General features: G+C 41.1%; 1 protein-coding gene across 1 annotated transcript; it reads right to left on the bottom strand.

The window, feature by feature from the left end:
• Positions 1 to 34829: 34829 nt before the first annotated feature.
• Positions 34830 to 50314, bottom strand: LOC148035949 (mitochondrial import receptor subunit TOM20-3-like). The gene is made up of 6 exons (XM_087677935.1): positions 50104 to 50314; positions 49354 to 49432; positions 48990 to 49159; positions 46143 to 46190; positions 36007 to 36093; positions 34830 to 35612 (listed from the first exon to the last, which is right to left on the bottom strand). The coding sequence occupies exons 1-6, from the start codon at positions 50215 to 50217 to the stop codon at positions 35484 to 35486; spliced, it is 627 nt and encodes a 208-aa protein (XP_087534061.1). The 5' UTR covers positions 50218 to 50314; the 3' UTR covers positions 34830 to 35483.
• Positions 50315 to 72089: the final 21775 nt, after the last annotated feature.

Genomic DNA, 72089 nt, shown 5'->3' with positions numbered 1-72089 from the left:
TACGATTACGGGTGCGGTGTGTAGTTTTTTCTTTCTTGCGTGATATGGGGATTTGGGTGCTTGTTTGTTGCATCTCATGAAGTTTTCGATCGCATATGTGTCGCGGTCATGCCAAACTTTTTCTAGGATGTGTATTGTCTGGGGTGGTAAATGGGTTAGTTACGTCTATGTATGTATGTGTGTCTTTCTTTTTGATTGATTTCTTTTTTATAGCCCTTTGGTTGTTTTGCAGGCATTCTTTGTGACTGTCTGTGTTTGTGGTGTGTGTGTTTTCCATCTGAATGGCGCCTTATGCTCCTCCTCCTATCCAATATGTCCCACTGGTTAGTAGGGATTACTCTTCCCTACTCACTTTTTAGCCTATCGCGAAAGCAGGACTCGCGACTTTCGTGGCTACTTCCTTCCCCTTGATTCCAGAAGATCCATCCATGTGTGATGAGTTCCTTGCCTCATACAGCAAGAAATCGGGACTAGTTCATGGTGCTTCCATGACATTAACACCCCGAGGGTTAGGGAAGGCTTTGTCTCTTCCCTACAAAGGAGAGCCCTTTGTTACAACTAGACAACTATTCTCCAATGATGAGATTTTGAAGCTGTTACAGAAGTAGACCAAGGAAATTCTGGATGTCAAGAAAGTGATCAACACTTCAGGAGTTTCCTTTTCCATGATCACTGATCCTATGTGGAAGTTGGTTTGCCAGTTTCTCCAAGATAGGTTTATGCCTGCAAAAACGCCATCCCATTACTTGTCCAAAGAGCTCTTTACAGCTTCCAAGATGGTGTTAAAAGGAGTAGCTATTGATTGGAGCACTTATCTACTCACAAAGATGGATCAACATTTCGTCAAAGTAACCAGGGGCAATGTCACAAATGTTACCTATGGATCCTACCTGTATGCTTTCTTGACATACTCCAGTTTAAAGAAGGGTGTGCTATCACCTCCTCCATCTGATCTAGTACCTCCTCCACCATCTTCAAAAGAGTCAAAACCTATTGATATAGAGGATCTGGATTCTCCTCCTCCCCTGGTCATTCAGCGAAAACGCTTGAAGCGGGTGGCAGATAAAGCTCCTTCAGTTCTTCCTTCAGTCACAATTCCTGCTACATCTGGCAGTGACCTTCATGCTTATCTCACCTGTAAAAACCTATTTAGGGCACATAGAGAGGGTTCCTTGGACATATCAGTCCCTTCACTGAACAGTTTAGTATCGAGAGATGCCATTCCATTCCTCTATAAAGACATCCAGAGTTCAATTGAACTTTCAGTGACTGCCTGTGATCAACAACTGTATGCTTCCTTTTATGAAGAACTGATGCAGTCCAAAGACCAGTTGCATAAGAGTTAGCCTCTGCTAAAGACACACTAGCAGATGTGTTTAAGTAGATGGAGCAACAAACCCAAATGATTGAGACCCAAAGAGAAGAGATATCTTCTTTGAAGATTCAGTTAACAGAAGCTCAATCCGAGGTCACTAAAATCTCAAAGGAGAAGGAGAGGATGTCCAAAGAAGCTCAAGAGTTTCAGACTCTTTTAGATGTAAAACTCTCAGCCTTACAGACTACTACTGACACAGTGCAATCACAAGCTTCCCAAATCAAGCAGTTGCAAGACCAACTGGCACAGTCACGATCTGTTCCTCCAAGCCCTAATGTTCCACTGATCCCTTCTCTCTCAAAGCAGGACTTGGCAGTTCTCCAGAGACAAGCTACCTTGTGTCCTTTATTCCAAGATAAAGTGGAAAGATTGCAATCTAGGATGGATCTGCTATGGCCTACATTTGAGCATTTCCAAGAATATGTTCCTCCGGACCATTCTTTCTTTGTCCACTATCAATTGCAAAAGTTGGCCTTTTCCATGAAGCTTTCAATGATGGATCTTCCTCTTCCAGAGGATGGTTGGAGTGGGGCTTGGTCTCCTGAGTTGCTGACAGAAGTGGTCTGTATGGTGTTTGAAGATTCTGTGATGATGGATACCATGTTGCTATCATATATGTATCTACGAGGTGATCTGTTGATTCTAGATGAAGTAGATATGGCCTAGTATGTGGGAGATGTGGTTTTACAAGCTTTTTTGTATATCAACTATTTGGAGTTGCGGATAGATGACAAGTTCCAGAGTTACTCCTCGAAAGTGGCTACTTGCCCTGACAATTCTTGGCACTCCATGATTGATTCTGTGGTCCTGAATCAATGTCAGAACACAGCTTCTACCTATGTACAGAGCACTAACCAACTCAGGGTGGATCTCTTAGCTCACCTTTCCAAACACCATCCATTTGATTCAACCTTTTTTTATGCCTATCAGAGAATATCTATCTTAGGTCTCTCTATTCCTAGCCTACTGTACTACCAACAAATGGCTCATCGCTATGATACCTATTTTTCCCTTTATCAAACCAATTCAACAGCAATCTTACCCCTTCTTTTCCAACCTCAATCTTTTCCTTAAATTTCCATATTTACATATTTTTCTTTTATCAAAGATAGAGTATTTTCCCCTTCTCCACCATGCCCTTCTCCATCTATCCATGTACCTTCTACCTTTCCTATTTATCAATTAACACCTTTCCTAACTGATTCCCTAAAATTTTCAGCCACTCCTTCTTTAACTTATTCCTACTTTTATGATTTTGCCTACCCATCTCTTCATCCACCTTTACTTATTCCATTTCCATCTCCTATCACTTCTATCTCTCAACCCCCTCAGTTGGTTAGTGAATATGAAGGGTTTGATCAGCAGATTCCCAGAAGAAGAGGATGGAGCTCGACTGAGTCTCTTACAGGATCTCAGATAAACTTGCCATTAATTCCAGGGGATTGGACAGCTGCCAGTCAAGCATACCAGAACTACCTTCATTTTTCTCACCAATATTTACAATCTCTAGATCCTTCAGTGAGATCGACAGCTCATTTTGCTTGGTATCTAGCATACATGCATAGGCATTCCCATAATGATCAAAAGGCCATTCCAAAACTTTGTATGAATGTCAATGTGAACATTGACTCCCATCAGTTGGATGTCCTGTATTTTCATGCCCTATGTCTCCCTAGCATATACCTTGTTTTGCTAGAAAGGATGTGATGCCTACAGTTCTTTCAAAATCCTCCAAAGACATTTGTAGATGAATTCTTCTCCATGGATCGTTTTTGAAACCACCAAGCCTTCAAAAGGGATCATCTTCATTGATTCCTTTGCAATGTATCTTCGATGATTCTTAATTATAAATATCTCTTTCTGGAGGTGTCATTCAGATGGTTATGTTAGTGTTTGTGTGTGTGTTGTAATAATTGTGTGTGATAAGTTCATGTTGATTGAGAATAACTTGTTCGATAGCTCTTTTCAGCCGATTGATGGTGGATGGAAAGCCTATGGTGGAAAGCTGAAGAGAACCTCTTATATCCTTTACAAATTTTTTATGATTTTTTTTAATGATTAATCAGATGAGTTAATGAATAACAAAAGTTTTCCTTTAGTAGTATTTTCTATCAGATACAGATGATAAGTTGGGGTCGTGGGTTAGCAAGATTATTGAAGATCCTACGGAAGATAAAATTGAGCTCTTTAATGAACTTATATTCTTCTTTTCCTTAAGGTCGCGAGGATGCTTCCTTTCTAAGTGTGGGGATATGTTGAGAGTGAAAAAAGACTGAATTTTTGACTGATTTTTGTTGTTTTTGAGGTCTGAATGATTGATTTTTGATAGATTTAGAGTGATGCATGGTTGTTAATGAAAGTATTTGAGAGTGTTTTGGATGATATTGATTGTGTTTTGGAAGTTAATGATGATTCTCAGTGGAGATATGAGGTTCTGTGATGTTCTGTTGAGCTTCTTATTGGTTTTGTATACCTTCTGTATAGCTTCTATTTTGTTTTGATTGTCTTTTGTATGAAGCATGGATTGATGATTGATGAATATTGAGATCTTTTGGAAGCCTATTGAATATTTTTTGATAGTTTGGAATGGTTTGAGTATGAGTTATGAGATTTTGATGACCTTCTGTAACCCTCTGTAAAAGTAGAGCCTTTGTCTCTGCTCTATCTCTGTACTGTAATTGTATTGTAGCTGTTCTGGTATTGTACTGTAACTGTTCTGTAGACCTTCTGTAGGTGTTCTGTAGAATGTATGTGTGACTTTGGGAAAGTTTTCTAACCTTTGGAAATGATGAATCTAAGTTCAAAAGAGCTAAAACAAGTGGAAGAAGCAGCTGCTGAAGACTGAAGAGAAGACTAAGTGACAGCGACAGTAGTGAGCTGTGAAAAGACACTGTAGTGGTTCTGGTGACTCTTCATATCAGACATACCTCTTGGGAGGTGCATCCACGACCTAAGAAATATTATAGAGGGTTATTATGAGAGTATTGTAGTGGGGATGTTATGTACTATTGATAGAGAGAGAGAGAGAGAGAGAGCCAGAGATAGTCAATTCTATCAAAATAGTGTAACTGTATATGAGAGATTGAGAGAGAGAACTATGAAGACATTGAAGATGAATACTATGTGATTGATTTCTATTTAAAGATGGTGTATTCTTTTATTTTCTTTGTTATATTGATGGATTTTATGAATATGTTGAAGATTATGGTTGATTTTATCAAATCCGTGGGAGATATCTACTATGATGCTGCATGAAAAATTGTTGTTTTCTTTGTTTTGATTATCAAAAGAATGAAATAAAAGCTTGTTGATGTTACAAGATAGATTTTCTTGTAAGAGAATTCCCTTTTCCTTGGTGTTCCTCTTGGGGCTCCAATCTTCTAATCACATCCTTAGCTATGGATCAGTCATCCAATGATCTTTGTAGCTCTACTAAAAGACCTCTCTATCATCTTCATATTGAGTTGGATAGTGAGTATAAATTAATAAGGAAGAGAACAAAACCATTACTATTACAGAGTCTGCGAAACATATACTCATGTTTGAAGGAAAGAAGAATCTTGATCTTTGGTTAGATGGCAGGCTATATCCCAAAGATCCTAGCAAAAATAGCACTCCGCCTTTCTATAATAGCTCTTCATTGTTGAGGTTCATTGATGATGGATATAATAGATTTCTAGGTTATACACTTAACTTGATTGCAAAAAATGATGTCCTCAAAGTGGAGAACCATCTTTTATCAAAGCATAACAACGACTTACTACAGAAGCTAGGGGGCTATCAATAGAGGATTCATTTGTTGGAGAAATGCATCAAATCTTATCAATGAAAGAAAACTATTTTAGGCCTTCGAAATCGACAAAAGGCTCTCCTACTAGAAAAAGATGTGTTGCATTTCAGAGGTCTAGGTGTTGGTAACAAAATGGCCTACAGAGAAAGATGTGTTACCCAAACCCACTCTTGTTTCAAGGCAATTCCACTGTTTGAACATGTCTTGGTAGGTCTATATTGAGGATCAATTGGGTGGGGTGATGATAAAGTCAAGCATTGGGTATGCTCAATGTGATCAACATTTAAGTACTTTGGACAAATGATTGGGTTTCTCAACAAGATAAGGGTATCTCCTGATAATGTAGCAAAACTAGAGGGAAATTTGAAGGTGTTGCCATACCCACAAGATTTTTCTTCCTTCTTTAATGAAGAGAATCTTTAGCTCTCTAAGCATCTGTACTCTAAGACCATGTCAAGAAAAATTATGGGATAGCATGCACTCATACCATATAAGATAGAGAGTAAGGTTTGAGGTAGAAACACAAGAATGTATGGTAAATACTCAAAAAAAGAAAATAAAAAACATAAAATAAGATTATGAATAAATAATTATGAACACTGAATCATGTTGAATGAATCATGCTAATACAATGGACCAAAGCTCTAAGATGATTTCGCTACCCTAGTTGATCAGGCAATAGCACCTAAAGGGAATCTACACTATGAAGGGAGTGAAATGCAATCATTAGGGGTTGTCTAAGTGAAGATAATGAGTGCCAATTACAATGTGCTCTTGAAGGTAAAAATCAGCAAGGCAGCCTACTATGACAGCAAATGCAGCTATAGTAGGGTTTGCATCAACAAATGCAAATCTACTCATGCTATAAACCATGAACAAGATCCGCATGTGAAGTTAAGGAAGATGGAGAGCAAAACGCAAATGTAGACTACCTAGAGAATGGTCACCAGCACACAATCTAATGGCACCATCATGCAAAAGAAGGTTTCTAGTCAGTTGGAGGTGGAGTGGTAGCTAGGAGGATAAATTTGCCCTAAAAATGTAGCCACATCTACCCTTAAAGGTTAATCTTATTTCGTGCTAATATAGTATTATGACACATTCGCATAGTAAGTAAATGAAATCAATGGCCACATGGCATCAACTATTACTCTCCCTTTTTTAACCCTCACTCATTAAGCCCTAACAAATAAACAGGCCCACATCAAATACAATGGTTGGATTGAGAAACTAGGCAACACTAGCTAGGATAGTTAATGTACTCTACAGAGAATAAATTGGGTAGAATACATATTCCAAATCTAAATGTTTCCATGTTTTGATTTCATCTACTTCAACTTTGTCTATTGAAGGACCTTGAGAAGAACCCTTCAGATCAAATCTTGTGTGCTAGCTAGAAAAATTGCATTTTGATCTAACAAGAAATCAAACACTCATTGTGCTCCAATGAGAGTAGAACTTTTGCCATACATATCAATTAGTGTGTGTTGGCCAGAAGAACTTATGTCTTCCAACCCCTTGGAATCAACTCATGGTGTAATTCTTGACATGTCAGCACCAAGGCTCCAAATCTATAACCAACGGGTAGCAAGGACAAACTGATAAGATATAAGAGCAACATGCAGCTTTCAAGGTTGTCAACAAGTGTTTTATTTGAGAAGAGGAGGGTTGAAGGCACATGACTAGCCTAATAAAAAGAGGGTAGCCAATGGTAAAGTTGAGATGTTCTGTAGTTTTCAAGGCTTGGGGCAAAGTGAGAGATCAAACTGCCTTGATCTTATTTGACCTATGTGCATCAAAAATCTTATCTTGCCCTTGCTAAGTTTATTGCATCCATCATTGGGAAATTGAGGATTCATATTCAGAGTTATATACATGTTGAGGAGTTCTACATCATGCCACTTGACAGTTGTGATGTTTGGTTGGGTGTGATGGTGGCAGCTAGGATTGGATCCCTAGACTACCAAACTATCCTCCCTACAATTTAGGGTGGTCGGGTATATTTCATTTTGGGGTCAACTTTTTGACTCCAACATTATCCTGCAATGATAAATATGTTTTCTTGCATACTTCATTTAACATACAGGTCAGATCTTTACCTATTGTACAAATTCAATTGGAAAACCATCCTTTTCTAGAGATGAGCACTTGGTGTAGCTCATCCTCTATAAATTCATATGTAATAAGCAAGCTACATGTGTAGGAATTGATGATGGCATGGCCTCCAGAAATAATATGGCTCTGTCATAGTAGTCATTAAAGACTTCATGCTCATTCCTTACCAATGATGGATATAAGAAGCAACTGAATACTTTGGCCACATCACTATCACCTCCTAAATTATTCCCCTCTCATCAATCACTTCCAAGATTAGCTCTTGCACCTACTTCTTCTATATCACCTTGAAGAAAATGGATGAAGGGCAATCTTCCACTTTCAAGCATTGATTTCTAGACCGAACTCTTGCATTGTGCACTCTAGCTCCTATTGTTTCTCCAAAAAATCCTCAATCTCTTGCAAGAAGTTAATAAGATATGGATCACTAGGGAAGTAAGTAATAACAATGATACAAATCATTAGGGAAGTAACTAATAGTAGTGATGAGATCATCATGAACCCTTATAACAATGGGCACCATCTCTCTCCTATGTTGAATTGGGTCATTGCCAAGATTTGATGTGCCCCATATTTCAAAGACTTTAGCCTTAACATTGGATGAGCTAATAGAGAGTAGTTTAGCTTGAAAGGTGGAGGGCTTAACTACCTTCTATCTCCATTTAGACATGCAAATCTAAGAAAGACAGGAAATTGATCAGAAACAACAATCCTAGTGATCACCTGAGCATCCATGCCTAAGTGACCCAACCAACCTTCACCTAAGAAGTAAGTATGGTCAAGGCATAGTGCATGCCAAGATGATGATGGGTGCTTATTTCTCCAAATAAATCTATGCATGTAATTTTTGCAGCCTTCAACATGATCAATTAGGTTGTGAGTGTGCTTAAGCGTGTTCCATGCACCCAATTCTAGCCATGCAAAATCTCACCATCATGAGACCCATCATTTGCATTTACAAACATGCTCCAATCCTTATTAAAAGAGTTTATTTCCCATCAATCAAATGATTCAACTTTGACCATAACTTGTCATTTTCACTACTAGTGTTAGGGGCATAGATGTTGATTGTTTTTACTTCTAGACCATCAACATTAACTAGACTCTAGTGATTTCACTTCTACCATTCCTTGCATATAATCTTGGCTTTAGAAAGGTTCTAAAAATTTTATTATATCCCCACTTCCTCTTACACCAATGCCCAAAATCCAAGCTCCAATGGCTCTACAATTTCATGCACTTGTTTTGGGTGGATTAGATGAGGATTTGTACTTGGTTTAATGGTGAACATCAAGCTTTCAATTTGGTATAGACATCAATTTATCATGCTCCTTGATCCAATATTTTGCTCCCATGCTCCTGCTGTAATACCAACTGAAAAGAATTGATATGGATGTGCAATAGGAGGGAGCATGCACAAGATATGGAGGCTCAAGCAATTTTCTTCTTCTTCATCTTCATTCTTCTCTTTCTTCCATTCTCCACAGTCTACACACAAAGTATCTCTCTAAAGTGATAGATACCTTTTAAGCTTTAAGTCTCTTCACACATATCCTCTATTTTATTTATGCATACATAGGATATAGACTTAACCAATGTCTTATTTCATTGCTTTGAATACCCTTTGGGAAGCCAAAGGAGGCTAAAAATGATGTATGACAGCAAGGCTTTGATAGTCTTTGGGTTCGAATCGGCCAATGTACCAATTGTCGGAAGCCAGGGGCCCAGCTTAAGCCTAGGGCCTGCTTGTAAGAAAGAAGCTGAGAGTCTACTTCACAAAGGAAGCATGGGCTTTATCTACTACACTAAATAGACAAGAGGAAGAGAAGATCATGTATATTTAAGTAATCAATTGCTATGGGTTAACAGAGCTTAAGCTCTATAATTCAAACATGTAGGACAAACATCAACAATGCATTTGATCTATTTGCAACACGTAGGAGATTTAGTGCAATGGATGCCACAGGATGAAAGGAATGGCTATAAGATTTTCCATTAAGCTTACATTAAGGTTTAAACCCCCCCACCAAGTTATCCCCTTTCACACTAGACAAAGATTTGAATTGGTTTCAGTTTTGGAGTGTTCACACTGGAAGAAAGAAGAATTGGGTATGTTGAATTTGGTTTCACACTAGAGCTCTTAGAACTAGTTATTTCTAAAACGAGGAGCTACAAACCATATGACACACCATGCAAAATTGTTTTATAGAAAGCAACAAATGCAAAGTGAAGAATATATAGCTACAAGAGGTGGTACATTACATAAGATAGCTCATATTTGTAGTGTTCTTTTGTTGGTGACTAGAGTTGGGACAAAGAATAAGCTTGGGGATGTTTTGTATGTACCTACCATCACTAAAAATTTTGCTTCATTTGTTGGATCAAGGACTTCAAATAAGATTCAACAATTATGGTTGTTTCATTGAGGAGTTTAGAAATGGAAAAGCTAGTAGGATTATTGCTCATGGTCAAAAGAAAGGTAGGTTGTTTACCTTATATGTAAGAGCTCTTATCATACAATGTTCTATGTATATTGAGACAAGGAATTTAGAAATGGTTAAAAGAAAGGTAGGTTGTTTACCTTATATGTAAGAGCTCTTATCATACAATGTTCTATGTATATTGAGACAAGGAATGCACAAGATAAAGATTTATAAATTATGGCATAGAAGAATTGGCAAGTAACTTGCAAAGGCTTAGATAGATCCAATCTAGATAGGTTGTTTATGGGCTTTCATGGTTTGGTTATGTAAACTATGATCACGTATGTGAGGCTTGTCAATTTGGCAAGCAGTATAAACTCCCATTTCAAAAGAGGGGAAGAGTAAGAAGTTATCCTTTGAAAATGGTACACTCAAATATATGGGGTCCATGTGAGAACGTTCCTTTGAGTGAAAGATGCAAGTTTTGTATCACTTTTATTGATGATTTCAACAAGATGACATGAGTTTACTTTTTGCAACATAAATGTGAAGCTTTTGAAAAGTTTTTGGAGTTCAAAGCCATGGGAGAAAAGTAATTTGGGAGCTACATAAAATTCTTGAAATCACATAATGAAGGAGAATATATGTTAAATGAGTTCTCTTACTACTTGAGAGATCATGGGATCAAAGGATAGGTTACATCCAAGTGTACATCATAGTAAAATGGTGTTGTAAAAAGGAATAACATGATTATTTTGGAAGTTGCAAGGGCTATGATGGACTAGACACACATGCCTTTGACTTATTGGGATGAGGAAGTACATACTATAGTTCATATTATGAACAAGACACCTATAGCTTTGACTCATCACATATCTCCATATGAGAAGATGTATGGAAGAACACCTACATTTGCATATCTTAGGGTGTTTGGTTGTATATGTTATGTTCATGTCCCTAATTATTTGAGGAAAAAGATGGAACCAAAGGCTGTTAATGCATTTTCATTAGCTATCCACATGAGAAGAAGGGTTAGAGATGCTATGATACTGTCTCTAGAGAGGTCTACATAAGTAGGAATGTAAGATTCAAGGAGTATGAATCTTGGTATAGACTGAAAGATGCAGTTGAGATGGATGCTTATAAGACCATTAATGATGATGGTTATGGAAAGAAAATTGTAGTAAAAAACAATCAAAGAAATCAAAATATTGAGGATATATCTGGACCTCAAGACCATGAAAAAAGTAGTGCCAATTATAGTCCATAAAGTGATAGGTTGTTGAGGAGTGCACAAAAGAAGTTAGAAATTGCAGAAGGAAAGAAGCATATGGGTAAAAGTTGTGAGGAAGAGTCTATGGATGATGAGTTTGGTATATCACATGTTAGAACTCTAGGGATAAAGAGTATAGGAAAGTATGTTCCACCAAATGCAAGAACGAGTGCACCTCAATTGAGGAGATTGGAAAGACTGAGGCATCCAGTTGATAGGTTGACATATAACAAATTTATGAAGATGGATTATGCATACATGGTATCTTATGTACAAAATGTAGAGCATATTTTGTTTGAAGAGGCAGTTGGAAGCAAAGATTGGAAGGAAGCATGGATGAGAAAGTGGATGTATTGACAAAGAACATGACATGGAAGCTAGTTGAGTTGACCTATGGTAAGAAGACAATTGGATGCAAGTGGGTGTATAAGGTCAAGTGCAAATTAGATGGCTCATTGGAAAGGTACAAAGAAAGGTTGGTTACTGTGGGAGATTTCGCTCAGCCGCCAAGACCCATGGACCGCTTATTGTTTCAAGTGTTCCAAGCCGAGCACTAATGGCTACCTCTCACATAGCCGACGTGCCATCCATATCTACGGGTGTAGTGAGCTTACCTCCATGTCGTTCGAGTTACCTCCTCTCCCGTGCACTCCGAGCTCCACGATCCAAGTGCAAGCTTCAAGCAAGCTCCATCCTCAAGCTCCACACTCCAAGAGATCACCACGAGCAAAAGAAGAGAAGAGAAGAGAAGAGAAGAAGAGAGGAGAAGATGGAGAGCTTCTCCACCTCACGGTCCCTCACCCTCACACACTCACTCCCTCACACTCTCACACTCCCTCTCTCAAGCACAAGCTTCAAGCAAGCAAGAACAAAAAGAAGAAGAAGAAGAGGAGAGCCACTTTTTGCCACACACAAGAATGAGCTTCTCATTCACTTTTCAACTTTATATACAAAACCCTAAATCCCTTTTGGGCGGTCATCCCCTTTTTCCCTTTTTTACATGGCCGGCCATAGCCTAGGCCCTTTTCCCATTGTTCTTCCCTTTTGAGGGTGGGCACGTAGCGCACCAGTGGAGGGGCATGTGCCGCATGTTCCCGTCGTCCGCGGAGAGCGTCTTTGTAAGCCAGCTGCCCTAGGCTTTCCATGTTTTTCTTGTAGGGGGACCTGCAATATGCAAACCAAGGGTTAGGCCTTGATACAGAATAAGACCGTTTGCATGGCGGAATTATAGTGTGGGTTATCAAATGCATATGATTAGAAGAGGCGGAGTGGGACATGCTGTGCTCGTTGTAGCGGGGTGGCCCCCGTGATGATGTTGACTCAGTCTCCCGCCATTAGCAGATCTTGGCTCATGCCGAGTTACATCAGCTATGGTCATGGATTTGGGTAGGGCTCATCCTCGGAAGGATGGACCGAAAAGGGAAAGGCATATAGAAAGGGACTGCACCCTGCTTACATCATCAGAGATGTTGGTCAGGGCTTTCCACGGTGGCAATGCGGGGTGCATGCCCTTCGCCCGGAGGTGGAAATAGTCATGTGAGAGGGGGACCGGATGAGCCTAGCCTGTTGGCCCCAACTCTTCTGTCTGCGTCGACTATTATTGCTTGTGTGTGTTGATAGTGTCTATACAGGGTGACACAAAAATCATTGTTTACATATATACTTATTTATGAATCCATGTCACTTCACGAGGATAGAAACCAATTGTAGAACTCGGGATTGTACTGAAGCGTGGCACACGCATCTAGTACACGTGGTAACTTACTCAATACTGATAAATATTTCGCCACATCGAGTAGCATGGAACCTTGTCCGAGTCTACTGGCAACGTCTAACTCCTCCTTAGCGAGAACCTTATCAAACAGAGGGTTTTCTTGGCTTGATTTAGCCAAGTCCTTGCCCCGAATGGCAGTCAGCAACTCGAAGGGAAGTCAGTGCCACATAGGTTGGGTCTCTTTGGGATCTCCATTTGGCCAATCGCTCCTCAGAGATTGTCATGATCTGAGCCCCTAGTTCGGCCATTGCAACGCGGCTTTCACACCAACGCTACTCGAATCGACTCCGGCCTGCTGACAATCACTTTAGTTGCTCTATGTCTACGAGATTCGGTTGGCAGAGCACCTCATTGAACGTGTCAGTTAAGCGTAGTTCGTCTGCTTCCTCACCTGAGATGAGTCACAAGCTTTCGTACAAGAGCCTGCTATAGTGCTCGTCGAGGTGTTCCTGCTCTTCCCAAGATAAACGAAAGGGCAAGTAGTCTCCAAGTTGCTTCTTAGGGAATGCGCCCATGTCCGCAAGGACGTAGACACGTGCGAACACCTTGAGCCTAGCATCTAACTCAGTTAAGCATTCTGCGACACTTCTATGTTCAACGAGGGCTTGCTCGGTTTCCATCTCATGCAAACTTCTAGGAGTTTGCCTAGGCTTTAGCATAGCTAGGGGTTCAAGCCTAGATGAGCAAGATTGGTCAATGCTAGGATTGCTCATGCTCTTGGGGTTTCCATGTTTCTCTTGAGGCTTCGTTATTGCGTCATGGTTCTCCTTGGATGTGACTGGTGTGAATTCGTCACCCTGTTGTGACAGTGTTGTATCCACTCTTGATTTGTCAATGCAAGTTCTATTGTCAATGGATAGAGTGTTGCAAGCAGCCATTGATGGTAACGACTGCTTTGATTTGTCAGAGCCCACGGATATGTCTGAGGTTTCATTGCCATTAGGAGAGACATCAATGGGTTCAGTGGTGAGTGGACATGATGCTTTATTCCCTAGCTCTCCAGCGCTCTTGGTTTCAACGCTCTTGGGGTCCATGACCACCTGTAGGTGCTATTGTTTGCGTTGTTTTCTCCTCTTTCTCTTGGTCAGTGAAGGCATATCTCTCAATGGTTCAAGACCTTGGACTAGGTCAACCATTGTTGTGCTTGGTTGGGCCTTAACACTTCCTTTCTCTAGTGTGCCCTCATGGGACATGGCTGTGGCCCGTTGAATAGCCTCGCTAGGTTGAGTGGTTTGGTGCATCCTTTCCTTGGCCACACCCTTGAGGGGTTTCTCCTTGAGCCTAGGCTTCAGGTGCTTGGGACGAATGGGAGTTGTCAAGGCTACTGGTTGTGGCACCTCCTCCTCAAATGAAGTGTCAGGGACACGTTCTACAAAGGGCATGGTCACAGCTGAGGGCTGTGACAGTTGCGATCCCTGGTTGGGAGCAGTGGCATTGAGTTTAGTGGATTGGGCACTCTTGGTGCATAGCAGTGTGGAGTCCCTGGGGCGATCGGATGTGGACGTGTCTTTTGTTGTCCTCTGAACACTCATCTGCGTGGATTGATCCTGAGTTGATCCAGTCACATTGGGTCGCACAGGAATATCCTTGGGTCGAGAGCTGTGGCCAGTGTCTTGTTTCTCCTCTTGGGTATTTGGAAGCTTTAATGGAGACAGAGGTTGGGAGTGAGCCCCTGCCCTTGACGGCTGTCCTTGTGTCTCCAGGGTCTGGTTGGGAAGAGAGGGGGCCTAGGACTTTTAGGCAGACCTGGCTCCGGCTGAATGATTTGCTTGTGATCGTTGAGGGATTCCGTCGTTAGCTTTGCCGAGCAATCAGCCCTATCATGAGTGACATTGTGCTTGTAGTGCTCCTTGTCCTCTTGGAAAGTCAAATGCTCCTTGGCCACTAGTGGGCCTCGTGCGCATTCGATGGATCCCTCTGATATCCGCTTGTTTGGCACGCTAGGCTATGGATCTAGTATTTGATGGGTCATGTTTGGTTTCTTGATTTCATTTGTGAGGGGCGCTATCACTCCAATATTTTTGGTCTGAGGCTCGGGTTCTCGTTTAGAGATCCTCCCATGCCTTGTTTCTTTTGACCTAATTTGGGCTCCTGACCGAGGTGGTTTAGCAGGGGGTTTTGGCACCCAAATCCATCGATTTCCTGCATAATACCCTTGAGCACGAAGCAGTGCCTTGGATATCCATCATGGCGTCATGTGTGCTCTCCCTGGATGCCTTCGGTTATAAGGCTTGGGCTTCTTTCGTGATCTTCTACGATATTTATAAGTCCAAGCCCTATCCTTGGGCTTATCTCCTACCTTTTGTTTCCAGTATGGCCTCACTTACTAGTTCTCTCCGTTCAACTTGCACTTGCATCAACTCTTTCAACAATTCCCTGCTCTCATCACTAGGCCTGCTTGGTATGTCAGAATGCTCCTTGCCCTTCCCTCGAGGCCTGGCGAGGTCACCCTCGCTAAAGGTCGCGATTATCCTCGCACCTAGTAGTGCTAGATGTATCCTCTGTGCTATATAGTTGGCTTCACACTGCGTTGCCTTTTTGAAGGGCCTTCCTAGGAGGATTTCCGTTCCATAATTCTTGCTATTTGGAGGAACATAGAACAGGACTGGCAAGCTCTCTGTTTCAATAGTAACCAGGATTTTGCACTTCCCTAGAAGTGCTAGTGGACTTCCCCCGTGAGGCTTAAGAGTTGCATCAGTCGGTTGGAGCTCTCGTTGACCTAGTAGGGTCCATGCTTCGTAAGTCATGACATTGAAATATGCTCCTTCATCAATGGGAGCATCAACACTATGCTCTCTTTTTGCGGTGAGTTTGACCATAAGATAAGCAGGTGGTACTATGTCTTCATCGTCCGGGTCTTGATTTACGACTTCAAGCCCTCTTATACATGCCCTTGAGTCCCTAGCTGCACAGTCAGACGTGGATTCTCCACGGAGATCTTAGGTTTTCTGTGCAGCACTGCTTAGAGTACATCTATCGTCAGGACTGTCATGTCTAGTCACCTCTGCATTGGTAGCTTGATGATGTTGCATTCCACTTTGACTAGACGTAGTTTGAACACAATGTACATGTGTCCTTGTAGTGCGGCCTTTTTGCCCTTGATGGCTAGATTGGCCCGTTAAGGTTCTAGGGTCTCTGTTTGCCTCTATTCGGGTGCGGGCTTCTGGTTGCTCCTTTTCAAGGAAGCCTCCATGCTCGCATAGGGCCATTACTGCCCGAGGGTCTAAGTTGGAGGGCCTATCACAGCACGCGTTCTCTCTCCAACCTACTTGGGGCGGAAATGGAGGGGGCAAGGCCCCCTTTGTGGGGGTCCGGTCCGGGAGGCGATCCCCTCCTCGAGCCGCAGGGTCGTTATGGTAGGCACCATGCACAACTTGGAGGATCATTCCACCAAATCTTGAATCACTTGCTCGAGGTTTCGGCCCAGTTGTGGATCTGCGATGCGCCTTTCGCTCTATGTAGCCTGTGGGGTCAATTTCAGGGCTCGGCGCTCTTTTTCCAATTCATTGCCTCGTTCGTTTTTGGGTCTAATCAGGCTTTCCTACTCGGCGGATTGCGTCTAAGTCCCTGGTCTCGCAATTGCCTGCCTCTAGCTACTAAGCAACTGCGCCCTACGATTTTGCCTATTCCGTGTGCCAGAATCGCGTTCTGAGTGTCCTAAGGGCTTTCTACAGTTCGCGTTGCTGAGTGTTGGCTAGGTCAGGTAAAGTTTTCTGAAAATTTGGTCAAACTGCACACTTGGCCCAACTGGTCCGAGTTGCCGGCTCCGAGTTCCCGATTCGGCACGTCCGATGACCAAGTGGTAAGGGTCGTGTGTGACTGTCCAAATGAAAAATTCGGCCGGTCCGACCCCAATGTCCGAGGGCCAAGTGGGCCGAGGTCGAGTCAGAGGGCCAAGTGGGCCGAGGCCGGAGTCAGAGGGCCGAGTGGCTAGTCCAAGTGCTCGATTCGGACGCCTCGAGCATGGGCGTCCGAATGGTAGTGATTGAGTGGGTCTAGTCAAGCAGTCCGAGGGCCGAGTCTGGGCCTCGGACCAGAGTCATCGTGACTCGGACGCGCCGAGTGACGTGCGTGTGTTTTTGCCAACGCTGATGAAATTCGTCATGCAGGGCGCTGGAGGCCTTCCCCCTTGTTGAGCAGCTCCAGATTGGTCCTACTATTGTAGGGGGAGGTGTAGAATTACCTAGGCTAGCCAAAGATCTCTTTGATGCCAAGATTGAAGTGAATTCCCTCGCCAAGCTTTCCTCTTCTCTCCTGCTCTCCTGAAACCCTGCAATGCACAATGTGGCCTTTCTTGCCACTTTTGGCCCTTATACCCTTTTCCAAGTGTGTTATTGGCACCCCCAATAACTCACTTACAGATCTTAGGCATCACAAGCGAGTTTTTTACCACTTTTGCACGATTCTTGCCCTGTTTTGCAATAGTAACCCTAATGCTTATTTTCTTTGTTTTTCTTTGTTTTCTCCTACTCTAATGCATCCAAATCACAAAGTAAACACCTACACTACTCCATCTCACAACATAACTCTCAAAAAGCAAAAAACCTACTTCCCAAGGAGATCGAATACCATCTTCAACCCCCTCACTTCCTACCTATCTCAAGCACCGGTTCAGAGAAAAACCCTTACTTTGATGCTTGATTCAAAGCGTGCAAGCGCTCAAGGCTTGAATCCATTGGTCTCGGCAATGGAACCAAAATGTGGGAGCTTTCGCTCAACCGCCAAGACCCACGGATCGCTTATTGTTTCAAGCATTCCAAGCCGAGCACTAATGGCTACCTCTCACATAGCCGACGTGCCATCCATATCTACGGGTGTAGTGAGCTTACCTCCATGATGTTCGAGTTACCTCCTCTCCCGTGCACTCCGGTAGCTCCACGATCTAAGTGCAAGCTTCAAGCAAGCTCCATCCTCAAGCTCCACGCTCCAAGCTCCATCACCATGAGCAAGAGAAGAGAAGAGAAGAGAAGAGAAGAAGAGAGGAGAAGATGGAGAGCTTCTCCACCCCACGGTCCCTCACCCTCGCACACTCACTCCCTCACACTCTCACACTCCCTCTCTCAAGCACAAGCTCAAGCAAGCAAGAACAAGAAGAAGAAGAAGAAGAGGAGAGCCACTTTTTGCCACGCTTGCGCTCTTTTACAAAAGTTTTGACTTGCGCTTTTCCTTGCACGCCTTTGTCTTCCATTTCTCTTGCCTTGGCCTTTGTTCTTGTCTTCTATTTTAGCTTTTCGGATTTTCCACCGCCTGGCACTCTTTTACAAGATTTTAGGGTGCGCCTTTGTATTTTAAAATGCACCCTTCCCCTTTTGCATTTGCCTTGGGCTTTTTAAGGTTGCCCTGCTCTTTTGGCCTTTTCTCCTCTTCTTTTTTCTGTCAAGCTACCTTTTTTCTGCCTTTTCCCTGCGTCTTTTTTATTTCCTTTTGCTTTCTTCATGTTGGAGTTAACAGTTACAAAGGTTTATGCACAGATATATGGATTGGACTATAACGAGACATTTAGTCCAATGGCAAAGATGACTACAGTGAGATTGTTGATTACCTTACCTTCTATTTATGGCTAAAAGTTATATCAAATGGATGTTAAGAATGCCTTCTTGAATGGTACATTGGAAGTGAAAGTATATATGGAATAGCTAGAAGGGTATGCACCTACACCTTAAGTATCCACAGTATGTATGTAACTTAAATAAAGCATTGTATGGATTCAAGCAAGCACCTAGAGCTTGGTATGAAAGGATCAACAAGTTTTTATACAGCATGGGATTTCAGCAAAGCATGGCTTATTATTCACTTTATATCAAGCATCTAAAGTATGGAATGGTTGTTGTGGTCATTTATGTTGATGATCTTATCAATACATACAGATACCATTGAGAAAGAGATTTCTAAAGTAACACATGTTGCATAAGGAATTTGGCGTCAAAGACCTTAGTTTATTGAGATACTTTCTAGGCATTGAAGTGATTGATACTCCACATTGAATTTCGTTAGTGCAAAGACAAAAATCATTCGAGACGTCAAGAAGTATGGGATGACAACATGTAAACCAAAGGGCATACCATTGGATCAAAACATAAAGTTAATGGATGATGGATAGTCTGTTGAGGAGGTTATTATGTTTAGGAAGATGGTTGGTAGCTTTATCTACCTAATTATAACAAGACCAAACGTAAATAATTCAATGGGATTGATAATCCAATTCATACAAAATCCATGCAAGTCACATTTGGATGCAGTAGTGAAGCGAGTCTTAAGATATGTAACGAAGGCAATTAGCTTTGGCTTATTCTATGAGAAATAAATCGAGCCTACATTGTTTGGATACACAAATGCAGATTGAGTAGCAATCATTATGGAACCAGCAATGGTTATGCTTTGTCATTTGGTTTAGCAATGGTGAGTTGGAGCAACAAGAAGCAACCCACAGTTGCTTTGTCTAGTATAGAAGTAGAATATAGAGGTATAGCATTGGCAACATGTGAGCAGACATGGCTGAGACTGCTAGTATGTTATATGGGGATTGAGATAGATGGTGGACCTATCATGTATTGTGATAACATTAGGAGTACCATATTGGCAAAGAACCCAGTCTACCATGCAAGGACAAAGCATATTGAACTACACTACCATTTTATCAAAGAGAACGTCATGGATGGAGAGATAGACTTGATATATGTCAAAACTAATGACTAAGTCGCAAATATCTTTACCAAAGCATTAGGTAAATATAAGTTTGAGTACTTTAGAAGTGCATTTGGAATATTGTATTTGCAAGCTCATTCTGAGCTTGAGAGGGATTGTTGAGAAATAAGACATAGGTTAAGTCTATATCCTATGTATGCATTAATAAAATATAGATTGTTTGTGAACACACTTAAAGGTCAAAAGTTATCTATCACTTTAGAAAGCTACTTTGTGTGTATAATAGACAATGGAAGAAAGAAAAGAATGAAGATGAAGAAGAATAAATTTACTTGAGCCTCCATATCTTGTGCCATTCTCCCTTTCATTGCATATCCATATCAATTCTTTTCATACTAGAGTATCAAGAAATCATTTATATCTTGGAATAGAAAACTTAGCCTACTGCCCACATTTCACTTCATGAAGGCAAATAATGTTAGGCTTATACCATGTGAAAAGGGTCTTCACACTTTTTCTCTTTATTAGATATGCTCAATGTCCCACCCTCATATGGTGCCACCAATGATCCATGGTGCTCTAAGTTGTAAGATTCCCATTATGAGGAGAAGCCATATATGAGCTTAGATATTGATTGGGCCCAACTTGTATGTCAAATAAGGTCTATGTGATGAAATTGCAAAAAAATGACCTTTATGGATCTAGTCTTTGGGTTAGATAGAGTAGTTATACTAGTAGCAACTCGAGGCACAATGCATCGAGTTGGGAGATGTGGGAGTTAACAAGGATCTTTAGTGTAAAGGATATGTTCCTTGAAACATTCATTAAATTTGACTAGGGGCGGTTCATAATATAGTCAAACTGGACAACTAAACTACCTTCTTGGGCTATAAAATAAATACCCCTCCAAAACCATCACCAATCTATCTTTTACCTAGTTATACTTCTTCCACCAAGCCTTAAGCTCTTCACCTATTATCTATTTAGATCTCTATCTAAGCTTTACATCAAAAGTGCACAAGTGGATACAACTATCTTTATATTAGTTTATTTAAAATTAGAAATGTTATGTTCTTCTCATCCTTTCTTTGTATTTTCTATGCCTTGCTTATATCTTGTTCGTTGTGCCATGTATTTTTATATGGTATTAGAGCCCAGGGGCTCTAAGGAGTGAATAGTGAATAAGAGGTAAGGGCTTCAACAGGCAAAGAAGAGCAATGTCATCTAGCACATCATGTCGTGGTACTACTATATTGGCAATTCAAACATAAAGGATCTATCCACCAACCTTGAGCAAAGGTAAGTTAGATGGTACAAACTACACTTTGTAGGAGTTTTAAATTACAGCTATCATTGAGTTTTATGAGCTTCTAAAGAGGGTACCTAGGATTGACCCAGAACCACAACCCACCATCGACCTAGCAAATTCGAGAGTCATGATTCCTCAAAATGTAGATCTTCTATAAGATTGGAAACAAAGGAATGCAAATGCATTGTGTGCCATAGTTACAAATTGTTTTGATAATTTTTTGACTTTGATTCAACACACAACCAAGGCATTAGAGGCTTGGAATGTACTAAGAAGTCAAAATGAAACACAAAATCAAATATAAATTCAAAACCTGGGGAATCAACTAGTATCAGATATATTTGCTAAAGAAGTGACTATTGAAGTGTTCATCACACTTGGATCAAGAATCTGCACAACCAGATAGATGGCACTAGGATACAAAAGACTAGTGAGGAGCTAGTGAGGAGGTGTCTTTGGATTTTCCCACCAAGGTTTGATGGACTCACAATTGTCACAAACACTCATGTAAGACCCCATGCTTTGACATGTGAGGAATTTTATACACTACTAATGGAGGAGGAATTGTGGTTTAAAGCCTAAGAAGATCACAATAGTGGAAATGTTGTATTCTCTACCAATGCCAAAGGTGAAGGTGGTTCCTCTACCAATGGTAACAAAAAGAAGAAGGGTGGTAAGAAAAGGTTTCAAGGAGAGTACTTCTACTACAATAAGAAAGGACATACAATTACATATTATTGTGTTAAGAAGGCAGATGAAAAGATTGGCACCCTCAAAACTAAAGGGAAAGAGACAACCAATACGGTTGAAGTAAAACGGAGTTACCCATGGCGACCATTGAGGAAGTGTATTCCTCAATGCAAGAAGTATCTACCACTAACTCATGGGTATTGGATAGTGGCACCTCCCTACAAGAAAGGTCTATAGAGTTCTATGTAGCCTTTGTAAGAATCCATCATTATGATGGTTCCAAACGATGCAAAATGGCATACTAAGAGCATAAGTACTATTTTCTTTGTTGCTATAAATGCGGAACTCAAAAAGCTTTCAAAAGTGTTGTACATTCTAGAGATTAAGAGAAAGGTGTTATCAATTGCTTCCATAATTGATCTTGGTCATTAAGTGAGGTTCATCAAGATAGGTGCAAAAATTATTGACAGTGCTAGCAAAGTTGTCACATCAAAGGAGAAAGAAGGAATGATCTCTATAAGTTAAATGCTCTTACAACCACTACTGGTATAGACACAAGTAAACTTTGGCATAAAAGATTTCATTACATTAGATTTACAATGTTGAAAGAGATGCATAAGCAAGATATGGTTTCTTATCTACTTGCATAACTAAAATGAAGGAACCATATGAAGCCTCTATGATGGGCAAGCAATAGAGAAAGGTATTTCCACAAGAAAGCAAGAACAGAGCAAGGCTCCTCTAGAGTTGGTGCATGCTAACTTGTGTAGTAAAATAACTACACAAGAATTCAAGGAGGAGAATGCAAGTTCTTATGCTTCATCATTGGGAATAAAGGGCCACTATGCCCACCCATTGTCTGGGCACCCTTTGGGGTTGTACCTTTATTGATATACCTGCATCATTGCATCCATTGAAGCTCTGCACTCCATCGATCAATTCACTTCAAACTAGTATCAGAGCTTGGCATTTTCGGAGCTTGAGAAGCTGGAGCAGTCATCAGTGGGAAAGATAGCTTTGGGGATCTTCCAACCAACAGTCAAGCTTGCAAAATGTAATCCTTGACAGCCATATCTCACCTTGGAAGGTTTGTCGTGATCTCCTCTCTCTTGAAATTCATCAAGAAAGCATTTGAGCTCCATCGGGAAATTGCTTGAGCTATTCTTGAGCTCATTTTGGAGAGCTTTGGGCACACAAGTAAGGCAAAATAGGGCTTTTTTCACTCATTTTTTGAATATATGCTTGTTCTCTACCCTCCGAGCTTGATTAGAGGCTACCTTGGAGCATTAATAGGCACCCCATTGATGCCCCCTACATTTCCCATACCCACAACATTAGAGGTCGTGGCATGTTTTGACTCCACATAGCCAAGGTAATGCTGCCAAACTGTGCCTATTTGCTGGCAGTTTCCAACCAACCCATCCTTTGGCTCTCCATGCTTCTTGGTAGCTCATAAGTGATCATTACTACATTTGGATGCTTGGTTCTCATGCTAAGCACTGATCTTGGTCATTGGAGGTGATTGCCATTAGTTTGATGGCTGGAAATTTTAGACAAAAGACTGGAAAACAGGGCAGCACATACTCTTCAGGTTTAAATACTTATGGATTATGCTTATGTGGTCGCTACTTGATGCCTATTGATGCTAAATGGTTGGGGATGCATGCCTCTTGATCTAAAGTAGAGCATTTGGTGGTGCATAGTGCAAAGACGCCAACATGTTTCAGTGTGTAACTATATATGTGTATATGTGGATGTATTGTGTATGTGTGTTATCTTTGTCAAAGTGTATGTGCTATTGAAGCTATTGAAGATGGTCATGCAAATGGAGATTCAAGATGAAGATCTCTCCATTTTCTTATAGAATATGGACATGCTCCAAAATCTCTTATGTTATTTACTAGTTTGTGTGGATATATTTGGTTACTAATTAAATGGTTCATGGACTTAAATGTTTTCCTTCCATTTCTATCTTAAGACGGAAGTTATTTTGAAGATTTGGTTGAAGTCATTGTTGTGTTCAAGTTGATGTTGGTGAAGTGAATGCAAGGTGATTAGCTATAAGATAAGTTGACGTTTTTCTTGATCTTTCCAATGTCGCAAAAGGATGCCCCCGTACTAAGTGTGGGGATAGGTTGTGTGCTTATTTGATTGTATTTTTAGCTATTTTTTGTTATTCTATGGGAGCTAACTTGCTTATTTTGCATGATTTTATAAGTTTTATATCTTTTGAGAGTGATTTAGGGAGTGTTAGTCTAGATTGAAGATCATTTGGTAGCTCTTTGAGGTTTTTTATTGTTTTTTGGTGAGCTTATGTGTTCTATTGAGTGATTATTTTGGTTTTGATGTGTTCTATTTATCTATGTTGAACTCTATTTTTCATTTTGATTGAGCTTTGTGGTTGTAAATGGATATTTTGGCTTGTGATTGAAGATATTTTGGATGTATTTTGATGGATTAGTATGGGTTCTGTTTGGACTACGTGGATTTTATTAAGTTATGTTGACCTTCTATACCTTTTGTTGAGCTTCAGTGTATTGCTCGTGTAAGCCTTTGTATATGTTCTAATTAATGGGTTTTTAGCTTGGGGATGTTTTCCTAATTTGGAAAGAGGAGAATACAAGCTCATATTAGCTATTCAAGCGAAGATATTAAGAGTTGAAGCCTGAAGCTCAATGCTAGGAGTAATAGTGTAGTATTTCATGATCAGGAGTCATTGTATTGGCTCTAATACCTTTTCAGATCAGTCATACCTCTTGGAGGGTGCCTCAACAACTAAATGAGGATTATGGAGTCTAATTTTATTGTATCTCAATGTATCATTGAATGAAAGTGTGTGTGTGAGAGATCTTGAGAGGAAGATAGCCAAATTTTGACACAAAACATTAAATATGAGAGAGATATTGTGATACTATATGATTGATTCCATTCATAAAGTGATGTATATGAGTTCTTCTTCTTTGTATATGATGTGTTTCATTAAGAGTGCTACTATGGGAGATGCAATCTATGATGTTGCATGAATATCTTTTTCCTTGGTTTTTGTTTTCTTTGTGTGGTTTCATAAGAAGATTAAAAGCATGTTTGTTGGTGAGACAAATGTTTTCTTGCATTTCTTTCCCTATCTTCTTGTGTTCTCTTGGGAGCTCTAGCAATTAGGGAGGGCCACCAATCTTGTGGACAATTTGGTCACAATGCGTGAGTTACATTTTTATGAGACCACCTAGCATCATAGGTATAAGATAGGTGGCAGTCAAATTCAACCATAGTACATGATATCCTCAAAGGAGCAAAAGTGTCAACTGTAAAGTCAAGGGATGGTGACTAGCTAGCTTGTTGCCTTGCCACTTGGCCTAAGATGAGGTAGTTTGAGTACTAGGTTATGCAAGTGGTGAGGTGGTGCAAGTATTAAGTGGTGCAAGTGCTAGGTGGTGCAAACACGAGGTGGGGCAAATCCTAGGTGTGCAAGCAGTGAGGTAATGCAAGTTCTAGGTGGTGTAAATCCTAGGTGGTGCAAGTCCTGGTCCTAGGTGTTGCAAGTGCGAGGTGGTGCAAGTCTTAGGTGGTGTGAGTGAGAGGTGGTGCAAGTCCTAGGTGGGTGCAAATCATAGGTAATGCAAATGCTAGGTGTGAGCTAAGGTGGTGCAAATCCTAGGTGTGCAAGCAATGAGGTGGCACAAGTGCTAGGTGCAAGTGGTAAAGTGCAAGTCCTAGTGTGCAACTAATAGTGAGTAAACTAAACATTTACATGTGAAGATACCCCTATGTGACTAATGGAACCTAAGCATCTACAACCCACATGATTAGCCTACTTTCCGTGCGACTAACTTGCGTACATATGTGATCATCTATATAAACCTATGTGCCTAACATAATTAGGCCTATGTGACTAGAGCATGTGAGATGTGCTATGTGAAGGGATGCATGTGTGGGGGTGAATAACATGGGGGGGAGATGTGTGTGTGTGTGTGTGTGTGTGTGTGTGTGTGTGTGTGTGTGTGCGCGCGCGCGCGCACTTAAGTGTGAGGATAGGTGGGGGGGTGTAAGTGTGAGTGTGTGGGTTTGACACCTTAAGTATGTATGGAAGTAAGAGGATATATGTGTGCAAAGGTAACATGTGTTTTTGAGTGGGGTGAGTTTTTTGTGTGTGCACTTATGTGTGTGTGTCTATGTATGATAAACGTGTTTTGTGTGCATGTGTTTGTGTGTTTTTGTGCTTGTGTGTGGGTGTTTTTGTGTGTGTGTGTGAGGTTCTCTGTGAATGTGCTCAATGTGTGTCTAAAGGAGTCTAAACAAATAGTGTTGCTACCAAAAATCCTACCAATTTTGTGTGTGTGTGTGTGTGTGTGTGTGTGTGTGTGTGTGTGTGTGTGTGTGTGTGTGTGTGTGTGTGTGTGTGTGTGTGTGTGTGTGTGTGTGTGTGTGTGTGTGTGTGTGTGTGTGTGTGTGTGTGTGTGTGTGTGTGTGTGTGTGTGTGTGTGTGTGTGTGTGTGTGTGTGTGTGTGTGTGTGTGCGCGCGCGCGCGCGCGCGCGCGCGCGCATGTGCGTGTGCGTGCGCGTATGCATGTGCGTGTGGCCTGCGCCTGTGCTGCATGTGTGTGTGTGTGTGACCTCTCTTCTTTTCTTCTTCTTCTTCTTCTTTTTCTTCTTCTTCTTCCTTTCTATTCCTTTTCTTACCTTCTTCTTCTTGACCTCCTACACCATCTCTCCTTCTTTACCTCTTCTTCATCTTTCTTTTTCTTCTTCTTCTTCTTCTTCTTCTAGTTCTACTTTTTCCTTTTTTTCTTTTCTTCAAATTTTACACCTCCTTCTTTTCTTACCTTCTTCTTCTTGTTTCTTTATCCTCTTTTTTCTTCTTTGCTACCTTCTCTCTATTCCCTTCTTCTTCTATAACTTCTTCATACCCTTCTTTTTGCCACCCTTCGACAACCCTAAAGCTTCACAAGATGGACACAATTGCAAGTTATACATTTGATCAGATTTCAATCATGAGCACATATGCAACCAATGACAGAGGCAATCAAGATGTACCACCGAACGTTGCCACACAAGATGTCCAACAAGAAGAGTTTGAGGTTTGTGTTGGGGGGGGGGGGGGGGGGGGGGGGTGGTGAGGGGGATTGTTTTCATATTTCTAGGTTTATGTTTTGTATATTCTCCTACTCTAACAAATCCAATCTCTTCAATCTCAATCCAACAAATTGATTTCTTCTTATTTGGCCTTCCTAACCTAGCCTCATGTGTTTCGAAGTATGCTAGTCATCAAGCACGAATGATCGATACCCCATCAACTGCATCCACACTCATAGACAAGCCTCCTATCCATCACACAATAGGAGTATGAGAACCTCGATGGTTGCACTATTCTTTGTCAAGGCAACAATGGAACTAAAATGTTGGCCTAAACATACAATAGTCAGTGGGACATTAGACAGACTTGTATTATTCTAGAAGCTACAACTTGATTTCGCAACAATCTCACCTTGTCTCTTGATACTCTACTCTAACCAACCATGCATCCTTCTCTCTATCCCAAGAAAGCAAAAACATAAGACTAGCTTTGAGGTGTAGTGAACTCATCACCAATTTACCTTCTTGCATTGTAGTCCAAAAGCTTGAAGGCTCCAAGATGATTTCACAACCCAAGAAACACAATCTGATGTCATCACTCCTTCCCATCCACCACCATGTAGGGCTTTGATTGTCATAGACATTGTGAATCTTATCCCATAAGTCTCGTATGAACTGCCCATCAGAGACAACATTATAGAACACCTTCTTAGAGAGGGATAATATGATGGTGGACTTACATAGGTAATCTAATTTAGCCCAATCCTCTACATCAATACTACATCTAGCCTACACTATTCTGATTGCAAATTCATGTGTATAACCTACACAACAGTTGTGGGTGCAACGAATACAATTTTGGATGATGATACAATGTGCATGGGAGTAGTGAGTCCAACTCTCATAAAATAATGCAACCATGATAATCTGATGCCCATGAAGTACAAGAATAATCCAAGTACCCAAAAATAGTACACTAAAGTGCTCCAAAGATAATAATTCATCCAATAATATTGATGGCACTTGCACCTTTGCTTTTCAAAAATGTCTTTGACTTTAGCCATCTTTAAATAGTATTAACAATAATGAAAGGAAGTCCAAGGAAAATTGTACCTAGTGCACAAGCAAGAAGAAGGACACATGATCAAGAATTTGAGGAGACAAAGCCAAACAACAAGAACTTAAAGAGATAGGATTGAGAGACCAAGGAAGATTTGACAAGCCTTAAGGATTGAAAGAAAAGAAGCACACGCAACACAAGACCACATGAGAACTTGGTCTCACAAGAAGAGTGAAGAGTTTTTATCTAGCTATTGGGAGCTTGAAACTCTATTGACGTGCTTAGTAGTAGATCAGACTAAAAATTCTACTTATGAGTCCTCAAACCCCATGAGTGAACAACAAAGACATAATATTCTCATCCAACTATCCATTGATCAAACGATAGAAATAACACAAAAGGATAGAATTGCCCACATAATGCCACAATAATGTAAACAGATAACTAGATGAACTTGACAAAAAAAAATTGACATTTGAATGCTCATCAAATCTCGTCCCAATCATAGGAGACTTCACACACATCACTACTAAAATAAATATATTTTAGTTGATTTTTCAAACTATGTACATCTTGTGAGTATGGTGAGTTTAATTGGTAAAATGTAAAGTGTTCATACCCTAAACCATAAACCCTATGACATAATGGAAAAGTGGATTTTGTATTTGAAAGTTGAAAATTGAAGGAAAATGTATTTATCACTTTGAAAATTGTATAATGGCTCATTGAATTAACTTATCACATTTATATGCTTTTTCTACCCTTCTTCTAATCAATTCACTTTTGATAAAATTCAAGGCTTCATGTCTATCAGTGTCTCTACAAAATTTGAACAGATTTTCTTACATTTGCTACCTTCAATTACCTATTTACTAACAAATGCTTTGACTCCTCATCATCCACAAGGATAGGCATCAATGCACACTTAATCTTCTTCAATCTCCATATTGCAAACCGAGATGAATTATTTGTCTTGGTATGTTATATGACAACATGATGAAGTCCTCACAAGCTTGTAAAGAAAAAGATCACCCTTGTGAAATTTCTCAATTGATTCAAATGTTGTTCCAAGGGTTTATACTATGATGAACCAACAAAATCTAAGACTCTTTGATATTCTCCCAATTTTCATTGAATTTTTGAATATCTTTCATAATCTTTAACTTGAAGGTTTAGACGATTCAATCATCAGGTGTATCCCAATCAACAAGAAAATTAATCAAGCAAAAGTAGCTCTTCCGACCTTCCATATGCATGAGCATTTGTTGAAACAACGTAGGTTGCAAAATTTTTCTTAATATATTTGGATTAAAAAAAGGATGGATGATAGTTAGGATAAATGAGATTTCCAAATTCTACATGCATGACATTAAAGGTACTTGTAAGAGACTTCATCAACCATACCATACTTATGGATCTTCATACTTTTCTTACATTGAGTCTATATTTTCATTGACTATACCAATCACGTAAGTAGAAAATACGATTGTAGCCTCATAATAAGGTGAAAACAACAACTTCATATGGGAAACAATATGTGAAGATTGTTTGTAGAGTATATGTGTTGAATGATCACATACATTTTCTATCTTATAATTTGCTCCTACAATCTATCCTTTCTAACAAAACTTTATCACTTTGAAAAATTGATAATGGCTCATTGAAGTAGCTTATCACATTTAAATGCTTTTTCTACCCTTCTTCTTATGAATTCACTTTTGATAAAATTCAAGGCTTCATGTCTATCAGTGTCTCTACAAAATTTGAACAAGTTCTCTTACATTCGCAACCTTCAATTACCTATTTACTAACAAATGCTTTGACTCCTCATCATTCACAAGGATAGGCATCAATGCACACTTAATCTGCTTCCATCTCCATATTGCAAACCAAGATGAATTATTTTTGTTGGTATGTTATATGACAACATGATGAAGTCCTCACAAGCTTGTAAAGAAAAAGATCACCCTTGTGAAATTTCTCAATTGATTCAAATGTTGTTCCAAGAGTTTATACTATGATGAACCAACAAAATCTAAGCCTCTTTGATATTGTCCCAATTTTCATTGAATTTTTGAATATCTTTCATAATCTTTAACTTGAAGGTTTAGAAAATGCAATCATCAAGTGTATCGCAATCAACAAGCAAATTAATCAAGCGAAAGTAGCTCTTCCAACCTTCCATATGCATGAGCATTTGTTGAAACAGCGTAGGTTGCAAAGTTTTTCTTACTATATTTTGGATTAAAGAAGGATGGATGATAATTAGGATAAATGAGATTTCCAAATTCTACACACATGACATTAAAGGTACTTGTAAGAGACTTCATCAACCATACCATACTTATGGATCTTCATAATTTTCTTACAATGAGTCTATATTTTCATTGACTATACCAATCATGTAAATAGAAAATACGATTGTAGCCTCATAATAAGGTGAAAATGACAACTTCATGGAAAACAATATGTGAAGATTGTTTGTAGAGTATATGTGTTGAATGATCACATACATTTTCTATCGTATAGTTTGCCCCTACAATCTATCCTTTCTAATGAAACTCCATAATTTCTATCTTTTGTTTTTTCATGTTATGAGGATCTTTCCAAGAGGAAAGCATGGTTATCTAGTGAAGCCACTAGGTTCTTAGATGTTGTAACATACACATGCCTATAGAGAGCTTAGATGGTCGCCTAAAGATAGCCATAGAATTGGGGTGCCAAAGGAATGAAGTTAGAACTAAGGTGCTAAAAGAGTGCAATAAGGAGATGTACATATCAACAAAATAATTAAATGCAACCCCTAGAGCAAGGTGAAATTTTCTACTTTTCAAACTTTATAGGTAATTAGAAAGTATAGCACTTTTGAAAATTCAAATCAAAGGTGTTGAAGTTTAAAAAATGGAGGTGAAAAAACTCACATCAAGTATAAAGTGTTTGCCTTTAAATGCCATGATGACATAAATTTAAAGACGCTTTGCCACCTTTTTGCTAGAAATAGAAAAATATTGATGGAATTGGGCTAAGAGTCAAACATCACATTTGATCACACATGGCATTGTCATATTCATATATTTGTTAATAATTCCTTTAATTAAGCTAATCTCAAAATCCAACCCATCTTTAGTTGTTTTCCCCTTAATCATTATTTATCTTTAGCACAAGCAATCTTGCCTCTAATATTAGCATAGCACATGATCCATTGAATTCAACAATATATGAGGGCCATTGATACCATAAATCTAAATGGGATGAGACTAGGATTGGTATAGGATATTATTCACAAAGAAGGATTCACGCTTCCTTTGCAAATGAAGGTCTATGAAATAGGCAATATGGGGAAGAATTGTAAGCATATCTTGCACCTTTGAGAAATTTTTATTTTTGGATGCATAGTTATGCTTGATTGAGATGTGATAGCATCAAACACTATTCTATCTAAATTTAATCCCTACATAAAGGCTACATTGCCCTACATCCTAACTCCATGGATGCAGCAACATGTAAATGCACTATGCTATATGAATAGGCCCCCAGTTGGTAGAAGTAGATAATAAAAACCACTTTGAAGAGAAAAACGCAGTTAAAAGAATAGTTGTTTCTTTTCTATGTTTGCTTGGGGTCATATTAAGAACCACTAGAGCACCAAACCATCATTGATGTTAGATGTAGACATTGTGGGACACATCAAGAACACATGGAATCCCTCTATGGGAATGCCACAGATCCTATCACCTTCTTCATCATTTGGCTACTTTGATGACACAAAGGCTAATTTTCTACCTCTTCCTTAGGCAAGATTTTTGGTTTTGGAAAATCTATTTATTATTTTTCACAAGTTGCTATCTTTGCCTAGATCCATTAATGGGCATTATAGATACTATGGTTATTATGAGCTCAAAAACTCATGTTGACTTGGTTGTTTTACATTTCAACTGCATACCTTCTTCAAGTAATCCATGCATCAAATGGTCAAGTGCAAGTGGGTGACCTCCATGAGTCTTGCATGTCTATTTCCAATTGTTTCTAGTATAGTCTTAACAATCTTCATCACTTTGGCATCGCCACTTCTATATTAACTTACTGGAACATTGTTTTCATCACATGGGCATGTGCCTATGTTTGGGCCCATATGTATGGTGGAGTGGTGGAGGGGATAGGGTAGTAGGAAAAGGAGTTCAACCTCAAAAAAATATAGTTGCTTTGTCTTAGGTATCAAAGTCCAAGAAATTATGGGATAGACCCAAGGAGACTCCAAAGAATGGCGTAAGGAAGCTAACAAGCAGCCTTACATCAAAGATATTTGTGATACTTTTTGTACATGACAAATAAACCCTCACTTATTTGGAAAAATCATGCTAGTCAGTTTGTGCATGAGAATGAACCCTCACTTTCAAGAAATCATGCTAGTCAGTTTGTGCATGAGAATGAACCCTCACTTTTGAGAAATCATCTAAGTCTATGATATTCTTCAAGAAAAGTGTGTGATGACATCGTCTATCACATTATGAGAGTCTCAAGAAATAGATGCCACCCATTCTTGCAACATGGATGGCACATTTATTAATATTGAATTTGGAGACATATTTTGAATAGAGGATGGACAAGTTTGTTTCAACCTTGCTACTACTGAAAGGGGATGATACTACGAATAATTTATTTGAGGATGGACTAGTTTATTATTGAAAGAGGATGACTCTCAATCCTCCCATCACACCTACTATGTCCTACAATCTTGTCATCATGTCTTAAGTACCTCCTTTTCTATAAACCCAAGTATCTACGCCAGTGCCTACGGATCTGAGGATCCCTTTGTTTGATAAAATTTGGCATAAAACTCCCATCATAGGTTGGCCACCTCTATCGAATTGGCGATCCAAGAACCATTATCCCTCTGCAATGCTCTCATGTTCTCGTTGTCTCTTTTCTCTTTTAACCTATCAACGAACTCTTTGGACATACATTGCAGGTCCTCGACCATGCATTTGTTGAAAAGTAGACTCATTTTTTCCATTTCTCTTACCATGGCAACATGCCTTATTAATTGCGTCTTCTTCAGTATACACTGCTCTTGCTTCGAGATTTGCCTCTTTCCTATTACTCAACAATGTTGCATATGACTTCTTCTGCCCATGTTAGCTCCTTTCTTTCCTTCTTGCATAGCTACATCCCTTGTGATTGGATGCATTATTGCAAGGTAAGGATGAAGTTGCTCCAAGCTCCATTCTTGTCAAATTGCATCTCCCCATCTAGCTTTTGTATTTCTCCTTGCAACATAGTCAAAAGCAAATTTGCAAGTAATGTCTCTTGTTGGCCACCAGCTACCTTTTTTGTCCTACCACTTGACATATTTCCATGTCTCTAAGAGTCAACCATCAGAGATAATACATTTACAATCTATATTGATGCTAACCGAGGCTAGGAGCCAATCTCCTCGTCGGAGGCATGCCAACGGTTTACGTTAACCCAATAATCAAAGTTACTGAGAGAATTGTAGGACATTTGACTCTCCTCAACATGGGAGTACAAGTCCACCAACTCAAGTGTGTTCTTCTAGTTCTATCCATGCCTCCCATTCCTTGCCTCCTAAAAGAATTGCATCCAAATAGGCATCCCATTCATTGACCACCATATTGAAGTCTTCTCCAATGAGGTTCTCCTTGATCTTGGGGGCCACAGCTGCTTCAAGATCGATTCTCTAGATTTGGCATCATTGAAAGCATAAGCATTATTATCAACGAGGCCACCATCCATTCAATCAAGATTGCATGCCACTTGCCTTGTTCTGAGTTTTGTAAGAGCTTTGGCTATCACTCCTTTATCAGTGTTAAACAACCTAGTTCTTTCCCTTCCATGCCACTATAGAAGCATCTATATGATCCATGAATAAAGTTCTTCCCACTTCTACTTCGCCATTTGTGCTCCCAAATTAGTGCAACATCCAACCAATGTCGCTTGACCCATTGCCAAAGAAGGCTTCTCTTGACCTCTCTGTCGATGCCTATAGCGTTCAATGTCACAAGTCTAAGCTCTTTTGGCTTCCTCCATCATGCTTACCATTTTCATCAAGATCATTCTCGTAGCCCTTGTTACCATTTCTTAATCAAGTAACAAGCCCCAACAAATTTACTTCAAACAAGGCATTATCTGAGATTTCTAGCAAAAGATTCCAAAGAAAGGCTAGTAGGTCTAGTTGCTCCACCCAAACGAAGCACTCCCTACAAAGGCGATCCAACAATGTCCATTTGGCACCAATGCATGATGCAGACGATGTCGAAGCCACAAAACAAGGCACCTCTCTCTAGTAGCTTCAATAAAGTTAAGAGGTGAAAGCATATTCAAGATTTGAAGAGTCTTTAGTGTATAAACCTTCAAATACATGCATTTTACCTCTTATATCTTTCATTGACAGGTTTTTCACCGCTTTAGGAAAACTATTTGCGAATACTACTTGTTACATGTAGTGCAATCTACCAAGAAATCTTAGGAGTGCTGTAGTTTCCCTTCCTCGACTCTACAACTTCATGTACATTCTATGGAATGTTTTTATACTTTCAACGACTACCAAGCAATCACCATTCCTCGTGAAACTTGCTACACAAAAGCTCACTTCACCTACTCTTAGGGTAAAGCAAGCTTTTGTAATTTTTTTGTTTCACAACAATTGGCAACAAAATGAGCACATTTTTGTTATTTTTATCCCAAATAACGTCCTATATTCAGTAGTACAAGCATAAGTGCATGTCAATAGCTTTTTCTCAGTATATTTCTTTGCATTTCCTGCAACAAGAAATGCTACAATGAAATCTCATGCCCTCTCATAAATATGTCAAACCAGACAGACAAGTTCTTTGACCCTGATCAGATTGTGTAGGGTACAGGTGTCAATATAGTTGCGGTCCGCCCCCAGAGGTCCCCAAAAAAAAACAGTTGGACACTTTTACAACTTGTGATTGGTTGCTAAGAACTCTGGTTTTATCATTCTTCTAATTTTGTACAAAGCAGGTCTGTGTTAGGCTTCATAGATTCAGGCAAAGAACAATGCATCTTCTGTTCATCTCTATGACCCTCGGGGTAGCAGCAGAAGGAGAAGATCAAGCAGAGAAATTTTCCAACAGGGTTGAAGTTTGGTGCCACTGCATCAGCCCCTCTACCCAAAGGTTGATAAAGGCCAATGTACTCACGAACTGTAAGCTCACGGTTCAAGTGATGCAGGATGAATTATAACTGTACAGGACAAAGATTAAATGCACAATAAAATCCAATATATCTATTTTGCTAGGCATCAATATAATACACAGCCACAACTTGAAACAAAATGTATTAGATATCATAATAATGTCACGGCCAGGTGATTTGAATTGCCAAACGCATGTAGCCAACAAAGGCCTAACCAACAAAAGTACAATGATCTTGATTATCCATGCAATCCTACTACACAGAAATAGCCAAATTAGAGCTCCATCAGCAGAGTCCATTGCAAAAACAAATTGGAAACAAAACAGAGCAATCCTTCAACGGACCAATTGCTTATGGATATCTATGTGAAATTGCTCAAAACATCACTGGTCCAGAATCGTCCAAGAATAGAGACCCTGTCTGTAAGTCTTTCTTGTGTACCATACAAAGCCAACTCCCCTAAAACCTAAGAAGGGGACGGCCCATCATGCTTTAGCTGCTCACTGTTGCTGCTGATTGTTTCAGAAAGCAACAAATCAAACTATGTAATGCCACATGATACCACAGGCTTGTACTTCATGTCAACAAGCTCCCATGTATACAGAACATAATTTCTGTTTGGGGGATGATGCCAGTTCTGTGTTCATGGGAGGCCAGATTATGCCCATGAAGCCATAGAGTATACCAACTCCTTCTAGGAAGGACATAAGAATAGTGCCTCTTAAGACATCTGTGACTCGCTTCCAATGGATAAACCAAAGCATAGATTTTGCACAACTGTCATCTAATACGGGGAGGAGGTGGCAGCCCTGCTTTGGCCATGGCAACCCATGCTGCAACTCCCAAAGCAACAAATACCCATCCAAAGAAATCATACTTCAGATCACTCAATAGCTTCTTCTTTCCTCCCTGGAATAGCAACACATAATACATCAGAGGGAACATACATGAGCAGAACTAACAGGACCAGAGCTAGAGATGATATCAGAGCATTGAGGAAGAAAAAGTAGTTCTCAAAATATACTCTTAAGGAGGTTAACCAGGTACAAGTAAAAGACAAAGAGGAGGTAGTTGAATAAACAGGCTACATTGTAAATTGAATGTCCATGTAGAGTTTAATTGAAGTCATCATTTTCCCAGGATCCAAGACCCAGGTATTTTCAATGTTAGCTGAACCATTTGTTGCTCACAGAAACTAACACAAATTTCCAGCGGGTCAAGGGTAATCTTCAAACTTCCAAAATTGGCACACAGAAAAAATGAACAGAAATGTATGCTGCATGTTAAAAGCTTTGATATTTACCTTTGAAGTGGCAGCATTCGAGGACTTCATTCCCAAGCCAGGAGCCCCCTGCTGCTGCTTCCGCATTTCATGGAACAAAGAAGGTGCCTGAAGTATCACATAGCACCAAGAAAAACAATTAAGTTACAGACACCATATACTAAGACATAACATTGAATTTCAATAATGCAATGACAACTGTATGCCAGATTCACAAAAATATTTGGATACATCAGTCTTGACATACTGAGAGCTCTGAATAACCAGCTTCACAATAAACCATATCGTGATATTGCCAAATCTGTGACATTTATATACACATCAATGAAATTACACTGCTAGGTTTAAGGCTTCTAGCACATCTCCACATGTGAGCTGATCCAGGAGTTTTTTCAATTTCCATTGGGTTTGGAGGCATGGGTAGTGTCTGGCACTCATGCGTCCTTTGGGAGGTCATAGATGCACTCTCATGTACACTTAGTGCATGTAGCATTGTTGCGCATTTTCTCTCTTGTATATGATTGTAAGTATGCCTCTCATTGCACGTGTTCTCAGGCATTGCATCACAATATAATTATATCGATGCATCCTAGCCATAGGCCGGTACTACGACACCATATGTGTTAGAATTTATCAATTCTAAGCAATGCCCATGTAATTCATGTGGTGCGGACACTTTAGTGTCACTTGTGTGTGTGTGTGTGTGTGTGTGTGTGTGTGTGTGTGTGTAACTAGTGTCTTCACATTTAAAAGTAGTGACACTAGGGACTAGAGTTTGTTAGCTGAACTCTAGTTAATTGGTGGAGGGCTGGTTATGTCAACCCTTGACCTAACTTAGGTTGTACCTTCACTCTATCTTTTCAATTCAGTAAGTACACTACTCTTTGGCTTCAGCTCACTCACTAACACTGTCTCGTCTCTTTCTCCATATCTGATTTTGATTTTCTCACATTTGGTATCAAATCAGCCCCCGCTGCCAGTGCTGCTCAGCCTGAGGTCCTGCCCCCATCAGCCTTGGTTCGTTGGAGGAAGAACACAGCTGCCCAAAGCTCAGCTGCTGTACAACAGTGCTCAGTCCCCCGGTGTCACCTAACCCAACTGCCTTTGTTGTGCCTGCTTAGCCCTACCGGCCAATTCCGCCACCCAACCGCCATCGCCCCTCTGTCCGCTGCCACCAGCGCTGCCCTGATTGCAACACCCACGCCCAAGCAGCTCTGCCCTCTCACGCCTACAATTGTCGCCGCCACATCTGCTGTTGAACTGTTCCGCCGGCTGCTCCTTGCTCGCCGCTGCTTTCTACTCACTGCCTAAGCCACCACCACCCTGGTCGCTACCACCTGCGCACCAGTACCTCTGACAGCTCTACCCCGCCTACTGCAGGGCTCCCTCTCACGTTGCCACTTCCTACTCCCTATCGCATTGCCCCTATTGCACCGATCGCCATTGTCTGCTCATCCTCTGCACTACCACCTCCAGCCACCAAGTTGGTGACTCCCAAGGCAATTATTCTACACATTTGGTCTTGTAGGACCTCAAAATCAGCATGGGATGTACTTGAGCATATGTTTGCAACATGTAATGAGGCTAGGATATCTTATCTTTGCAAAGAGTTGGCCAATGCAAACATGGATGAGGGTGATAGCATGACAAATCACCTTACTCACGTACAAAATTTGTGTCAACGACAACTGCTCAATGTTGATGAGGTCATTCAAGATGTTGAATTGGTAAACATCAAAATAAACTCTCTTTCAGAGTTGTATCTTGGTTTCCATGCCTCTTTGACATTGTCTTTGAAGGAGGGGCTGGGCAGGCATATATTTGTGGGGTTGAAAGGCCTCTTGTTGCAAGAGGAACAAACTTGGAAAAATGTTGAATTGCATTCACGTGATGTGGCTATGCTTTCCAAGTTCAAAGGCAAAGAAGAAATTAGGCAAAATGCAAAAAATCAACAAAAGGGTGATGCTAGACAGCCATCAAACAAGGCTATCCAAGACACAAAAAAGTCTAAAAAGAAGAGCGAATGTCATTTTTGCAAGGAGCCCGGTCACTCTATTGCAAAGAGATTGGCCAAAGAGAAGAAAAAGGACTCCGGTTTGGCTGTCAAAGAGACATTAACTAACAAATCTATTTATGGTGATTCCTCAACCAACTTTGTACAGGAGGACTATGCGTTTCATAATGCAGTTATGATTTTTCAAAGGCTGATTCAACATTTAATGCTGCTGAAATGCAAGGGCAGTAGCCCCTTATATTTGTGGGGTTGACACGCCTCTTATTGCAAGAGGAACAAACTCGGAAAAATGTTGAATTGCTTTTAGGTGATGTGGCTATGCTTTCCAAGTTCAAAGGCAAAGGAGAAGCCAAGCAAAATGCAAAAAATCAACAAAAGGGTGATACTAGACAACCATCAAACAAGGCTATCCAAGACACAAAAAAGCCTTAAAAAAGAGCAAATGTTATTATTGCAAGGAGCCCAGTCACTATATTGATGAATGCAAAAAGAGATTGCCCAAAGAGAAGAAAAAGGACTCCGGCAAATCTACTGATGGTGATGCCTCAACCAACTTTGTGGACGAGGACTATGCATTTCTCACAAGCAGCTACGATTCTTCGATGGCTGATTCAACATTTAATGCTGCTAAAACATAGCAAGCATGGTATTTTGACGATGGAGCAACAAAACCCATCACTTCCAAGAAGTGTCTATCTACCTCTTTGCATTTAGCCCCTACCGAAAGCGTGTTACATGTGCGAACAGCAGCAATTATGATGTATGTGGAATTGGGACAGTCGCTATTATTGCTACACATGGTTTTAATTTCGTGCTTCTAGATGTCTTGCTTGTGCATGGCATTACAAAGAACTTATATATCTCTACTTTAAATAAGCATGGCTTTACATCATCTTTGAGGATGACAAATGCATTGTCAAAGACAGAGAGATGGATTATGCACTCACGCTTATCCAACACCCTGTATACGGGTCTATTTTTGTTGGATACCTATGATAGACAATCTCGTGATGCTCTCGCAGTTACTACTCTTTGGACATATGAGTTTTGGGAGTTTGATGACCCTTCAAAGGTGGCATATGGTAGATGCATTGCCTCCAATGGAGACTCCACCTCCTCATGCATGTGAGGGATGTATTTTGGGCAAGATGCACAGGTTTGCCTTCCAAAGGATGGTGTAGTGCGTGCTGTCCAAAAAATGCAACGTATTCATTCTAATGTTTGTGGTCCCATGAGGACATGTGCACTTGGGGATCGACTTTACCACTTTTATTGATGACTACTCTTAGTATACATGGTTGTATGGGCTAAAGGCAAAATCTGATATATTCATGCATCTTATTGCAAAGCTTGAGACTGAAATTGGCTTAAAAGTGCAGACACATCACATGGATAGAGGGGGGGAGTACATGTCTCATACTTTTGAGACATATTTGCTAGATCATGGCATTACACATCAAGTCACTATTAGAGTGACCCCTCAAAAAAATGATGTTGCTAAAAGGAAGAATCGAACTCTTATGAAGATGACTTTTGTTTTTGTTTTTTGAGTCGAGTGGCTAATCAGGCTCAAAGGCAGAACCCTGTGCAACTAGCTTATGATTTCGCTACTTCCTTCAAGATTAAGATCCTTGGAAGACTCCACTTACCATCCAAATGACGGAGCGTGGGTAGGCACCTAGCACCCCGATTCAAGGGCCCAAGTAGTGCTAGACTCTCACCAAGTAAAACCGCCAATCCCAATGGATTCCCTTAAAGGGATACCATACCTCAAGGTCGAGCGTCAGCTTGAAGGTGGTGTCCCGTCACACCCAAGTAAACGCTGCCTCCCGACAACATTCGCTTGCTTGGGCGAGACGGGGACATCATTGGTACAAGTACGAGCTTGAGCACAAGTTCACAAAGGGAGGGTATCATCATTTCCCTATCCTTTTGAGAATAGGGATCACGCATACAATGCTCCCAAGTACCTTAGCATCGCCTCGCCAAGAGGAATGATGCTACAAGGCAATGCCCCGGAACAACATTCCCCAAGTGTGGACGAGTGCTCACCCAGTTGGGTAAACACACCCCGCCAACCTCCCCACCAAGGAGTAGCGCAGCTTCATTCTCTAAGGTACTCCCTCAAGACAAAAGGTCGCGAGCTTTGCTTATAATACCCAAGATGTGCCCATTACGTTCATCAGTCAACGCGAAACAGGTGAGCAGGATGTGTGCATAAGAGGTTCCTACTTTGTGGGAGCTACACAAGGGATAGGTTTATCGACAAGAGTGCCAATAGCTATTTGCCATCTTCACACTGCCGACTCGTGCCAGGCACAAAAACCGTTCCTCTGAAGCCTTGACATTCTCCGATAGGTTCGCGCGAAAGAGGTAGTTCCTTGAGCATTTGAACTTGTTCTCATTATAAGAGGAAAGCCTCAAACACTCGTGTTTCCGTTCCCATTTCTTCCACATATGATGTCTTACAGCAAGTAGAGGTGCTTCAGGGACATACTTTTCCAACCAATGCTTGGTCCTGGAGATCCAAGTCCATTTGTGGACTTTCCTAGTAAACGACGGTGGTTTCGCAAGCTCTCGAATCCACATCTTGAGTCTCGGGTACTTTTCCAAAGCACGTGCACGCTGCCCGCCACAAAACGCTAGAATGAGGGGGATATGAAATTCCTTATGCAAGATAGCTGCCCCGACTGCTGTCAACTTAGCTCCCTTGCCAAAAATCCACTTCATCCCTGTAACCGCTAGCGTCTCCAATGGCTGAAGAAGTGTTTGACGATGTCCTCCCATAATCTCAGCTCCGTACTTAAGCACCGAAAGCACACACGCCTTGAAGACATTGAGTCTAGTCCACACAGGGATCGAACGGGAAGAGAGGAAGGCCTGGTAGGCGAGAAGGGTCTTGCGACCTTTCTCAATCCTCCCCCGAATTATTGTCTCGATTGAGAATTCACTATCTAGGATGATGCAAGATAAGTGTACCTCACAAACTTCGATCTGCTCGGTCCCTAAGTAGAGTGGCCGATCTCTCACACATTGCAAGTTCCCGAAGAATACCATGACATTGCACTTGGATAGACCGAAGCTTATTCCCCACTTAGTAGCCCACTCATTCAACCGATTTAACGTTGAGGGATTCTGCAAGCAGTATTAAGTCATCTACAAAAAGCAACCCCTAAATTTTCTCTCATCGCTATTTGCGTTGGTATCAGCGTCGCATTTTATTATGTATAATTAACTTTTTAACCTTGAGTCCTTGACACTTGACATTGCTAATTTGCTTGGAAGTTGGATTGTAAATTGTGATATGTATGAACATTGAACATATTGAATCTCCTCTCATATGATATATCTTTGTCTCGTTCACCTTTACAAGTGAATGTTGACAAGATTGATATAGAGAAGGTGCATGACATTCCGCAGATACCACAGGAGGAGCGGGATATCTACTCCATGCTCTATGAAGAGCTATCGACACCGGTGCATGAGACTCGTGCATAGAGGAGGGTTAGAGTGAGGGCCACACGTGGTCGTGCATCACAAGCAGAGTCAGAGCCAGAGTCTGAGGATGAGGCTGAGGCTGCTTCATCAACTTCTCGATCAGGGTCCTCGGAGTCGGACGAGGATGGTGCACAGATCCTTAGAGTTCGGATGAGTCATGAGTCATGACTCGTGATATACAGAAGTCAGTTTAGCAGTGCAGAGTCCAGGCTAGAGTTGCCAGTTGTTCATTGATATTGATACTTATAGCCTCATTGGACTTTGGAGTTTTGATAGATTATTCACATAACATAGTTACATGTATCATTGTCTCTTGATCCCACTTATTATGCATCTTGATTCTTGTTCCATTGTTCTAGATGTCATTCTTCACTGCTCTTTAGATCATAGATTATTCATGAGTCATAAATTCTAATTCATTTTTTGTTGCCTTAAGTTTTGAAAATTGAGTATTAATTGTGTTAAGCTGTCTTAAGTTTCAACCATTGAGTCCTCAGTCTTGGCTCCTCAATCTTCACTCGTGAGTTGTGACTCGTGACTAGTAAAATGTGTAATGAATCATGATTTCAATCATATGACATAAAGAATCAAAGTTTTGTATGAAATTTGGATACATGTTGTAGGCACTGATATATTTACATACCCACATAATACTGTATTTTTTTTAGTGTACAATCCAAAACGTCGTTTCCCCGTTTCCAAAATTTGGCCGAAACTCCGAAACTCTGGTTTTTTCCATTTCCTTTTCCCCTGTTTTCGAAACTCCCCCGTACTATGCTATACCTAGAGGAGAGAGAATGTTGTCATCAGCCTCAACCTGCTATCAACACCTGCCTAAGAGTGCCTAGATGTTGTCGCCTCATCCCAACTGGTCTCTTCCTGGTTGCCAATGGCCTAGTTCAGCTTCCTCCTAGCTGGAATCAACTGATGCTAGTCTACAGCTCCCAAAATGGACCTCCACAGCCTCAGCCAGCCTCCAAGCAGCTTTCCTCTAGTTTGCATGGCCCGTTCTCTCCCTAGCTATCAAGTGGCAAGCCTTCCAATGTGAAATTCAGCCACTAGACTTAATTTCCAGCAATTAATTAATCACTAGAAATTGATTATTCCTGTCCTTGACCATTAATTGGCCACTACCCATCCACATTAAATGTGTGAATCCCCTTGAAAGTTGTTTTTACTTTCATTAGCCTTAGTCTAGCATTAAATGTTTGTCATTTTCCAAGGCCCATCTAATGCTCTAGACCAAGACTATCACCAAGCACCTACAAGTATCTATCTAGCATGATGAAACAACTACCTATCTAGCATAACTTGAAACAACTTTTGTCAATGTCCCCCATTGCCCAACTTGGGTTTTGGACTTGTCACCATGCCAAATTTAGCTTGCATGTCACATGTGCACAACTTAATTATGCCAGAGCTAAGCAATAAAAATACATATCCCCATGACAGACCTTGTGATCACCTTTATTTTCAGCACTATCAGCTCATTGGCTATTAGAACAGTCCTCTGCCATGTGCCCCTCCCATTCATAAACAAAGTATTTACTTGCAACAATTAATTCCCTTCATTGGGCAGAATTTTTCCAAAAAATTGTGAAGATGTGCTAGGGTTTGCACTGAGGGAACACACCGTGTACGACCAAGACTGAAACACACAGACTCAGACAAGGACAAGTAAAACTCAAACCTTGGACACAAAACGCTAAACACAAAAACTCAAAACTCAAACACAAAGAGAAGAAACTCTGAAGTGAATGAATGCTTTAAATGAATGTAAGAGTGTACAGAATGCCCAAGGGCAGAGCAATGCAGTGTTGGAGAGTGACATCCACGGGAGACGAATCTTGAGTGTTGTAACCACCAATCGGAGATGAGAGAGTGTTGAATAATGAAGGGCAGCAGCCTAGTCACCAAAACACAGCAATCAGAGGCTGAAATATGGTAAACGTAGCGATGTACCACTAGAGAAGGCTGAAAACTGATCAGCTGAGGCAAAGAGCTGTCAGGCAACAATAAGAGAGGTGTTTGCTGATGTAGATGGCCTGTTGGATAGCAAAAACGCAAGTACTACAGCAATCACCTGGTGGGGGAGATGGCAGCAGCCTGTCACCTAGCACCAAATGCTGAAAACGCAGGCTGATCAAGTGCTACAATGATGTAGTAGATGGAGACCTCCAAACAGTAGAGCAATGGCTGAAAACAAGCCGTCTAGGGCTGGATAGTGATGGGCTGCAATCGGTAATGGTTGGACAACAAATGGTAGGTGGCTAATGGCTGAAATCTGCACAATAGAGTGAGAAACCTACACAAAAGGATGGGGCTGAATAGTAAGCAACCTGTCTATTTATAGATGTTGAAGGGTGCACCAAAAAAATTAGGGTTTTGGGGGACCACTAAAACTCTCTCAAACCGCGCATCAAATTTGCATTTTTCATTAAGCGTATTTTGGGGCTGTTTAAAAATGCTAATCAACTGTAAAGCGTGTTCTAGCTTGACACCCCCTCTCAAGCCCAAAACTGAGCCTAAAAGGAAAAGGCATGCAATGTTTACCCCAAGGCGTCCCACCCCAAAGTAGCCAGGGCATCGGACAAAGGGTGCACCAACTAGTCAACCCAGAGAGGACAGGGCATTGGACAAACGTTGACTGCCTCATGGCCTACCAAGCCTTACAAAGCCAAATGGAGCCACATTGAACTTTTTTTTTTTGTGGAAAGTTAATTCTAGGGGTGGCGACCAATTAAGTAACAGTGACCCAAAAGACATGAGTAGGGATGGTACACCCAACACATCACAAAACAATACAAGCTTACCCAACCACTCAAGAATGTCGATGACAAGAGAAAGGGTGATGAAGTATCATGGAAAGAAGGATGGTAGTGTTATCCGCCGATGGAAACAACTAAGGATCTGTCCAATGGTGCTCAACACAATGGCCTCCTCCGCGGTGTGGTACAATTTTTGTTATAGATCATAGGGAAGTTGTACCAACCGTGGACGTTGGGGTCAAAATCCACTCCCATTCTTCGAGGGTATGGCATGAATATCAGATTGTTACGCTCGAATGGGAGGGTGTTGCAGAACGCCACCCAAGTGTCTATATTTATGTCACATATGTGCCTTCCTCATGTAGGCTGGCACTAATAGCTTCGTACTGATCTCAGAACCTCAAAAATTTAGTTCTACCAAATTTTTGCATCCTCTGTGCCCTAAGGGTGGAGTTTTGCTCTCTCTTTGTCAGCCATTTTTCCTTGAGCCTACTTTTGATGTTGATTACCTCTTCCACCACCTTGATCAATAAAACCCTACGTAGGTTAGTAGGGAACTAGAAGTTCAAGTCAATGGGCTTTCTGGAGGTCTCCTGTTGTTCCCAAATCACCAAATCACCGTGGAAGCTTGATGGGACAGTATCCTCGCTTGGTGGAATAGGCACGGGTGGCACTTGTATCGGTTTGGCATTCAACCTTCTCCTTACTTCCTCCACCATCCATTTTCTTTTTTCCTTGAGTGCGGCTCTTCTTTCTTTGGAGGTGTCCACGTGTTGTTGGTCACCTGGCTATGGTGGGGCGGGAGGCTATGGGACCAATTCCTCTTCATGAGGTCCCATCTTGAAGTTCAATCCAGCATGAGTTTGTCGAAGATCAGCAAAGACTAAGAACACTCGCGAAGGTGTGCAGGCTACTTGTTGAGCATAATTCCTTACGCATTGACAATTGAAGGTCTCTCCAAAGGTGCTCCTTGGAGATATGCTTGCCTACGTGCTAAAAACTTGCAAGAGTAAGCAATACTTATGCTTTTGGTTGGTTAACTATGGGTGAAAAGCTTGGTATTCCTTGATGAAGACTTAGAGGTGCAATTATGTCTAATGTTGAAAGTGTTTTTGTTGTTTATTGTTCCTAATGTGTTGTTCATGCGTACGAGTTATCCTCTTGGTGTGAGAGTGATTAAGTTCATCAAAGAACAGTCGTAAGTGGATACACCTTCTATACACTAGGTGCCATGAAGAGTTGGCCATAAAAGTCATGATGCTATACCCTGTTTCTCAGCTAAAGAGGTCTTGGAGCTGTATGTAAGTTTTGGTATATGAGCATTCGCCTTATTCTATATCTCCTTTGCTTTAAGGTGTCTTGTGTCTTGTAGTGGATTAGAGTTTTCATTTGTGTGTTGGTCCAAGGCAGTGTTCTCTTTTCCTTCTCTCTTTTAGCTTCACAACGCGTTAATCTTCAAATTCTTAATAGATTAGTACTTGAAAGTGAATGTATAGTTGTAAAAGACACAAAAATGCACAATCTCAAGGGTGATTGTGGAGACTTTGAAACAAAATGAATTCCCTCCTAGAAGGATCTTGAAAAACTTTCCTCTAACAACCAAATTTTTATCAACACTGTAATATGTTCCCTAGAATTTTAAAATTAAATTTTCTTCTTTCACACTAAATATATACCGAAGCAAATACATCACAAACATGAAAACCTTGATGCAACACCTTCATATTTTAGAATTGAGTCTATGAGAGAATACAAGAACTTAACTCACTACATTGAATTACAACAATCCTTGCAAGCATACATCATCCGGAAATCCTAACCTTCCTTTCCACACATCTAATGAAATAAAGAGACCACATTATGATATTGTTTCTTACCCTCAATGACATTTCAAGAGCTCTCAAATAAAGGGCATTGTCTGGATCCTGGTTTTTTTCAAAAAAAAAGGGAAAATTTTTCAGCCATTGATGTTAAAATCAACTATAGATAACAAAATACATCCTCTAATAATTAGAGTTTACAACACCTAGTACCCAAAAAGCTAACAAAAACAATCTTTCAAACATTCATCAAGATATTCGTCCTCACAAGATAATTTCATGGTAAGTGGTAATCACAAGATTTCATTGTTACAGATTCAACAGGTCAATATGACATAACATATAATGTGCTCTCCTAATAGCAGAAGTCATTAATCTGATTTCTTAAAAGTTATACTAATGGAGATTGGTTATTGACTATGCATTTGGTCAAAGTGAATGAGAAACTGTGTTATGATGTTGATGTTTATATCTATGTCTATGCTCCATTTGCTTTGCGGCTTCCCTTGAGTATGTGTTACATTGTTCTATGGATAGGGGATATGTTCGATTCTCATCAGTGAAGACCTTCTACTCTTGCAGCTTTTAGGGTGGATTCAAGCCTAGCATATACTAAAGAGAGATTTGGTCTAAACTGTTATGCTATGTGCAATCTTGCAAATGAGAGACCAGTGATTGTCACCAACTGACCCATGATCAGTCACCACCAATGTTGTATGTGCCAATCCTAGATGTCCAAGGATGTGACACACAGCCCCTCTCTTCATAAGATCCACCTCCCACCCCACTCATGATGTGACCTAGAAGAGAAATCAAAGAAACCAATGACAGCTCTGGGAGTGTGGTATATCTCAAACAGATCCCAAAACACAGCAAGCAGTCTCTAACAATGATCAGCAGCTGAAAACGCAGATCAGTGTGTGAAACCTATCCAAATCAGGCTGATGGCAGTAGATGGTAGCAGGGCAGCCTGCTAGGAAGCAGGCTGCAAGACACAGTCTGCAGCAGTCTCGACGTAACCTCAAGTGCAAAACACGGTTCATAGGTGGGCGACAGGTGGAGGAGAGGCACAGACTGCTGGGTGGCCTAAATTAGCTGAGGACACAGCTCCAGGATGAGGCAACGCATGCTGGATGGCCCATGGATGATAGCAGCAGGTCATGATCAGTAAATGCAGGCTGAAAGTGATGCTGGACAGGTCGCCTGGCCGGTAGTAAAGTTGGGAGCAGCAATGGCAGCACTCCAATGGCTCCACGAACTAAGGTATCTGCCAGTAGGAGTGTAGAAAGCAGTGGGAAAGAGGAAAGCAGGCGCCAACTGATGAATAATGTAGGAATGATCGGGGATTAACGGCTGCACTCACAAGGCTTGTGCTTTGCGGCTCACTTAAAGAGTTAATTATGGGTTCAATAAATCCCTATTTTAAGTGTCTCAACAGCAGCACCATCAAAAGTTGATGGCAAGATCACCAAGGCAACACCGCAGCCAATGGCTAGGGTGGACAGCAGATGATGAGGGCATGATGATGATGGAGAGGTGGCAGCCGAGTGAACTCAGGATTAGGGATGAAAGTAGAGAACATGCTAGAGCGTGAAAAAGTCCATGTGTCGTACAAAAAGCAAAAATGTCTTTTTGGGGCTGTTTAATGAGCCAAACAAAATATAATACTTTAGATGCAAGTTTTGGTAGCTCAACACCCCCCTCGGGCCCAAAAGGGAGATTGAGGAGAGTGAAGAGATGGCTCAGCCCTCACCCAAAAGGTCCCACCCAACACCAAGGCATTGGGTCATCAGTGTCACATTGGACTACCCAAGGACCTACCAAGATAGTAGAGGTGGTGGATATCTTCTTTCGAGTCGCCTAATGAATGGATCTCCTTTTTTTTTTTAAAGGTTGTTTACTTGACATGGCTTAGTAGCTCATACAAAAGCGAGCTCCAAATATACACAACTTTCTTCTCACAAGGGATGGTGGGCCCCATTTCCTATGAGCCATTTCCTCATGAGTCACAATATGTCCAATTTTGTATCTTTGTCTCATTATCTACTTTTCCTTTGTACTATGCGCTTGTGTTGGCTAAAAGATATTGTGTATCTACATCTATCCCTACCAACCCTCAATAGCAAGGAGAAGGACCAATTGCACATTCAACTAGATGAAAACTTTAACTTATACAAACACAATATGTGAACATAGGTGTCCAAGCAAGTGATGCAAGACTTCAACCCACAACCTCATGATTATAAGTTTCAACCACTAGACCATCACTTTGGAACCTTGTTAGTGTGAAGATTTGACCAATGCTCTATAGCCATCGACTATTCTAAGATGATGTGTAAATCTTCCATCAGTTAATCCATCTACTTTGGTTCTAACCTAAAACAATAGATTGCTTCATGGGTGAATCATGATATCAAAGGCTCTCTCTTCATCTAGAGTCTTTTTACACAAGTTGCACTACTTAAAGGTAGTGGGGAGTGTGTGCATATTACTGATCTATTCTTACCATTGTGCAATATCTAGCCCTTTTTTGGCAAACACAAAGCTCATTTGCATATTTAAACTACCAACCTTTGCAAATTGAAATGTTATGCAACTCTTGTTTGCTTGAGTCCACATGGTGCTATCAACTTGTTGTTTCACATAACCATTTGAGCTACTTCATGCAAGCCAAAACGTTTGGTTATAACGAACCTTTTTATTTGTTCAGCTCTTCCACATGGTGCTCCTAACTTCGTATCTCATGTCATCATTAGACATGTTGAAAGCGAAGCAGTTACGTACATACAACTAAGATTATCCACCCAAATTCGTTTGAATGTTAATTGCTTCACAAATTGGTGCAAATCCTTACACATGTTAGCAAATAACCCATAAAACACTTGTTTACTACTTAAAGGTTACCTCATCTAAAGCCCTTTGGAAGTATTGAGTTGCCTGCCTAAAGAGAATGTAAGCTCTACCACTGTCGCTCACGAGAAATCCTTCAGAAGAATACGCATTGCCCAAGCACCAAAGTGTATTATGGTTTCTGGGATCCAATTGCAAGGCCTCCTCAAACTTTTTAATTGCCTCTGCAAGCAATACCTCTTATATTAGACTGCGCAGTGAATGATGTTAGTCAAGTGAAGTACTAAAACAACAAATACCAATAACAGAAATGTCCTCACTGTCCTATAAAAGATATTCAGAATAATATGAAGGAAAGTGTACGCTTATTTGTGGGACTGAAATCTGCTCTGTATGTACATCAGAAAACAAAAGATACCTTCCACCATATCAATTGCTGGTTGACCTTGCCTGAACTGAGCCAGCTCCAAGAGCACTCCACCCCATTTTGTGAGGTTCTGCATCATTGAAAAAGTAAGAAACGAAAAATCATAGCTGAAGCAAGGTAAGGTCTTGCCAAAGTGGCAAGCATCCTGAACAATTCAAGATTACATGGCGTTTTCTCTTTGCCCATGTGCCTGCGGACATGCTCTAGCAAATGCTTTCTATGATTTTCACTGCACATTGAGCTGCCTGCGTAGCATAAAGCCACAGGTAAGCACGTCTATGGCACCTAGTTTTTCATTCTATCTATAGCACATGGAATCTTACTGGCCAATGTTGAAGACCTATTCTAGACCAAGCTGTCTTCACCTCGCCTCTGAAATTGGTGTAAATGTTGCTGTGGAGCAACGGTAGATTGCCAAAAGCTTCGCCAATGCAGGTACACACACAGGCAATTGAAACTATGAAAAGCCAAACACAACGGCCATGGGAATTCAAGTGTTATAGACAAAAATTAAGATCCAGGCGCCAGTACGCCACAAAGGGCTAGCATCATGTCTAATAATGCTAGCCTTTTGTCTCTACACGCACTATGTGTATACAGGACGCATGAATGATTGTGTTTTTTCTCTTTGCGTGCGTATGGCTAGCCTGCCAAGCATGCGTTGCAAGGCCGTTCTATGTTCTTTCAGGAGGCCATTGAGCTGCAGAAAGCCATGCTTGAATAGCGGTGTTAGAAGGGTACCTCTGCGTCAAGGGGAGACCTGGCATACTCGGCAGCCGCCTTCTCTCGCGCAGACTCGATAGAGAAGAGCCGCTCGATCTCTTCGCGAGGGAGAAGAGAGCTCGGGTCCATCATTGTTAGCGTTATCGATCGTGTGTTTCTGCTGCCGTGGTTTTTCGAACTGGTTTGTTTCGACTGCACTATCGTCACAATATACAATGGCGCTTTGTCACACCGTGTCTAGACATTGCCCATGTTTACATGCTCAGCTATAGGAGACTTCCCATTTATATTTTTTGTGGTTTTTTTCATCTAAAATCATGTTTTATAGGAGACTTCCCATTTATCTTTTTTGTGGTACATTCAATCACACAGCACCAGCCCGAAATCAAACAAGGAAGGCAAAAGCGACATCCTGCTCCTACTAAAGGCACCAATGTAGAAAAACAAGGTAAAAGCAGGGTGCCATCAAGTCGAGTCTTTTCGTTTTCTTATTCTTTGTTTAACCCATCCATCCATCATCCTTCTTCCATCGTCTACACCATTCGATCTATCATCCAGGTTCATCGATTAGATGATGTGCTTCTTTGTTTAGCCCGTGGATCCATCATCCTTCCTCCATCGTCTATGCCATTCGATCTATCATCCAAGTTCGTCGATTAGATACACCATTCGATCTATCATCTAGGTTTGTCAATTAGATGATGTCAATTGGAGTTTGTGACTAATTAGTATTTAGTTTGATTGTGATTGAAAAAAAAAAATTGTGTTTCTGTTCCTATTCCCACTTGGCCATGGCACCTACAATGGCAACATCTATCTTAGTGAATACATCAAGATGCAGGCGTCAACCATGTTCTCTGTGTAAACCTTACACAAATCTTACATCCTGATTCTATACCAGCTAAAACAAGCTATCTTGATCGCAAACAACACAAGCACAACTTACCTACAAAGGGGCATCAACAACTACAGGCGCACAAACAAGAACAGTTCCAATGAGGAGATCATCAAGCACGTCCTCCACTATAGTGTTCCCACTTCAATACTACCAGGATCCCCATCTTGGCATACCAATGTAACTTGAAGGACCTTATCACAATGGTCGACACATGGGGCATGCCTCATTTCTTCCTTACATTCACTATAGACAAGTTCACTAGTAAGAGCAAGTACGGATTTTCGTATGCCTCACGTGACAATTTGGGACCAACAATAGAGCATGAAACACAACGATACATCTATTACCATCCTGGATATGAGCACCGAAATGTTGTGTCATATCACCCAACGCTACTACTCCTCTAGGGAGTGCACATGAATATTCAACGAGTAACAAACTCTTCCATCTCTTACTACCTACTCAAGTACACAATGAAGGCGAAGCCAATTGAAAAGTTAAACATTCAAACAGAGATGCCAAGAGACTTGAACTACAAGACTTGGACTTAAACAAGCAAAAAATAATTTTTGTCGCAATATTGTGCAAGCTAGTGTCACCCACCAAAGCGGTATTAAATTGCATGCAGATCCTGATAGTCACACGAAGCAAGTCTGTCGAGTACATTGACAGCTCCCCTGCACAAATACGACAACAAAAGCTCACAAGGACAAGGAACATCATCATGCACCTTGTAGACCTTTACTGTGCGCACGAACATCAAGCTTAGAGCATGTAACATTCTATCACTATCACACAAAACTACTACATCACCAAAACTACCACTACGTATGATCTCGAACCCACTATGTGTGACGCTTATGGCAATATCATGGAGTAGCATACGAGATTGGTACGATTCACTGATTTTCACCCAAGCCACCAAATTGAAGGTTTCTTCTTTGACATGTTACTGCAACAAACAAGCTTTAGGTGAGAGAGCGAACTAATAAGCACCGATAACTTAGCAAAATCATACTACATTGAGTGCCAACTCCATGGTCTCGTGGCCAATGAGGAAGACCTTGAAATGTTCATCATGGACTACATGCAAAGAAACTTGCTCCTTGAATCGAACCCACCAATTGATGAACATGATCATTCAAAATATCCCTTTCATCAAAGACAACCTAGCAACATTCATAGTACCTCCAGTATCTTCTAATTGCAAAAGTAGCATCACATCAGTAGTACGGATAAAGATGTTACAGCTCGTGAAAGAGTTCCGAACAATTCTTGACAGTACTCTAACAATAGAACAACAACTCGTCTACAACCACCTCATCGATGCAACATACAACCTACACATTGTCAACGACACACACAGAAATGGAAAGAGCTTCATCATATGTTACTACAATTACAACCCCATTGCTAGGAATAAGAGCATACTACTAACAACAAGCACATGAGTAGTTGCAACTAGACTATGGAACCTATCCACCATGGTCCACTACCAGTTCAAGATACTAGTATGTGCATAGCAATATCTAATATAGTTGCGAGAGACAGACAAATGCTACATTGCAATAAGAGAAGCTAACGCAATCATCATTGATGAGATGTCCATGTTAATAAGGATAATGTTCGATATAATAGTGTGCTAGATAGTGAGTGTCTACCAAGGCTCACTCCTCAGTCCATTCAGTAAGAAGCTCCTAATACTATTTGACGATCTTACACAGTTACCACCTATCTACAACCATCAAAGTGAGTTCTACAAACAATGTCACATCACCTCCTCATCGTACTGGGCACATGGAAAGCAACACACTCTCACATGTGACTTGTCGTTCCTATAGTTTCTATAATTCATCAGGCATATGTAATACCCCGCTCCCGCATGGGAACCACCCCCCCTTTTCATCAAATCAAATAGTTAACCCAAAAATTTTTAGCGCCCCCTATTGTTGTCGCCATAGCTGGCGCAGGGAGGGGGAGCTGCAATAGTAGTCAACGTAGATGGAAAACGTGATGATGACAAGCGGAAGCTACAGTTGATGATGTGACCAATGTTTGGCATGAGGGACACACTTGTGCCACCTCCAACCCCCCTGCCCCCAATAAAAACCCCCTTCCACCATTATAAACCCCCCCCCCCCCCCCCACCATGGAATCAAGAGGGGCACTTGGACACCCCGGCACAGGCACAGAGAGAGAGAGAGAGAGAGAGAGAGAGAGAGAGAGAGAGAGAGAGAGAGAGAGTCTTTGAAGGATCTCCTTCTCTCCCCCTCCTTAGAGGGTGATCGCACACTGTGTTCTTATCCCAATAATAACCCCCTTCCACCATTATAAACCCCCCCCCCCCAACCATGGAATCAAGAGGGGCACTTGGACACCCCGTCACAGGCAGAGATAGAGAGAGAGAGAGAGAGAGAGAGTCTTTGAAGGATCTCCTTCTCTCCCCCTCCTTAGAGGGTGATCACACACAGTGTTCTTCTCCCCCTTGTTTTGCTTGATTATCCACAGCCTAATTTTCCTCCCCAATTGGCCCCGTTATTCGAGAAAGAGACAGCTGAAGTTTTGTGGGGATCGCGTTTAAAGCAAAGAAGACTGGGAAAATTGCCCCCAAGCAAAGAATGTCAAATGCAGGCGAACATCCCATAATCCACAATGAAACCTCAGGCGAGGACATCACTGCCAATCCAACTGTGGTACCAGTCGTAAGTAATGTATTTCCAAATTGATGGATGCTTGCTTGATTTCCACATGAGATACGCTAGGGCTGTACTATGCCGCACGAGAATAGGACACTAAAAAGGATAAATCTCATCTCAAATATTCGAAGATGAAGTTTGTGAAGTGCTTGTATCAAGGGAAGTTAATTGCACCTAGTTGCTATGCGACGAATCCATGCATAGCATAAGTAGCATATAAGATTCTTAAGTATTAAGCATCGATAAGTCTTCGATTAGGAAAATGTTGTTTAGGGTTTGCAAGGTTACCCTAAGGGTTATGCACATAGACAAGACATACATGGGAAATATTATATGAAACTTACATCAATGGTACACGAATTGATCTTGCATAAAAGTCTTGCATCCATCCTTTGAAGGTTTCACATAAAATAGCAGTCAAGGAGTTATCTCGTGCTTCCAAACCATGAGTTGATTACAACTCGCACAATAATTTAGGGATTATTTTACATTAGAGGATAGTCTTGCATCGTTACAAATTTGTCTCGCATTCTTTGCCTTAGGAGAAAGGAAGAAAAAGTCAAGTTAAAAATTATGCATAGTATTGCTCTTTGATCCCAAGGGGGAGAGCAAACATGCGATGGAAAGGTTATTATGACTATTCTCGCAATGTTGGAAAAGAATACCATTGTTTTTGTTGGATTGATCAAACAATGTCCTAAATGCTATTACATTCAATTGATTGTTGGAATGTTGTTTGGATGATTATTCCAAGTACTTGTGATTGATGGTAAATTCATGGCAGGGGTCTATGATGACAAATTGCCATGGGAATAAAGGAATGTTTTCTTGGAATATGATATTAGGTTGATTGCCTTGATTGTGCTTGATTCTTGATTGGATTAATTAAAGAAATGATATTTTGCATGGGTGGATCATCTCCAAGATCACACCGTGCTTCAACACGAGAAGGGCACTGCTAGATTCATGAGCCGAAGGTCGAGTGGTGAAAATGCCAACCATGAAAATGGTGTCTCACTCCTAGGCCGCTTGGGGTCAGGTGGAGCTCTGGAAACCCCTTTCCTAGTCCGAAACGGAGTTGAAGACTGCCATGAGCCCAATGTCTGTGGCGTTGGAAGATCCTATTCTAGATAATGGACGAAAATTATGGTGCCATGTGATTTGGACTAGGTACTTTTGCTAGGTAGAAGGGATATATAATTTCTCCTGTATGGGTAGGAGACAAATATTAACTTGAAGATAAGTTAAGGAACTTGTTTGTCAAAAGGATTGCTTGCTCTATTTTTGTGTCTGTGCTGTAAATTACGCAAACGAACCCTGTTCCTTAAAAGGGCTTAATTAAGGAAGCTGATTTTAAATGTCACACATAAATGTGATAGGACCTAATTAGATAACTAAAGAACACCTACTGAGGGAAGCGGGTGGGCGGAACCCTTGACGAGTCGTCCTATGGTAGGGTGGTCCCAGAGAACTGGGAGGCTTCTCACAAGGTTTTATCATCATTTGATCTTTAGGTATTGTTAAGTTAGGGTGGTTCCAGAGAACTGGGAGGCTTCTCACAAGGTTTTACCATCGTTCAACCTTTAGGTATTGTTAAGTTACCATCATTTGACCTTTAGGTATTGTTAAGTTAGGGTGGTCCTAGAGAACTGGGAGGCTTCTCACAAGGTTTTACCATTGTTCGACCTTTAGGTATTGTTAAGTTAGAATCTGATTTCATGCTATTTTAGGGGATTGGAATGGGACTATGCCCTACGAGTAGAGAGGTTGAGCGGCGCATCCCTCTCGCTTCCCATTCTCTTTGAACCAAGTGCGGCAGGGGTATGCTTCGACTTGGGTATCTATGCGTAAAGTAGGATGTCTAGGACCTGACACTAGAGTCCTGCCCAGGAGACCATGACCATTAGGAACCCAAATTTCAGGACAATCCTAGTAGGTTTGGGTTGCTAACGTTCCGTTGCTAGGCGGACTCGAGAAACCCTAGGTGACAAACCTCGTTACATTTCATGGGAGTGTCGGGCGACATCGCTTAGATTCGTCTCTCAATAGACCGCTAAAAACGTTCTAGGACAATTGATAGCCAGGCACGTTACAGTTGCTATCAAAGCGAAAACTTCGTAATGATGTGGGATTGATTAATGTATGGTTCATATACATATCCATATACATATCCGAAAGAAAATAACCTAAGTATTACGGCTTGATTGTCAGGCACCTTCTACACCCATGAATGCTGACATGCAAGAGAAGAAATTCCTTCTCAAGGATATTAAGGCACCTGAGTTTGGTGGAGAAGGGATAGACGTCGTAGCCGAGGCGAAGATATGGACTAAGTCGATGGATGATTATTTCTTTGCCGCGGGAACTACTGCTACTAATCAAGCAATGATAGCCAAACTTAAGTTAACTTAAGTTAGGCTCTGATATGGTGGAAGCAATGGTGCAAAGATCAAGGTATTTCTGAATCTGATGTCACTTCGGCTCAGCTGAAAGATGTTGTACATGGACAATACCTTCCGCCAACCTACCAGACTTTGAGGATGAATGAATTCTTCAAGGTAAAGCAGTTGGAATTAACCCTGGAAGCTTACTACTTAAAGTTTGTAACCCTACCAAAATATGCACCCCCTATGGATATTGCGCAGCAAGTATCCAAGTTTTGCCATGGCTTGAATACTTCTCTGAATCACCATCTTGAAGTAATGCATCCAACAAACTTGAAAGATGCATTACTTTGAGCAAAGCCAATTGTCCAAGAACTTAAACCAATAAATCGTGACAAAGGGGATTCTCGAGATCAGGGCAAGAGATGCCATACGTGCGGAGAGATAGGGCACATCCATAGGAGGTGTCCCTACCGTCAATGCTTCCACTGCAATGAGCTAGGGGACGTCCAAGTAGACTGCCCTGACCTGAGTCCCGAAGACATTGAGGCTCCAAGGAAATAAAGCTACATAGACGCAGTCTATGGATATATAGAGGAATCAGATGAAGATGAAGACTTAGAACCCACTACACCTCTTCAGGATGATTAGCAATCCTAGAAAATTTATCGACATGTAATACAACTTATATTGGGAATAAATCCTACTCTTGTACCTACAATTAATTGCAATAATATGAGTTGCACTACTTGAGTCATTACAAGTAGTGCAATGGACGCATGGTGGGTCCTAACCCATTGGCCTTAAGCCCCATTAATGCTTGTCTTCCCCAGTTTTTCCGAGATGAGGACATTGCGAGTACTCTAAGGGGGAGAGGACGTAATACCCTACTCCCACATGGGAACCAACCCCCCCTTTTCATCAAATCAAATAGTTAACCAAAATTTTCCTATCATCGCTGCCAGCTGGTGGAGGGAGGCGAAGTTGCAATAATTGTTGACGTAGGTGGAAATCCCGATGATGACAGGCGGAAGCTGCAGTCGATGACATGACCAATGATGGGGAGGAGGGACACACGTGTGCTACCTCAAACCCCCCACCCCCCATAGAATCAAGAGGGGCACCTGGACGCCCTAGCATGTGCAGAGATAATGCGAGAGAGAGAGAGAGAGAGAGAGAGAGAGAGAGAGAGAGAGAGAGAGAGAGAGAGAGAGAGAGAGAGAGAGAGAGAGAGAGAGAGAGAGAGAGAGAGAGTGTGTGTGTGTGTGTGTGTGTGTGTGTGTGTGTGTGTGTGTGTGGGTGAGAGAGAGAGAGAGAGACTCTTTGAAGGATCTCCTTCTCTCCCCCTCCTTAGAGGATGATCACACACGGTGTTCTTCTCCCCTTGTTCCACTTGATTATCCGCAACCTAATTTTCCTCCCCAATTGGCCCCGTTATTTGAGAAAGAGACAGTTGAAGTTTTGTGGGGATCGCATTTAAAGCAAAGAAGACTGGTAAAATGGCCCCCAAGCAAAGAATGTCGAATGCAGGGGGACATCCCATAATCTGCAACGAAACCTCGAGCAAGGACATCACTCCCAATCCAACTGTGGTACCACTCGTAAGTATTATATTTCCAAATTGATGGATGCTTGCTTGATTTCCACATGAGATATGCTAGGACCGTACCATGCCACATGAGAATAGGACACTGAAAGTGGACCCCTCGTTGGATTCATCACTTAATGACATCTCACTAGTAGATGTATTCTCTAATATATCTAACACTGACAAAGATAAATGAACTCTCTCACTTTGAGGAGATTCAGGGTAGGCATCTACTACATGTCTGGCACCTCTACCAAAGATCAATCGACCAGTGGATATATCAACCTGGATAGTCTGCTTGTAAGATCCATGGCCTACCTAGTAATACTTGATAGCTAGGTTGTCCTGCAAACTTGATAACCCTAAATTCCAAAATGCATTCCACATTGGCAACAATCATGTGGACTTTAGTGATGCGACCTTTAGGTTGTCTTAAACTATCATCAGCCATTTAGAGAATTGTGGAGGCATCTTTTTTAATTTCTAATCCTAGCCTCTCCATAAATTCTAAACTCAAAATATTAATGGAGGATCTTGTGTCCACAATAGCATGTTCTAGTAATATGCCGTCAACATATGCTTCTACCCTTGGACAATGCTTTTCAGCATGCTCAAACAAATCATCTCCTACCCATGCTGTGCCCAAGGGATCCATGATATACCCAGTGCGAGGAATCTTCTTAAACTCTTTATGCACTCCTAGGGATAACTTGATTAACTGTAGGAGATTTACATCTGGCTTAACCTCACAAAGAGAACTTGCTAAATCGAATTCATGATAGTTAGCAATAGCTCTCTTTTCCTACCAGACCATTCTCTCCTTCGGTGCTCTTTCTTGGCTTTTGCCTTCTTCTTTGGAAATTCCTTATTCTTCTTGGGGTCCATTTTACTATCGACAGCTTTTAGAGGTTTGCCTTCCATGTCAGCGTTAAGGACTTTCGTCCACTTATCATCTTGCTTAGGGTTTTCCTCGATAGGTTTCCCCTTGTCTTTGTCACTATCTTTACCTGTTTGACCTCTTGTAGTGACCCATAGATTAGAAGCTTGAATGCAATGCAACCATGAACGATCCATACTGCTCAACCATTTTTATTTATTTGAATCAGCATTGTGAAAGTGTAAAAACATTTCTTTTCATGCCTTTAAATGTAATTGTTGTTGTGTTGCATAGGGCTAGCACCGAGCATACTCGTGCTACTAAACCCTCTTAATTTTCAAAAATAGGTGTCTTATATGCAACATGAATTAAAAAATAATCATAATTCAGCGTATTATTAGCTCGTAACATCCCCCTTCTCCTACCGCTTAAGGTTGTACATTCGGTGGTAGATTTAGAGAGTGTTTCGATGTATTTTTCTTCATAAAAGATGATAAATACTCACTTTAACATAAAGATAAGGCCAAACTGAGGCTAAACCTCATGCCTTAGTCTTATCACACATCCACAAACAGAAAAAAATATTTTTTACTATTTTTAAAGTACGAAAAACCTATTTTTTATTTTTCTTAATTTTGTTCTATTTATTTATTAATAAATACCTATATTTTCTTATTTTTTGATATGACTTGATTAGACATACTAAGAATTACTTTCATACCACATTTCATCCCATGCGAATTGCATTAACACATAAAAAAACCCCAAAATCCATGATTTACTCTAAAACCGCAATTTATGAGTTTTGTGTGTTCATGGAAAAATTAATAAATGATCAATTCTTGCTAATTTTCTTAATGTTTCTCATAGACCAGATCGTTGAAAATTAAAAAAAACCATTTTCAACCTTTTGCAATCGAAATTTATCATAAAACGATGAAATGTATGACTTATAAAACTGCACTTTATCTCATATGCGTATCATGATTGGAAGGCCACTGATGCTTCCCAGCAGCCATTGATGCTCCTCCAAACCTTGATCTAAGCTCCTTCATGCTCTAGCATCATCCCATGATCCATATTTCTTATCTCAGCCCATCCCTTTCTCTCATAGATTAAAGCATGGAAACACACATCAAGAGAAGAGAGGAGAGAGAAAGACTAGAAATCCAGATTTTTGATCAGGCAATCATTTTGCACACGGAGAATGGTGATGAGGAGCGAAAAAATTGGAGAGTTCATTGCCCTGATTTGATTGATCACTTGTTCATCCCATATAAAGGGTTTACTTACAGATTGAATAGAAAAGGGCTATGTTTTATTAAGAAAAAATTCATAGATAAGGATATTTATAAATAGGCCTTGAACGCACATGATATATAGGGTATACATATAGTGAACTACCCGCCCCCCCACGGTCACTTAAAATCATTAGAATTTGCATCTTCTGCTTCCGTATCGGGCTTTGAATTCCATGTAAACTTTGTATCATTCTGCTCCTTTTTTGCATGTCCTGAGATTTTAACTTCTGTTCTCAATGCTTCGTCAAGGATCTATAAAGAATATGTCTCGACCCTCATAAAGTTGTATGTGGCACCAAAGCATTTGATTATTAATCATAGTAGCCATAATATATGAAGTGTTCAAGTCTATAGTGCTATAGACTCGGACAACTCTTATCACATGGCTCTTTTAATAAGATGCCCTATAGCCCATTACACATGAGTTATTCTAGAACTCAAATGTCCACTTTGTTGATTTGATTATGGCCATAACTTCATCTAGATAATTATGGCACAACACTCCTTTTTGGCACATTTTCTACAAAGGATTTTGTAAATGGATAGAATAAATAAAAATATATAGAAGTAGATAAATATAGAGATGAACAGTGAAAAGTAAAGATCCCCATATTTATGTTTGGACTAAATAACATAGTCTTCTTGAAGAATCTAAGACAAAGTATGTATAGATTTAGGAGCATTAAGTAGAGTGCTTGGAAACATAGAATACAACATGCTAATAACAAGTGTCCATGTCTGACTATTACATGGCTTGGCATATATGATAGAAAGATAAAATTTTAGCAATAATGAAATCCAATGTACTAGCACATAGATCCTTGCATCCTCATGGCGTCATAACCTACATTGTACAAAATTTTTAACCAAATCTAACACAACATTAGTAGGAGTTTGAGGTCACTTTTTGGCCTTTTAGCATGTAGAGAGAGTGTGCGCTCCACTAATGAGGAGAAGTCTTCTGTGATATTTTTTTTTGAAAATTATTTTTTTATTCTCAAAAAATAAATTTGGCATTTTTGATATTGTTAGTTTTGTTGAAATGAGTAGAGTAATTGTTGCTTTCCAACAGTAAAGCAGTACTACCATTTTCCAATAGTAACGTTTTGTTGTCATATTTCAGTCGTTTCTCTTACCGAGGGGAAAAAAGGTGGCGGAAGCCTCTCCTCATTTGAAATCTTTAAGTGCTCAATGCTCATTCCCTCTCTCTTGCCTCTAGTTTTCTGCACCCTTTGGAGTTTTTGTTTGTTTTCTCTCCACTTAGTTGCACATCTCTACTCTCCATCTTCCTACTCCATGGAGGCATCTTCTCGATGCAAAAGACCTAGTGCTTTCATCGAGTCCATAGTCACTTTTAGTATGCTTGATGAGTAGGATAGGTGGGTTCCCTTGACCATAACAAAGGGAAGTTGGATAATCATGTAGCGAAAAAAGCAGAGGAGATCTTCGACAACCAACCCTTTTTTATCATGCTGGAACGACAGGGTAACAGATTTTAGGCTTGGTGGCTCCAAGAAGACAATCAGAGAAGTGTGCATGCAGCATGTTTTTATACATAAGGAGCTTCACCTTGAGCCCACTTCCTCTAATCTCCCTCTCCATAGACCCAATTGTTGGTGCATTTTGGTTGCATCTACTTTCTGGTATCAATGAAGGTCCATGTTTCTTATTCACCTTGTAATTGAAAAGACCATTTGATGTTAATATACTTGTATCCATTAAGTGTCTAGGAGTGGCAGCCAATAGAATGTGTGGTAGATGTTTTGGATGTCATCCACAACTTTGTCAGCAATGAGCTTTACAAGGGGAGGACCAAAGCCGTATTGGCTGAGAGGGGCATATTCTTTTATGAGACCATTTTGACATACCACCTTCCTCTAGTGGGCAATGGGGAGCCTTGTCCAACCTTCCCCTTCTAGATTTCAAGAACACGTGAGTGGCCATTACCATATTCTAGAATTAGCAAGAGTTACATGTGCAAAATATTTCATGAGGTGCAAAAATGCCTAAAGCCCAACATTTCAAGTAGGCAAAGCAAAATATCCACGTTTATGCCTATAGCCATTTTCATGGACTTCTTCTCTAGCATTGAAATTTGGACCTCAAGAACCATGTTCCAAGTGAAGCACCTAGATTGTAGACAATATCCTAGAGTTTGCAGATGCATGTTGGGATACAAAAGTACAAGATGGAATCATCTACAAGGTGCAACTAGATTCTGTTGTCTACAAGTACATGATTGCCACTCAAAATTTCATCACGACATTTCTATATAGAAGATGGCACCATGTTTGTTGGAAACTAGTGCCACTAGACCAAGCATGAGGGAGTTTTCTAGAAATTCATTAAAAGATATTGATGTTTGGCTAGATGGTGAACTTTTGATCATTATGAAGCTAGGGTCAATGTGCACATTGCAACAATTGAGGATGGACTTGCACAATGAAGATATCCAACTTGCTACTTCGTTTAGCTTCTATGTCAATGATAAAAAGGTAAGCTGCTATTTGCACTATTTATCTTGCTCTACATTCACATGATCAAAGGAATTATTTGCATCACTTTATCTCTAACTACTCTCTCAATGTCTGGCAGGTCCCAATAAGAAGAAAAAAAAGCTTTGTGTGTAAAGAGATATCAAACAATGTTGTGCTTCTGCATTGCCATTAGCAGCTCGATAGAGCTACCTCCAAGGACTGCACAATTACAAGACAACATGTGCCTACTTGCAAATCATATTAGAGCTAATTTTCATTGAGAATGGCACCAAATTTGAATAGCCTACACTTGGAGGGTCACCACCAAGCCATACAGGGACCATTGCCCCCCAAGGAGGTACCTCTCTTGCTCGGTGGTGACCCATATGGTGTTTAGTGCACACGAGGGCCTACTTCGCTTGGTGATGACCGTTGTGGGGTTCACTGCACACAAGAGAAACTTCAATCAGTCCAACTATAATCAAAATGAACTAGCCTTTTTACAATTATAGACACGTGTATTTTTCTCAAAAGAAAGGCAAACGTTTCACGAGGCTTTTGTACTCAAGAAAGACCATACCATCAAATAAATGTCAACAAGTATAGCATTACGTATAGAACCTTTTCTTTTTCTTCTTATTGCATTTCCATTTCCATTTACAAAGTGGCAAACAAGCAACAAAAAATTACAACACAGAGGCCTTGAAGGCTAGGCTGCTCAAGGGGTCTGCTCAAGGGTAGGGATCCAATCTTCGAGAGCAGACTTGGCCATGTGCAGCTAGGTTGTCTGCAAGGGTGACGAGGTTGTCCTCGAGGTTGTCGTTGGGATGGGGGGAGATTATGACTGGGGTTGGGAGGGTTGACGTGCTTCCTTCATATCACTTCCTCCATATCACACCAAAGAGCTTCCAATCTTTGCAGTCCCCTCTCCACCACTTGTGACTTGCTCTTTATAGCTTGTCTCAATTCAACCCATTGATGAACCTCTTCCATGGCCTCCTCATGACCTCATATGGCATCTGTTGCCTCTTCCAAAGCCCTTACCTACTCTTGTTCTCGCTCATGCCTCCTCTGCAATCTCTCTCTCTCTCGTGAACTCCTCTCTTTGCAATACCTTCTCCCTGTGGCACTCAGTAATCACAGATGCAAAAAATTGAATGACACTGACTTTGAATTTCTTGGCTTCAAACTCCGAGTAGTTCCCTATATCAACATCTTGTGCCAAAGAAGAAATTACAAACCGTGAGCTTTGACTAGTAAAACAAGCTTGCATTATTAAAACCACACACATTTGGAAGACCATATATAACCAAAAGGAGAAATGCATTAAGGCACGTCCTTCATCCACAACTGACATCTCCAGAGCCCTGTTTGGAACCCACACAATCCTTGCACTCAAATTACATTAAAGGGTTGTTACAAAAAGAATGCCCTCCATGTAGGCCACAAGTTTGCACCTAGGAGACACAAGTGAAGTTAGTTTAGGGTCGACACCTTCAAAGAGTGGGAGCCAAATCTCAAAGGAGAGACACAGATACTTACTGTTGGGAACTACCATGATAGCCCCTACCAACAATATTTGTAAAATAACAAATGTTTTGTTGGAAGTCATACAATATCAGACTTGAGTGAGAGCTATTCAATCATCAAAGTAGATAAATCACCAAAACAAAGATAAAAGAACTCAGTCTACATAAACAAGCAATGCTATTTAATCAAGCACTTACTTCTGATGGTACGAAATGAAAACAATTCGCACATCATCGATCAAGATGTAACTCCACTACTTCAAAGTATCTGTCCATGAGACTTTGTTGTCTTGCAAGGGATGCAATAGTAGTGGGTCAAGTCAATACACTGATCTTTGGATCTCTGGTGGTAGTAGTGATATTACATAGCTATCAAACACAAGGGGCACGGAAATAGATTATTAAGGCAACATACCAACGAGATCAATGATTGAGATGCCCAAAAAACAAATAGCTAAAAATTACTATTGGAGGGCAAGAAGGATGGAGTCAGTCAACTCCTCTTGATTAGGGCAAGCAAGCACTCCAATGTCCACTACGTCTAGCTCCACAACCTATTGCTACCCTCTCAAAGGTACAGCTACCCTGGCGGGGGCCACTACCTCCCCCATCACTATTGAGCACTCGTTGAGATTGAGGTGCTGGTGAGGAGGGGGCAGTTGCAAGTTGGAGCCCTGCTCTCATCGAGGATGATTGTAGGTGGTGGGGCTCAGCCTGAAGGGACTCGTCCTTGGGGGGGTCATCCTTGGGGGCGTCGGCCTGAAGGGGCTCCACCTTAGGGGGCTTGGTGTGGAGGGGAGTCATCCCTAGGGGGACTTGGCATGGAGGGGCTTGTCCTTGGGGGGACTTGGCATGGAGGGACTCGGGGTGGCGGGGCTGGAGCTAATGGTCATGGAGGGCCTTAGTGTGATGCGACTTTGTTTGGAGTGGCTCATGAGGGGGGGTGTCCTTGAGGGGCTCCTCTTGGAGGGGCTCATCCTAGAGGGCCTCGATGGGTGGGACTTGGAGGGGCTCGAAGGCCAGGACCCAGAGGGGCTTGGAGGCTAGGACCTGGAGGGGCTCGAAGTGGTGGGGTGGGCCTTGGAGGGGCTCGAGGGTCGGTACTACCTAGAGGGGATCGAAGTGGCAAGGCATGTTCTGGAGGGGCTCGAGGGTTAGTACTTGGAGGGAATCATCCTGGATGACTTGGAGGGGCTCAACATGATGGGAATTGAGGTGGTGGAGCAAGGCATGGAGGAGCTCCAGGGAGTTAGGTGGTCTCTACCACGTGCTGGGCCATTGCTCTTGCTCTTTGTAAGTGCATGTTCCTCTCATGTAGGAAAGGGGATCTCGGCCTGGATCATTGATGGTAAAGAGACAAGACGATAAGAATTTTCTACATGCACTGGTTTGAGATATCAATAGGATTCAATAGTCTGTCATATCATATTTGTAGGTGGTGCTTTCTAAACTTTGAGAGAGAGAGAGAGAGAGAGAGAGAGAGAGAGAGAGAGAGAGAGAGAGAGAGAGAGAGAGAGAGAGAGAGAGAGAGAGAGAGAGAGTATGTGTGTGTGTGTTGCCAAAAGAATGGATCTAGAGTATGGCTATGGTGGCTTGAAGAGATAGAGTGAACTCATGAAGACATAGAGTTGAAGATAGAATGTCACACAAGTAAATTAGGCTCCAAGATTAAGACTTGGACATATAAACATAGTCTTGTGTGGTTGGACAATGACTCAAACTCTCAAATGAAAGGACAAAAGTACCATCATGGTGCCTTACTCATCTTGCAAGTACAATGCTTTATAGTAGTTAGGTTGTTCCACTCTCCTCACTGTGCATATCGGATTTAGGACATCTCTTCCTAGAGCATCCATCATTTGTCATTTCTCAACACCCCTCCTCAAATGATGAGTTCCTACACTTGTTGGCTTTTGCCCCCCCTACATGATAACATGGCCCGAGAGACTAGCTCATAGGCAGCCTAGTCAAGTTAAAGCTTGAAACTTTACATTTGCGGTAAGGGTTTTTTACATCCACTATGGGAAGTAGATCCACTAAGGGAAAGATAATTTCTTCAAAACAATCTGTCAAAGTTGTTGTTGATGGTGGAAGCATCTTCTTCTTCTTCTTCTCTTTCATTCATGAATTGATTTTGGTGGTTACCATTCTGCATATGTTGTGCTCTTTTACGATGAAAACATTCATTGGCTATATGGCCAGTCTTACCACAATAATGGCATGTCATCCGATCTTTGTTGTCGGTGTTGAATCCTCGACCTCTTCCTTTGGGTCCAATAGCTCCTTTGTGTATAAGAGATTTTCCCTAGATGATGGGATACCATATTTTGAATTCTTGTTCTTCTATTTGTTCTCTTCATCAAGAAGAGAGTGCTCAATATCTTTAAGTGAGAGACTTCGAACATTACTTAGGGTGGACACAAGATTCTCATATGGATCCTTATTTACACTTGCAAGTAGTACGACTATTGCTTCATCTTCATCAATATTCTTCTTAAGAGTTGCAATCTGGGTTTTTAGGCTCTTGAACTTGTTAATGTGTATGGTCATGGAAGCACTGTCTTTTATATCCAGTTTATAAAATTGCACGAGTAATTTTACCTTTGAATTATTTGCTTGGGTACCAAACACCCTGTCAAGTTCTCCCAAGCAATTCTAGCATCTCTATTGCTAGAGATATGATGTAGCGCATCATCACTTAGTCCCTAGGAAATGATGCCTAGAGCCTTGTTGTTCATCTTTTTCCACTCCTTTGTCTTGAGCTGGTCTTCTTCAACGAGTATGTCTTCATCATCTTCCTTCTTGCTATCTGCATCATCTTCAAACAAGTCCCACAAGCCCTTTCGCATAAGGTGGTATATGGTCTTCTCCTTTCAGGCATGAAAGCCTTCACCATTAAATTTAGCTATTTGCTCAAGTTCACTCATTTTGAAGGAGGTCTTACCACGAGCATACTCAGGCAATGCCTATCCTTTTACAAAGGGGTTAAGACTTACAAGAGATTTGATCAATTAGGATAGTATAATAAGTAGCTAAGATGGGATAAAAAATGAGTTGTTCTTGAGTGAGCTTAGGATCCAAGTGCTACGAAGCACTAATGGAGTATTAAGAGATACTATGCCTTGACTGTGCCTTGAAGACTCGACATTGAGCTTGATAGTTGATGCTTGATGTTCCAAATCTTCTTCTTGATAATTTCTCTTGCTAGAAATTGATCAGACCTAGGTGTTTGAGGCTTCAGTGTGTTGAAATGAAGTGGAAACTAAAGTGTTTATGACCTTGAAGGTCAATGGCTATGGCTTCTTCTTTTAGGGTTTTGACAAGCAACTGTTCTTTCAGCTCATGCAGCTCAAGGAGTTGACCATTGCAAAAGATATTGCATGGGGAGTAGGCTTGCATAGTGAGCTTCCAAAGCCCTATACTCACAGGGTAGATCATGCAAAGCAGTGACTTGGGAAATGCATAACGCCGAGCATGAAAGAGGCCAATGTTGTGGTTCGATGTGCTGGCCCGAAGCGCCCTAAAAGTAGAAGAATATTTTCTTAGTTCAAGGCATGAGCTATCTATTCTTCTTTGGCTAGATCCAGGGCCTTCAAATAGGTAGGGTGGTATTGGCTATGGCTGCCATAAAATGTTAAGTGAAGATAGAGATGAAAAATGAGGTCATAAGCTTAGCATTGAGTTGGACTGAAGTTGAGAAGGCTTGAGAGAGCAGAGATAGATTGAGCCGGGCCATGCTCAGTTGAGCTCTGATACCATGTTAAAAGAACGGATCTAGAGCATGGCTATGGTGGCTTGAAGAGATAGAGTGAACTCATGAAGACATAGAGTTGAAGATAGAATGTCACACAAGTGAATTAGGTTCCAAGATTGAGACTTGGACTCATAAGCACAGTCTTGTATGGTTGGATGATGACTCAGACTCTCAACTAAAAGGACAAAACTACCATCATGTTGCCTTACTCATCTTGCAAGTACAATGCTTTATAGTAGCTGGGTTGTTCCACTCTCCTCACTATGCATATGGGATTTAGGACATCTCTTCCTAGAGCATCCATCATTTGTCATTTCTCAACATGTGTGTGTTGGAGCTCTAGTGCAAAGACGAGATGAAGCGCACCGATTTAGAGGTTTTTGGCTACTCCAGGTACACATAAACCTTCCCTACATCTAATCATTGATTCTAGAAGTTCTTAGCACTTGGCATCAACCATGAAGGTCAATCAAATCAAAATTATGCCTCGTGGGCCATTTGCACTACCGGAATCGGACACCCATTGTAGAGTTTGATTCCTAGAGTCAGACGCTCAGACTCGGATAGTCCGAGTTGGCGGTTCACTTGGACACCTACAGTACTCCGTTTGATGGGACATTGTTAGCCGTCCGAGTCGAACAGACCCAGACTCGGACTCAGACAACTAGGCTACTGGGATTGTCCAAGTCAGACAACCAACTCAGACAACTGAGTTGGAAAACCAACTTGGAAAACTAACTTAGATAGCTAGTCTTGGACTCAGACCACCGATTTTTGCAGCCAAACAAGACAAGAATCGGCCGTATAGTCCAATTTTGGGAATCGGACCTCTGAGAACACACTAACTAGAACTTGAAAACTAACCAACCCAGCACATCCCAGGCCAGGTAGAGCTCAACTTGAAGGAAGGCAATACTGGTGTAGGCATCTAGACACATTGAACGGCTCATCGAGCCTCCAAACTATTCAACCCTATCAATTGATCGCCAACCAACTCTATAGTTAGCGCAAGATGGCCTATTGTAGAGATGTGTATGTGAGTATGAAATGTATGATGTGCTAATGGAAGTGCATGGTGGAATTGTTGGAGGACACTTCAATGGAGATACTATGGCCCGCAAGGTGCTACAATGTCAACTATGGTGGCCCACCCTATTCCGTGATGTTGCTAAATTCAGAAAGCATTGTGACGAGTGTCAAAGGACTAAGGTTCCTAAGAACAAAATGGAGTTGATCCCAGTTATAGCACGCCAACCATTTGAAAAATGGAGCATTGAATTCATTGGCCCAATCAACATAATTGTGGTGACATGCTACCTTACAAAATGGGCCAAAGCTCGAGCCATAAGAAAGAATGATGCTAAAACCACAGCTAAGTTCCTTTGGGAGCAAGTGATATCATGATTTGGCTACCCCATCAAACTAGTTAGTGCCCAAGATACTCATCTCATTAATGAAGTGATTGCCCACTCACTTTCAACCTTCTTGATCATCCATAGGAAATCATCACCCTACTACCCTCAAGCTAACGGCTAGGCGAAGTCCACGAACAATATCCTAGTGAAGGTCCTCACTAAGGTAGTCTCGGCCTTGTGCAATGACTGGGATAACAAAATCATGGAAACACTGTGGGCCTATAGGACAGCCTATAAGATGACAATTGGATAGACACCCTTCAAGTTGACCTATAGAAATGAAGTGATTCTTCCAGTAGATTTTTCATCCCTAGCTTGAGAGTAGTAATACAAGAGAGATGGGAGGGGGAAAGAAGCATTTTAGTAGAGTTGGAGCGTCTCTCTGAGAGACACGACTCCTAGCTACTCATGCGCTAATCTGTGAGAAGACAAGATGCAAGAGTTAGTTTGATAAGCATGTCAAACAGTGTGACTTTGAGCAAAAGGACCTAGTATTGCTATACTCAGTGAATGGCCATAAGTAGAAGATGAAATTCAGAGGATTAGGGCCTTTCAGAGTCCACAATATTAGTCAAACAAGAAATGTAGAGCTTGAAACTTTAGAGGGAGAGGGCATAAGCTCCTTTAATGATAGTTGTCTCAAGAAGTACTACCCCCTAACCCATCCATTGCATGAGCCGCCAATGCTCTAGCCGCCTGTCAATGTAAGAGCAGCCATTATCACAGAGATCGAGGATGCAGAGGAGGAGGCAGTAGAACCCGCTTATCTACGAATCATAGTTGTTGTTCAAAAGACATGTACTTTTGATGTGCTCATTGATGAGGAAGTTGACTTCAACATCCTTACTCATGAGCATTGGACTCTCATTGGTCAGCCCCAACTAAAACCCACGAATGCTAAACTCAACCTGTTTGGGGGACAATCCTATCCTTTGCTAGGGAAATGCAAAGTGGTGGTCTCTATCGAGACTGAAAGCCTACCCATGATTTTCTATGTGCTACCTAATACCAAAACTACAAGTAAGAAATCGTTGCTAGGATGCGCTTTCAAGAAGCATACACATTATAATGTCGACTATGACTCGCAGTGCATTCACCTCGCCATTGGCACTATGAGGATAGTAACGGCTTTCAGCAAGGGCAATGTGGCTCCACCCAAGCATGCAGCGCCATCGATAGTAGTATGTAGCACAAAGTCTAAGGAGGGGAGTCATGACTTTTCCCGCCCTACCCCAACCAATCACAACCCAAGGGAAATGCAACCAAGACTGCTAAGCAACAACTAAAATGGGTACCTAAATGATAATCAACGCCATCCAAGAGCCAACTTGCAAGGATTCATAATTCCTGAATGGCACATCCTAAGCATAAAAGACACAGTTGGTGCTCTAGAACTCGATGAACAGTCAAGCTGCAATGGGTATTGTTGAGATAGTTGCAATGGAGCTTCTGTGTAGAGATGCAAATTGAGAGAGAGAAGAGATAGAGACACAAGATTTGTCGTACTAAAGAGTATACCTCAATAATGATTTTAGATAGGCAAAGCTCAATAACCAAACGTGATAGCCATAAGGCCTCTTTGCATGGCTCAGTGGCAGCCACATACTTTGCCTCCATAGTAGACAATGCAACACACTTGTGTAGCTTGGATATTCAAGTGACAGATCCCCCTGTGAAGTAAACACATACCTTGTAGTGGACTTACTCTGCAGTCTGCATATCCAGCATAGTCTACATCCGTAAAGCCAATGACAGATGTCTTCTTCTTACCAAAGCAGATGCACAAATCCTTTGTCCCCTTGAGATATCTCATAATACCTTTCACTGCTTCCCAATGCTTCTTGCTAGGGTTTGCCATGTACCTTCTAACCACTCCCATTACAAAGGCAATGTCTGGACATGTAGCAACCATAGCATACATCAAATTGCCAATGGTCGAAGCATACATAATCTTGGCCATTTCAACCTTTTTATCATCAGATGCAGGGTTGTCCTCTGCATTGAGTTTCACATATGGAGGAAATGGAACTCTGATTGCTTTCCCCCCTCCATATTGAAACACTTCAAAATCTTGGATACATACTCCTACTGACATAGATAGCGTAACCCCTTTGATTTATCTCTGAGTATATGCATCCCAAGAATGTGATTGGCATCACCAAGATCCTTTATGTCAAAGTTGCCATGAAGACTTTTCTTCAATGAATCCAAGGCATGAGTATCTCTGAGTATATGCATCCCAAGAATGTGATTGGCATCACCAAGATCCTTTATGTCAAAGTTGCCATGAAGACTTTTCTTCAATGAATCCAAGGCATGAGTATCTCTGAGTATATGCATCCCAAGAATGTGATTGGCATCACCAAGATCCTTTATGTCAAAGTTGCCATGAAGACTTTTCTTCAATGAATCCAAGGCATGAGTATCCCTGCCAGCAATCAACATGTCATCAACATACAGAACCAAGATAATCAGGGTGCCATTTTGTGTCTTCTTGGTGTACAAGCAATGATCAACTTAACTTCTCTGAAAGCTGTGAGACTACATGAAAGTATCAAACTTATGATACCATTCCCGCAGTGTGTGTTTCAGCCCAACTCTGTTTTAGTTTGTTGAGATTGCTGCAATATGGAGCTTCTGTATAGAGATGCATGCTGAGAGAGAGAAGAGATAGAGACACATGATTTGTGGTACTGTGAAGAGTGTACCTCAACAATGATTTTACATAGGTATATGCTCTATGTACAACATAGCCCTTACAGGTGGACACGGGCACTGCCCTTTATCCTAATAGGTATCTATGGCCCTATTGCATGCACAAGGTTGCTATGAGAGCAACAACTAGATTTGGGTGCCTAAGCTCAAGGGTAGCACATGTACCCCTCAATCAAGTGCTACTAGCCCATCTTCAAAGACTGGCGAGCCACCTAAACTTGCTAAACTGCTTGAGTTAAAAACCAAACCCATTGAACCTCAACAAAACAACCCAATCCTATGCTGCTAGTGCCCTGATAGCTTCACAACTAGTAAGTAGCACAACATTGAAGCTCCAAACCAAGCCCCTCACATAAGTGGCTAGCCCACA

Source organism: Lygodium microphyllum, chromosome 5 (genome assembly GCF_053477565.2).
Source record: "Lygodium microphyllum isolate KBCC chromosome 5, Lygodium_microphyllum_v1.1.10, whole genome shotgun sequence".
Taxonomy (NCBI): Eukaryota; Viridiplantae; Streptophyta; class Polypodiopsida; order Schizaeales; family Lygodiaceae; genus Lygodium; species Lygodium microphyllum.
Note: the sequence above shows the minus strand (reverse complement) of the source record. Positions and strands in the feature narration are given on the sequence as shown.

What these genes read in the sequence shown, in the direction of transcription:
- LOC148035949 (XM_087677935.1), bottom strand. Translation starts at nt 50,217, where the DNA reads ATGATGGACCCGAGCTCTCTTCTCCCTCGCGAAGAGATCGAGCGGCTC. An exon ending in AGCAATTGATATGGTGGAAG is followed by an intron (nt 49,160 to 49,353) that starts GTATCTTTTGTT and finishes TATTGCTTGCAG; the next exon opens with AGGCAATTAAAAAGTTTGAG. An exon ending in TCCAAAGGGCTTTAGATGAG is followed by an intron (nt 46,191 to 48,989) that starts GTAACCTTTAAG and finishes GAAAAAAACCAG; the next exon opens with GATCCAGACAATGCCCTTTA.